The 72089-nt window shown below is 39.1% G+C and overlaps 2 protein-coding genes and 2 pseudogenes across 6 annotated transcripts; 1 reads left to right on the top strand and 3 right to left on the bottom strand.

The window, feature by feature from the left end:
• Window positions 1-30480: 30480 nt before the first annotated feature.
• On the bottom strand, window positions 30481-33423 carry LOC113352733. The gene is made up of 2 exons (XM_026596517.1): window positions 33355-33423; window positions 30481-31235 (listed from the first exon to the last, which is right to left on the bottom strand). Exon 2 carries the CDS (start codon window positions 31141-31143, stop codon window positions 30481-30483), a length of 663 nt encoding a protein of 220 aa, XP_026452302.1. The 5' UTR covers window positions 31144-31235; window positions 33355-33423.
• On the bottom strand, window positions 33378-36013 carry LOC113350418 (annotated as a pseudogene).
• Window positions 36014-38245: 2232 nt separating this feature from the next.
• LOC113352732 lies at window positions 38246-39762 on the top strand (annotated as a pseudogene).
• Window positions 39763-40390: 628 nt separating this feature from the next.
• LOC113350417 (threonine synthase, chloroplastic-like) lies at window positions 40391-44542 on the bottom strand. Of its 5 annotated transcripts, none has more exons than XR_003360784.1 (3): window positions 42926-44542; window positions 42748-42840; window positions 40391-40825 (listed from the first exon to the last, which is right to left on the bottom strand). XR_003360784.1 is itself a non-coding variant. In XM_026594556.1 (2 exons), the coding sequence occupies exons 1-2, from the start codon at window positions 44505-44507 to the stop codon at window positions 42830-42832; spliced, it is 1593 nt and encodes a 530-aa protein (XP_026450341.1). In that variant the 5' UTR covers window positions 44508-44542; the 3' UTR covers window positions 42536-42829. The 5 variants fall into 5 exon arrangements, 1 of the variants encoding a protein (XP_026450341.1); XR_003360785.1 differs by having other exon boundaries at window positions 40391-40599; XR_003360782.1 differs by having other exon boundaries at window positions 42748-44542.
• Window positions 44543-72089: the final 27547 nt, after the last annotated feature.

Raw genomic sequence — 72089 nt, 5'->3', positions numbered from 1 at the left:
TTGGTCTGTTAACATTCATTGGTTTAAAAACATCAAGTTTGAAGTAGTTCCTCTCTCTTATAGCATTGTAGGGTGTTGTCGGGGAACTTTCTTTTTTCATTCCACCTTATCTTTTCCAAAAAATAAAACGAAAATATATATATTTCTATCACTTCCCACTATTCCTTGGAATACATTACTCTTGCTGACCTGTTATTTTTAAGGATTTCGGAATTAGATCTTGTTCTTATTTCAAGGATATTTGTACCGAAAGTTCTACCTAAGAAAAACTAGACTGTAAGCACATGGATTGGACCAAAGCCGGAGACATGAGAATGGGGGCTTCGGTTAATACCAACCAAAGCCACCATTGGCAATGATACGAACAAACGAGACCACCAGCAACGATGACGTGTCAAGCCGAGGTCGCTAATAACGATGACATGGCACGGACGGGCTGCCCTCAAGATAAGATTAATGATTGCCTAAATAACCCCAATTGTAATAGTACACGTGTACGACTAATAAAAGAAGACTTAATAGAAAAGGTATTAGGGTACACGTGTACGGTATTTCCATATTATGTTCTGCCTATAAAAGCAGGACAATCCTCCAAAAAGAGGCAGAGCTTTTCAGAGAATTGTACTGTGTATTGGGATTAGTCTCCCCTCAAATTTATAATAATATTAAGGTGTTTATATTTGGCGACTTCACTGGGGACTAATCCTCAATACCACTACAGTACTCATGGAGTCATCGGTTGCAGAAAATCTCAACACCACAAGATCGGACGCCCCTGCTAAGAACTTAGAAAGGATAACACAAGCCTCGGGACCCAATGAGGTGCAGAATCGGCAAGCAAATCCTGAATTCGGATTGCCACTGATATAAGACTCTGGTGGACAACACCAGAACCTGCAGATAAGAGTAAACCAATCAAATGTACCCGGAGCCGCACCTAGACACGTCAAAGATATTCCGCAGGCATCAGGTGGGATAAATAGAACAAGCATACCAATACAAGAACAACCTTTACCCGACCCGCAATAACTCGAGATATAAAAAATGCGTCAAGAATTAGCTGATTCGGATAAAAGAAGACTAGTTTTGATTGATAGACTGGCTGAACTCCAACCTGAGGGAGGTGACGAGAATCCCGACCCTTTTGAGGGTACGCAACATCCCCTTCTATTACAGAGAAGAACACAACGCAACCCTTTCGGTAGGCATTCTTTTTCCTCAAGGAAAAACCCCCAGCGTAGTGAAACGCCATGCACCAGTCATGGATTGAAAGAAGGACCTCGAAACTCAGAAGGAGCACCCAACAAAGAACAAGAACAGGTTGTGATGTGGGAAGGGAACATTGCCAAATATATCGAAGAATATTATGGTTTAACTCCACCTACAACGAACTATGCTTTACAATCTCCTTTCACCCAAGGATCACTAGAAAAAACCATTCTTATGACGTACAAACAACCAAAATTCCAACTCTTTGACGGATCCGGTAACGCGACAGAACACGTGTTTCACTTTCTCATGAGCTTAAATGAGCACGCTACAAATGACTCTATCTGTCTGAGGGAGTTTGGAAAATCACTTACTAGGCCAGCCTTTTCATGGTTTATGGGATTAGAAGAAAACAATATTTCATCTTGGAACGAGATGCGGAACCAATTTATGCAGAACTTCTATTCCAGACAAAATCAACTTACAATTTCAGACATTTGCAATCATAGATACAAGCCTGAGGGTAAATACCTAGACTTCGCAAAGAGCTTTCGGGGAGAATTCCTGCGTAGAAGCGTCAAAATTCCCGAGAAGGAGCTCGTAAAGATATGTATCAGTCGATTGCCCACAGAGCTCAGTTTCATCTTAGCATCTGTCAAATTAGAGACCTTTGCAGATTTCGAAGACGCGTGTTCCCGAGCCGATTACGTAACAGAACTTAAAGCGTCGGAAACTAAACAATGGGGACACTCGGTAGCATATGCTAAAAAAGAAGGAAGTACTAGACAAAGCAAGCGTTCAGCAAATTTCAGAGATTGGAAAGGATATAAAAGAACATGTGAATTAGTAGAACCACCAGATTTCCTTTGCTCACTAGAAACTGCTATCGAACTTCTAGAAGAGTGGCGCAAGGATGGAGATATGACCCTCCCATATCCTGCAAAAGAGGCGACAAAACAAGATAAACGTCATCCCAAATACTGCCATTTTCATCAGAAGGTAGAGCACCCTACAAAGAATTTCCGAACGTTTAAATGGAAAATTCATAACAGACAGCAAAGTGGAGAGCTTGATTTCGGGACAAAAACACACATCCAGAAAGACCCATTGCCGAGACAAGTGTTTATGATCACACATGAAGAAGCCGTGACTGCAACTGAAGAAATCTGCGTCGTGTCCGAAGTGGATAATTACGAATACATTGCAAGCACTGTAGCGAAGAAGCCATTGTTTGAAAACTTTTTTGATACATTAAACTTCACAGCTGAACAACGTCAAATCACCGCAGTCGTCTTGACCAAGATAGCAGCAAACGAAGGGATCAGCCAATTTTTGGATCGCAAATACCCATTACCCACTGACATCATCACTTTTCGGAGAAGGATCGAACGGTGGATTGCGAGTATACGCGACTATTATATGTCACAGTGGGAATCTGGAAACACAAAAAAATACTCGCATACATCCTAATTCTAGAATTGTACGTCGTATGTGTAACGGGGATGATTATATTGATTCATCGACTCGAAGCCTTCGGGCTTGTCATTGTCTAGTCGAATACTATCATAAATAACGTTCGTATAAAGGAATAAACCAAGAATCAAGTATAAATGTAAAGCATATGAAGTTTAACGCTGAATGTAAGGTGCTGAAATGTAAATAAGACAGATTTACGTGGTTCGGCACTAAGGCCTACATCCACGGGGTTGGTGTTTCACTATGTGTTGAATGGTTACAAAGATAGTCGGATGACTTTAGAGTATACATAGGTCTGCGGAAGTAGGGAGATTACTTACTCTTCCTATTTCTCTCTCCTATATTCTCCTATAATTGCTATCAATTGGTCGACCCCTTCTCTCTTAGTGGAGAGGGGTATTTATAGGGTTAGAACATGGGTCCCATTTCTGAGGTGACGTTGTAATCTTATCTTCTTGTGCTTTGTTCCCATTACGCAGAGGTATTCGGCATATGCCGCGGCCTGAGCTTGAATACGAAGGATTATCCTCGCATCTTCCACGCGCTGATTGACACGTGTATATCTCTTTGGTATTTAATGCGGGTAGATGGATGTCTGCTCGTGTCAGACAAGTGTCTCTTTGTCTGGTCACATCTGTGTCAGCCAAACTTCCTCTCGGCCGTTGATCTTGGATCTTCCTGGTGCTCCTCTGAGCCATCATACCTCTGTGATCCTCTGTCCCTGACCGTCATATCTGCTGACCGGAGGCATCTTCTGATGAGATGCTTGCTATCATGTTTTGATATCTTATTTTGCATGCCTTCCACGTGTCTCTTTCTGTACACGTGGTGGATGATGAAAGGTGTACATACAATTTGCCCCTCTTCTTTTAACTTGGGCGTCTTTTGCAATTTTGAAGAATAAAAGGTAGTCCTACACGTTTCCCAATTTGCATTAACTTTCCCCGTAACTTCTCCTTGGTACGAGGAGCAGTTATTGTCTTCTCTAGATTCATAAATAGGAAAGAGAATGTGAAAAAAAAAACTTTTATCCTCTTCTTGTCAGTGTTCATTCTCTTCTTATTTTATATTCTTGTTCTTTAGTCGTTTATTATCATTATTCTTGTGAGGAAGATAACAACATTCAATTTATTATCATATGAAAGGGGTATTATTTCTGTTTCTCTAGCATTCAATTTTGAAGATAACATCATTCAATTATTTTGATATCTCCGATTCTCCTTTCTTCGACTGTGGTTGGTGCTTGTCGTCCTCTTCTATACAGGTATGGGGTTTTTCATTAATTGTTCATCATTGATTTATCTATGTATTTACCCGTTTGTCTCTTGCTGCTGTATTCTTGGTTTTGCGATGAAGATCATACATGTCGAAGCATATATGCTTTCCCCTGTTCTTTGTTACAACGTCTGTATCTGAGTATTTTTTAGTTCTTAGGGTTTTTAACGTTTATCCGGCGTCGATATTCTGACAGATATCCACTAGGGGAAGGTCCTTACAAGTCTTCGCAATCGGATCCTCGAGGTCATAGGGTTTCATCTTTCTCCGGTGCGAAGGTTGTGCCTACTAAGAAAGGGGATATGCCGAAGGGTCCTTCTGGATCTAGGTATGCTGTTAACCACGCCCTTTCTCGTCCTCGTGAAGATTCTAGGGGTACGCAGGCTCCTCCTCGTGATGACTCTAGGAGTACGCGAGCTCCTCCTCCTCGTACTCAAATAGTGGATGCTCCGCCCCTTCGTTCAATGGCTCCTCCTCGGGAAGTACTCCAAGGGTACTATGTTGAGAGCTGATCCGTCTAAAAATCTTCCTTCTAAAAGGAAAGCTTCGGAATTGAGTCATACTTCTGATTCCGAAGACGAAGAAGAAATTGTCCCCGTGATACGCAGCATTTCAGTTGGTAAGAAGAAGGTCACTTTCAAGCATATTGATCTTGAGATGTTCAAGGAAAAACATGAACTTCAAGCTTTTGAGGTTCGCATCTATGCCCCTGACGATGATATCACTTACGAGCTCATTGCTAATTATCAGTTTGACGAGTTTCATCTGTTGAGTACGGTTGGAGCCTTCGAGGCGGGTCTCATGTTGCCCCTATATAATTCGGGTGACTCCTTTTATTATGACGTGTTGGCTAGTCGCGAAGTCTCTTCCACGAACACTCATAATCGTTCCGTGTCACAACTATCTGGGAATTATCTTCGTTCACTGAAGGAATGTTACCTGCGAAGCAAGGGAGAGACTATGATGACCTGCTATATTCCAAATCCTGCTGAGAGAGAGTTGTACACTCCTCAGAATTTTAACAGTTCTTTTGGGGATTATGTCAACAGCAGAAACCGTAATCCGTGGAGTGTTAGCCTTCGTAATATTGCTGCTCCCCGTGGTGAAATTCGTCTTTTGAGTGAGGTGAGTGATGCCAAGCTGAAGTATGTTCCTGGTACTGAGGGATCTGCTAAACGGAAACTCTTTCCTGCTCGTGAAAGGATTAAGCGTGACCATGATTATGAATGGAATGCTACTGTTATTGAGGTAGTTGGTCATTGGGCTTATGGATGGATTCCGGGTCCACGCGGTTGGCGTCCTTCTGAAAATAGCAAGCCTCGTGAAACTCCTCCTGCTCGTTATGGATATTTCTGTCCTTGGCGTCCGAATTTCGCGGGCATGAATTTTCCTTATGCTCTTGATTTCTTTGATGGAGATGAGGAGGAGGGTTCTGGTACTACCCATCCAACGAAGAGTGCTGCTGCTGCCAAGGTATAGTTTCTTCTTATATTCTCTATCTATTTGACCCTTTTTCCTTGCTTGAAATAATTTTCATTTTTGAAGTGAGGGAAAAAATGAGCCTTTGTGGGATGTATACTGGTTTGTAGGTGTCGAAGAAGAAGAAACTTGGACCCAAACAATCTTCTACTGCATTTACCGGTGAGGCTGATGGTTATGAGGAGGTTACGAGTCCCGTAAACGAAGGGTATGGTGAGAATGAAGAAATGTCCAATGGAGAAGAGCGTACCGACACTTCTCACCCTGATGACGAAGTTGGTAATGGTGAAGAAGAAGTTTTTGCGGGTGGTGATGGGGAAGAAGAAGTTGCTGCGGGTGGTGATGGTGAGGCTGAGGGTAATATTACCATTGGTGGTACTGGCGGTGGTGGATCTTCCCCTGTTGGCGATGATATTTTTGGTGTGGGTACACTGCCCGTTATATCCCCTGAATTTTCTTTCGGTAGGATATATTCCGCGGGGGAATCCTTTGATGTGAATGTTGTCATGGGTCTTGCCGAAGACTTCTCATTGCTTTCCCCGAATGATGATTGAGATGTGCTTGGGAATCTTAGAAAAGAAGGTACCACTGATCAGCAAGCTGAGAACGCAGGTGGTCATGCTGAGGGTGGTAATGTCGAGAGTTGCGCGGGTGAGGAGATAACCGCCAAGGGGAAGTATGCGGTTGAGTCTCCTTCAGAGGATTTCCCTTACTCGCTAATGCCTGAAGGTGAAGATGCCATTTTGGCTTGGATTAAGAAGAAGAACCTGATGTTCGTCCCTAACCCTGCCCCAGTGTTCACTGGTGAGAAGAATTCTGACGCTTATACTCGTCAGATGATGCAATTGTCTTCTGAATCCCGCGTTGCTGAGATGTGGGAGAAGAATCTGAGAGCTTCGGAAGCTAACCTAGTGGTTGACCCTCCCTCCTCTGTTGCTGATATGATGGCCATAGCTGATGGGTACCAATACGGTTTTCCCCAGCAGCGTGTCTTAGAGGTAAATCCTTGTACTCGTTTTTTTTTTTTTTTTGTGATATCCGCACATTGTGTTTTTCGTGATATCTGATCCATTTGGTATAATAATGTTTGTTGTTTGTGACGTAGATGATGAGGAGCGAACATTGTAACCATGTTCTATACCAATTCTTCAAAGCAAAGTCTTTAAAGTTGGAGGCCAAGCTTCGTCATCGAGAAGAGGAACTGTCTGCGGCTGAAGTGGAAATAAATGAACTGAGGGGCCGTCTGAAGGAAAAAGAACAGCTGGGTAATGCTGAGGAGAGTCTTCGTTCAGAACTTGCTATAGTCCGCAACGAATTGGAGCAGACTCGTAGAAATGTCTCGTCCTTCACAGGTTCGTATTTTACGGATCTTTCACTCCTCGTGATTCTCTATCTGTATTTTGGTGTTCTGTCTGAGTCTCCCCACCCTATCTTCAGTGGGTGGAGTCCCCGAGCTGATATGGCTTCGGAAAGAAAGGGAACAACAGAAATCCCGTATTGCAGAGTTGGTGGGTGATGGTTTTTCAAAAGTGATTGTATTAGTAGTGGTAAAAAGGGGTCTTTTCAGACTTGTGAAGGAAACAATTTTCAAATTTAAATTAAACAAGCAAATAAATAATTCAAAGCTTTAGAGAAAAATACCAAGACTAGGATTCCACCATTGACCAAATAAATAGTAAACTCTAAATAATATTCATGCAATTCTATCTTTAAAAATAATTCTAATATTTGCCTCAAATATATTTTTGAAGTAATAATTGTAATCAAAGAGTATAAAACATCAAAAGTTTTTAAAACCCAGCATGCTTCATCAAATTAATTCACAACTATTCAATAAAAACTATTATTTCAATTCCAATTCCATGCAAATAATCCAATAATAATATTGCAAATAAATAGTAAAATTAGAATTATACCAATTAATGTGGAACAATGGCTTCCTCCGTCGCCTTGGCTAATGGGTTTAGCTCCTCATCCCGAAAACACACTCACAAGATGTATTCATGGCTAAATAAGTGTTTTTATTGATGAAAATAATTGATAATTGAAGTTTGTAACAGCGTCACTGTTACACAAGGGTAAGTGCTGAAAATAATCGATACAACACAAGTGTTGTATAAGAACGACACAGCGAGTTCGCTGTTTGCACTGTTAAAGAACAACACTTCGGTACTGCTGTAATGAAGAACACGGATACTGCTGTTTAAGACTGTTGAAGAACGACTGACTCTGCGAGTCTGTTTTTCGTGTTCTTGAAGCTCTTCAATGGCAGCAGCAGCAGCACTGTCTTCTCTGTAATCGCTTCTCCTCGGCTCTCCTGGACTCTAAACTCTCTCCTAAAGGTTTCTAAAACTTTATAAACTTTTCTTTGATGTAAACCAACACTTATATAACCCAACAGATCCATAAATCTCGACTAAATATGCGATTATTCTTTTTCTTCTTCTCATGCAGTTGAAACGATAATCGCTTCTGTTGAGCTTTTTCACGTGCTGTTGGCTATAAAATAGCTACCAAACTCTTCCATAATCTTGAATAGGACCATGTACATGTTAATCCAGCGTCAAAGTCCTCCAGAAATCTCTCAAAAATATTCTAAAAACCCAACAGAGAACACGTACTCTGTTTTCCCTTTCTTTGCTTCTCACGGGTATTCCAGCCCAATTTTCCGGGTCCAATTGATTGTACTGGGCTTGTAATGTCTTTTAGAGTCCGTAGGTACCAAATATGCCCATTGAATCTCCTCCTAAGTCGCTCAAATCTCTGCTCAAAAACTGCTGTCTTTTTTCCCGCCAATTTCTGTTTTGAATTTTGAAGATGACCCCTCCCCCCCTATCCAGTTCCGGTCTCCCTTTAGCAGATGCCTGGAAATAGGTCACCCCTTAGTAATTAGGTTACCCCTTATCCAAAGTGAGAGTCCGTATAGTAATTTTTTCCCACGAGCGCAAAAACCACTTTTTAGCCAATTTCGCCGCAAAAGCTTATTTCTCCAAAAATACCTACAGGGACATAAAAAGCCATAATAAATATAAAATCGAGCACTAATAATATATACAATTGAGATTATATAAGACACAAAAATGTGCCTATCAAATACCCCCAAACTTATTATTTGCTAGTCCTCGAGCAAATCAAATAGAAAATAAAATCCTAACTCACTGTCGCAGGCATCATCGATTGCATTTAGCGTATGCAATAAGCCTTTAAACCCCTAGGTGGCCCTAGTGGCCGAGTTATAGTCTCGGGAGGGCTTACCAGAGATATACCCACAAAACCTGTACTCCAGACCTTAGCTATCTACGCAGAACCTTGGAAGGCACTAAAGAATCTCCTTGGTTGGCATACTTATTGACTACAGGAAGAAGTACCCTGATGCGAAATTCCAATTGCTGTACACGAGTTTGCACTCAAGCATACTAAAATTCATATAAAGTGACAGAGCTCTACTCAGATAGTTGCACTATGGACATCATATTCGGAGTCAAAACTAATCACATGGATAGATCAAGAAGATGGATATAGAAAAACATATATGGTTTTGATGTTTACTAAGTGAACGGCGTTTCCCATATCTGTCTGAAGGCCTCCGCCAAAATGAACCTATCCTAATGGATTGAGATACTAGTCTGACTAATATCAACACACTGGCATATACAAGGGTACCAGTGGTCGATAACCTAACTCTAGGTCAACACAACTGGCATATACAAGGGTACCAGTGGTCGACTTTATTGAATTTATTCCTTTGGTCAAATGGTCTGGTCTCAATTTCTCTTTTTTTTTTTTTTTTTTTTTTTCAATTTTTTTTCATGGTATCTCAATCACTCTAATTCACCCTAGCATTGGTAACAACTTGAATCGTGTGCCCCACCTAATCACTTAGAGAAACATAGTTTAAAATGAAAAAATAAAAATAGAAGTGAAAAGGACTCAACGAAATATGGTGAAACTATCATGTTATTTCTAACACCTGAGCTTTGTGCTTTTATGAATAGACTCTTTAGATGTTTCCATCTAATCAGATTGGTTCCTCAACTCCTACGACCAAAATGCTTCCATCCACTTAGGTTGGTTAGTGCTATCCTTAATATGCATAAATTTCTAGGCTCTGGAGTTTATTTATTGCAACTAAAAGCTAACAAAAAAGTTTCTTCCCCACCCCCAAACTTAAATCTAACATTGTCCTCAATGTTTCGCATGAAAGAACAATACCAAAAATATAAGTAACATGAGGAAATAGTAAAGAGAGAGTTCGGAAAGATAGTACCTGAGTGAAGTGAAACCAAAACCTGAATACAAAAATTGTACAACATACAAATCGCCTCGATGGTCAATCAAGGGTAAACAGGGTCCTCCAGAGGGACCTCCTCAACATCACCTGTAGAAAAAGGCTCTAAAAAGGGCTTCAATCGCTGACCGTTAACCTTCGAAGAACTACTACCATCCGGTGTCTCGATCTCAACAGCTCCATGGGGAAAAACAGTACGGACCACAAAAGGACCGGTCCACCGAGAGCGCAGTTTCCAGGGGAATAGATGCAAACGAGTGTCATACAGAAGAACTTTTTGACATGGAGAAAATGACTTCCGTAATATGTTTCTATCATGCACAAGTTTCATTTTGTTCTTATACTCCTTCGCATTATCGTAAGCATCTATACGAATCTCGTCCAACTCATTGAGCTGGAGTTTCCTATGGGCTCCTGCCTTGTCAAGTGAAAAATTTAGCTGCTTAACAGCCCAATAAGCTCTGTGTTCTAACTCAACAGGTAAGTGACATGCCTTGCCATAAACAAGCCGATAAGGCGACATTCCAATGGGGGTCTTAAACGCAGTACGGTAAGCCCATAAGGCATCAGTAAGCCTAGACGACCAGTCTTTCCGATTAGGATTAACTGTTTTCTCTAATATACGTTTTATCTCCCTATTGGAAACCTCTACCTGACCACTAGTATGTGGATGATACGGGGTAGCTACCTTATGTGTAATACCATATTTCTTCATCAGAAGCCTAAAAGTCCTATTACAAAAGTGCGACCCTCCATCACTAATTATAGCTCGCGGTGTACCAAAACGTGTAAGTATATTATTTTTCAATAACTCAATCACAACCCTATGGTCATTGGTTTTACACGCAACCGCCTCAATCCACTTAGAGACATAGTCTACGGCGACAAGGATGTATAGGTTACCAAAAGAATTAGGAAACGGACCCATAAAGTCAATACCCCACACATCAAAGACCTCAACAATTAAAATAGGGTTCAAGGTCATCATGTTCCTACGGGAAATGGTTCCTAATTTCTGGCATCGTTCACAAGTAACGCAGTAACTGTGGGAGTCTTTAAACAACGAAGGCCAATAGAATCCACACTGCAATATCTTAGCAGCAGTTTTCTTAGCACTAAAGTGACCCCCACAAGCATGATCATGACAAAAGGAAATAATACTGGACTGGTCACTCTCAGGTATACATCTCCTAATAATATGGTCTGGACAATACTTAAACAAATAAGGATCATCCCAAAAGAAGTGCTTAACCTCCGCTAAAAATCTAGAACGATCTTGTTTACCCCAATGTTGGGGCATTCGACCAGTAACAAGATAGTTCACTATATTCGCATACCAAGGTAATTGGGTAACAAAGAACAATTGTTCATCAGGAAAGCTATCCCTTATATGAAGGGAATCATCTGGGGAACTAACAACTAGCCTAGACAAGTGATCTGCTACAACATTTTCGGCACCCTTTTTGTCTCTAATGTCTGGAGAAAACTCTTGCAACAACATAATCCACCTAATTAATCTAGGTTTAGTATCCTTATTATACAAAAGATATTTTAAAGCAGCATGATCAGTATATATAATGATCTTAGAACCTAAGAGATAGGGTCTAAACTTGTCTAAGGCAAACACAATGGATAATAGTTCCTTCTCGGTAGTGGTATAGTTCAACTGGGCATCATTCAGAGTTTTGCTACCGTAGTAAATCACATGAAGTAACTTATTTTCTCGCTGACCTAGCACAACACCAATAGCATAATCTGAAGCATCACACATGATCTCAAAGGGTAAGTTCCAGTTGGGTGCCTGGAATATGGGGGCGGTAGTGAGTAATGACTTAAGCTTCTCAAAATCCTCTAAACAAGCATCATCAAAGACAAACTTAACATCTTTTGCAAGCAAATTGCAAAGAGGTCTAGACATCAAGCTAAAATCCTTAATGAAACGACGATAAAAACCAGCATGCCCTAAGAATGACCTAATATCTCTTATGGTTTTTGGGACCGGTAAAGTTTTAATAAGGTCAACTTTGGCTCTATACACCTCTATACCCTTTGAAGATACGATATGCCCTAGAACAATTCCTGAACGAACCATAAAGTGACATTTCTCCCAATTAAGCACTAAATTCTTTTCCTTACACCTAGTCAAAACTAATGACAAATGATGCAATCACTCATCGAAAGACGAACCAAACACTGAAAAATCATCCATAAAGACCTCCAAAAACCGTTCTACCATGTCAGAAAATATGCTCATCATGCAACGCTGAAAAGTCGCAGGGGCATTACATATCCCGAAAGGCATGCGTCTATACGCAAAGCTACCAAAGGGATAGGTAAAAGTGGTTTTCTCCTGGTCTTCTGGGGCAATAACGATCTGATTATATCCAGAGTAGCCATCTAAAAAGCAGTAGTGACTATGTCCAGCTAATCTCTCTAGCATCTGGTCGATGAAGGGAAGGGGAAAGTGGTCCTTCCTAGTGACCTTGTTCAATTTCCTATAGTCAATAAAAACACGCCAACCCGTGGTCACTCGGGTCGGGATTAACTCATTGATATCATTCTGGACTACAGTAATACCATATTTCTTGGGAACAACCTGAACGGGGCTGACCCACTTACTGTCTGAAATAGGGTAGATAATGCCTGCATCTAATAGCTTAAGAACCTCAGTTCGAACTACTTCTTTCATATTGGGGTTTAGTCGACGTTGCATCTCCCTAGAAGGTTTGGTGTCTTCCTCTAAATAGATCTAATGCATACAAACAGTAGGACTTATACCCTTAATGTCTGCTATGGTCCACCCTAAAGCTTCCTTGTGGTTTTGAAGGACGGTTACTAGCCTACTTTCCTGATCTCTATCCAAGTCGGAAGAAACAATCACAGGTAAAGTCTCAGACGGGCCTAAAAACACATACTTCAGGGTATCTGACAATGGTTTTAGGTCCAACTTAGGAGGCTCTTCTAAAGAAGGAACTAGGGTAGACTTAGAAACTGGTAGTGGTTCGAACTTAGGTTTCCATCCATTACTAGTATCTAACAAAGGGGTTGAATCTAACAAAGCATTCACCTCATTAATCACATTATTATCATCAAAATAAATCCCAAAGTGAGCTAGGCATTTCTCTAATGGATCTTCTAACAAAGTGTTTGGTAATGACTCCTCGACTAATGTTCCTATCATGTTCACCTATTCTATATTCGAGTCATCTAGTTCAGAGGGTAGCTTACTAATATTAAAAATGTTCAGCTCAATAGTCATATTACCAAAAGACAAATTCATAATACCATTTCGAAAGTTAATGATCGCATTGGATGTAGCTAAAAACGGGCGACCTAAAATCACTGGTATTTGGTTCTCTGGGTCAGGGACAGGTGGGTATCTAGGATAACAAAATCCACTGGATAAATAAACTTTTCAACCTCTATGAGAACATCCTCGATCACACCACGAGGAATTTTAACGGACCTATCAGCTAACTGAAGTGTCATCTTGGTAGGTTTCATCTCACCAAAGTCCTAGCTTAAGGTACACATGATATGGAAGTAAATTCACACTGGCTCCTAAGTCAAGCAAAGCTTTCTCAACACGGTACTTACCTATTGTACAAGCAATGGTAGGGGACCCTGGGTCTTTATACTTAGGAGTAGTGGTATTCTGAATAATAGAACTCACATGACTAGCTATGAAGGCTTTCTTCTGGACACTGAGCTTACGCTTTCGCGTACACAAGTCCTTAAGGAACTTGGCATAAGAGGGAATCTGCCTAATTGCATCTAATAATGGAAGGTTGATATTAACCTGCTTAAAAACCTCCAATATATCATTAAAGTTGGACTCCCTCTTAGTCGGAACTAGCAGTGGGAAGGGGCTCTGGGAACAAATCGTCAACAGGACCCTCATTGGTCTCTTTGGAGACTCTATCAGTCTCCTCATTTTCTGGCTCAAGGGTGAACTACAGCATGTTCACTTCAGGCATGGCCTTGTTGTCAACTTCTTTCCACTCCTAGGGTTGTGACAGCATTCACATGATTGTACGATTTCTCTCCTCTAGGGTTAGGATCAGTATGACTAGGGAACCTTCCTTCTTCTCTCTCATTGATAAACTTAGCTATTTGGCCGACTTGAAGCTCTAATTTAGCAAAAGACTGGGCACTATTCTTAAAATTCTGTTTGGTTTCCTCTTGAAAATTACCCTGGCTTTTTACTAACATTTCCTGGCTTTGTGATAGCATCTCCTGGCTCTTCCTTAATATACTAAGGGTTTCCTCTAAGCTAGCTATTCTATTCTCAGATGGGTTCTGGGTCTGACCTGAAGAGTTCTTAGTATAACCAAAACCTGGGGGAGGCTGAGAATTACTAGACTGGCCTTGATTCTGGCCCTTAGACCAAGAGAAATTAGGATGGTTTCTCCAACCAGGGTTGTAGGTCTGAGTAGGGGTCAAACTTCTGACGGTTTTCAAACCTAGCATTGTTATAGACAGCATGGGCTTGTTCTTCACTAACCTGACCTTCCCAAAATGAGTTATCGGGCTCTATTCCACAACTAGAGACTTGAGAGGCTCTATTAGGTTCAACAAGGGACCTATTTTTAGACTGATTCATTCCAAAGCTTCTAACCTTCTGGACAAAGCAGCAAACTTAGCATCTGACGCAAAACTCGTATCTACCATATTGGTGCTACTTCTATTGACCAAGAGTCTTTTAGGGGGTTCAACACAAGATTCCCACTGTTGGGATTTTTCAGCGATAGCTCCTAAGAAGGTAAAAGCATCATCAGCATTTTTACTAGTGAACTCACCAGCGCACATAGATTCGACCATAGCTTTGGTCGAATAGTCCCAAAACATATAAATAATCTGTACAAGTTTCATCTTATCAAATCCATGGTGAGGACACTGGATAGGAGATCATTGAATCTCTCTAAAAACCTATAAAGAGACTCTCCCTCTTGTTGCACACTAGCACTAATTTCTGCCTAACAGCTGCAGTTTTATGCTTAGGGTAGAATTCATATAGAAGGCAGCGCAATAAGTTCCTGCCATGTTTCTATGGATTCAGATGGTAGGTTGTTCCCAGGTCTTGGCTTTATCTCTCAAGAAAAGGGAAACATCTTAAGTTTCAAGACTTCATCAGTAAGGTCCTTTATTCTAATTGTCCCACAGATTTCCTCAAAGTCCCTAATATGGAAATAAGGGTTCTCATCATCTTTTCCTAAGAATATAGGGATCATCTGAAGAATACTAGGTTTTATCTCAAAATTAGCCGTAGTGGCTGGCAATTTAATGCATGAAGCTCGGTTGGTCCTAGTTGGGAACATGTAATCTTTCAAAGTTGCCATCGTTGGCACAACGAGAAGTACTAGGGGTATTTATCACTCAGAGATAAATTCTCAAAACTGAAGTTTCCAAAAACAGGGCTTCCAAAGAAGAGTCTTCGAGCTCCCTGCTTAAATCAGAAGAACTACTAGGTTTTTCGCTAATCAATCGACCTAGAGTATCTCTTTTCCAAGCCCTATAACAAAATCGGGCATACACTAAAAAGAATTCAAAAAGAAATAAAAATCCTAACAGGAAGGTTCTAGCAATCACACAGCAGGCTGACTCGACTTTACCACAGCAAACCTAAAGATTTCTAGCAAACAACAAGCATGATGGCTCCACTTAGATTGTTTCTAGACCAGCTTCTAATCCTTCGAAAGGGAATTCGTTACAATTTAAGCAAACCCCTCTGGAATCAATCCGAGTTAAAGCAAGTTGAATCGAGGCGAGGGAAGCTCAGTGGAGCTTTGATACCCAAAACCTCACCGATCCAATGCGGCGCAGTCACGCATTCAACTCGCAGAAACCGTCAAGAACTTCGAGGTGTGCTTAAAAGAGTAACCAATATTTTTCGAATGATTGTCCTGTTAAGCTCGATACCCTATAGGTCTCTTTCTAGTCCAAATTTTAGGCTTAGGTTCGCTTTAGGTTTCGTTTTCCTAAGGCGGGCAAGAAAGAAGGGAGCGGTGATGAAATCCGAACCCTTATCTTGTTTAGGCCAGGCCTTGCCCTTTACTAGGAATTAAAAACAGTCCGGTTCGTCCTCAAACAATTATCACCTTAAGGAATACAGTAACCCGCTTGCAGGAGATTCGCGAGTGTTTCGATTGGACTTACCTCCCGTACCAGACGCGATGAACCGTTGAAGTCGACTCGGGCCACGACTCCTATGTCATGTGCGAACCCGAGGGGCCGAGACGATATCGTAATCGTCTCCTTCCCTGCAAAGTTTGTATTTAAGGGTACCCTTCCGTAGGGTATAAAATAAAATAAATGTCCAAAGTTAAGTCCAAGTCCAAAAATAAAGTGCAAAAAAAAAAGTAAAACAAAACCTAAAATAAAAAAAATAAAAAAAAAAACTCTCTAAAAAAAAAAATTCTTCTTTTTGCTCTCTTTAGCTTTGCTTTTTTTTCTCCAAGTCTTAGTGTCCACTTCAAAACTGAAATCAAAGACAAAAAGAAACGTAAAAAAAAACAAAAAAAATAAACAAAAAAAAATAAAATAAAAATCTAAAAAAATGCTACCTAAACACAAATCCGCGTCGGCGGCGCCAAAAATTTGATGGTTTTTCAAAAGTGATTGTAGTAGTAGTGGTAAAAAGGGGTCTTTTCAGACTTGTGAAGAAACAATTTTCAATTTAAATTAAACAAGCAAATAAATAATTCAAAGTTTAGAGAAAATACCAAGACTAGGATTCCACCATTGACCAAATAAATAGTAAACTCTAAATAATATTCATGCAATTCTATCTTTAAAAATAATTCTAATATTTGCCTCAAATATATTTTTGAAGTAATATTGTAATCAAAGAGTATAAAACATCAAAAGTTTTTAAAACCCAGCATGCTTCATCAAATTAATTCACAACTATTCAATAAAACTATATTTCAATTCCAATTCCATGCAAATAATCAATAATAATATTGCAAATAAATAGTAAAATTAGAATTATACCAATTAATGTGGAACAATGGCTTCCTCCGTCGCCTTGGCTAATGGGTTTAGCTCCTCATCCCGAAAACACACTCACAAGATGTATTCATGGCTAAATAATGTTTTTATTGATGAAAATAATTGATAATTGAAGTTTGTAACGCTGTAATAGTGTTACAGCGTCACTGTTACAAAAGGGTAAGTGCTGAAAATAATCGATACAACACAAGTGTTGTATAAGAACGTCGTTCTTTGCACTGTTAAAGAACGACACTTCGGTACTGCTGTAATGAAGAACACGGATACTGCTGTTTAAGACTGTTGAAGAACGACTGACTCTGCGAGTCTGTTCTTCGTGTTCTTGAAGCTCTTCAATGGCAGCAGCAGCAGCACTGTCTTCTCTGTAATCGCTTCTCCTTGGCTCTCCTGGACTCTAAACTCTCTCCTAAAGGTTTCTAAAACTTTCTAAACTTTTCTTTGATGTAAACCAACACTTATATAGCCCAACAGATCCATAAATCTCGACTAAATATGCGATTATTATTTTTCTTCTTCTCATGCAGTTGAAATGATAATCGCTTATGTTGAGCTTTTTCACGTGCTGTTGGCTATAAAATAGCTACCAAACTCTTCCATAATCTTGAATAGGACCATGTACATGTTAATCCAGCGTTAAAGTCCTCCATAAATCTCTCAAAAATATTCTAAAAACCCAACAGAGAACACGTACTCTGTTTTCCCTTTCTTTGCTTCTCACGGGTATTCCAGCCCAATTTTCCGGGTCCAATTGATTGTACTGGGCTTGTAATGTCTTCTAGAGTCCGTAGGTACCAAATATTCCCATTGAATCTCCTCTTAAGTCGCTCAAATCTCTGCTCAAAAACTGCTGTCATTTTTCCCGCCAATTTCTGTTTTGAATTTTGAAGATGACCTCCCCCTATCCAGTTCCAGTCTCCCTTTAGCAGATGCCTGGAAATGGGTCACCCCTTAGTAATTAGAATACCCCTTATCCAAAGTGAGAGTCCGTATAGTAATTTTCTCCCACGAGCGCAAAAACCACTTTTTAGCCAATTTCGCCGCAAAAGCTTATTTCTCCAAAAATACCTACAGGTACATAAAAAGCCATAATAAATATAAAATCGAGCACTAATAATATATACAATTGAGATTATATAAGACACAAAAATGTGCCTATCAGTGGGTAAGTTGAAAAGCGAAGCCGTAAAGTGGAATGCTCGTGCTGATGAGCACAACGCCTTAACAGCTGAGTGGCGTGAAAAGCGAACACTGATGGTTGATATGCAGAATAAGTACAATCATGACCGTTGTTTGTTTAATGGTACGCCGTTATGGACGCGTGACAACCTGCGTGATGCTCGAGAACATTCTTCGGACTTAGAGGCTAGTATGCTGCGTCTTTCCGAGGAAAGAGATAATGCTAGGGCCGAGGTTGGTGCTCTTAGTAAATCCCTAGCAGCGTCTCGAGATGATGTTTCTCGCCAAGTGGAGTCTGAAAGAGATCTTGAAGTGAATGTGTATCGACTCCATAAAAGGATGGGGGGGATGAATGACGAAGTCAACCATCTTCGTCACTTGGATTCAATGAAGCAGGTAGATTTAGACGCGAGTTAATTTGCTCTTACGAACCTTCAAACGGATTATAAGAAACTATCCACCGAATATGACTTTCTTGATGAGGCTCGGGACGCAGTTGTCAATGAGTATGAAGAGGCTTCGGCTAATGTCGAAGGTATAACCTCGTTTTATCGAGTGTGATTCTGTTATTTCTTCGTTTTAACCCCTTGGTATTTCTTGTTTTCAGCACTCGAGGGACAGCTTCACGCAGCAAATGATGAGATTAAAAAAATTCAATCTTCCTTAGTGTAGCAGGAAGGACAAGCCAACTATTTCAAAGGGTTGGCCGCGTCTCGTGAGGAAGCAGCGGAGATTGCCTCCAAAGAGGCGGAACGCCTACCTGCATTGTTGTCTCAGGCCAACCAGCGGACCGCTGTTATCACTTATAAAGCTCGATGTCAGTTGGCTGAAGAGACCAACAAAGTCCTAGATAAGATTGAACTTGGTATTAAAGTCGAACATGGTCTTGTCAAGAATTATCCGCGTCGTCCCCTTCCCGCGCCCTTGCCTGGTTCTTATGGGCCCTCTTCAGGTGGTAGCGTACCTTCATCTCGCAGAGACAACCCTGTTGATGGAGTTGTATCTTCCAAGTAGATTCTTTTATTAGTCAGAGAAAGTTGATCCTTGTTGATTATATAATTTCGGATCATTTTATGATGTGTTTCCTACTTTATCTTATTTGATGAATCTTGTAATCAACTCTTTATGAAATGGATCATCCTTTTGGCATACCTGCGTTATCAATTCATCTTTTTATTTTAAAGTATTGTGAAGTGTTAAACTAGAAATAACTTGTTTTGTAAAAAGTTCAGAGTGTTTGAGTGCGACACCGAAGGTAAATACCTTCGTGATCGTCTTGAGACCTGTCACCCCGCTGGCGAATCCTGGGCCAGAGGATTCCCAAACGGTGGGGGCCGAGGCAACGTTCTAGGATATGGAATGCTTATTTGAAAATATTTATATGCACCCATTCCGTCGACCCGCTTCCTTAAAATTGGTTGGGTATCTCTTTCTGCTGGGTGCCTTCCCCCTGGTCTTACACTCATAGACACTGATAGGGGAGCCCTGAGAGATTGTAGATTAACTATTTTCCCCAATATTGTTAATTTATTATGTAATGTACATGCGTTCACCCAGCGGGCCTTTTGACCATTTCGTTTGCTTGAAGATTTCCCAAAAAGTTTGTTTGATTGATAGGTTGAGGCCTGCTACTCCTCGTCCAGAGATAGAAACATGTAAAGCGGTTACGCTTCCTTCTTCTTCTGGTATTCTTCACGCAGATGCAAAGCTGCGCTGCTCCTATGGGTAGTACGGTTTGAGCCATTTAGCATTCCAAGGGTGCCGGAGGACCTCACCTTTCAGATTGCGAAGATAGTAGGAACCATTTCCCGCAATGTCGTGTATTATAAAAGGTACTCCCCATGTGGGTGCTAACTTTCCCCATTTCTTCTCTCGTTGATACTGCGGGATTGTTCTTAGCACATACTGCCCTTCTACAAAATTTCGAAACTTAACCTTTTTGTTGTATTCTCTCGCTAATCTCCGTTGATAATTTTCCATCTTTTGCAATGTTGCTTCCCTCCTTTCTTCCAGGTCGTCCAGTCTCTCTAACATCATGTCTGTTGTGAGATTTTTCTCCCATGCTTCGGTCTTTGTGGTTGGCATGAGGATCTCTGTTGGGATGACTGCTTCAGCTCCATAAGTGAGGAGAAATGGGGACTCCCCATTGGCAAATCTTCTTGTTGTCCTGTATGCCCATAATACATTGTGTAGCTGTTCACACCATCGCCCCTTGTGTTCGTCTAATTGCTTTTTGAGGATAAGGGCGAGGGTCTTGTTAGTAGCTTCCGCTTGTGCGTTGCTTTTAGGGTATATGGGGGTGGACTTGTTTTTCCTTATTTTTAAAGTGTCGAAGAGCATGTATATGTTTTTCCACTTGTCCGCTGGTATGCCGAACCTGCAAATAATGTTTTGGAATATGAAAGTAAACACGTCCACGTCTCTGATCCTGGTTAAGGCTTTGGCTTCCACCCATTTACTGAAGTAGGATACTATCAAAAATCGTCTTTTCCCTGATCCTTCGATGAAAGGCCCAACGATATCTATGCCCCATTTTGCAAATGTCCACGGACTATCCACAGAATTCAACGTTGTTGCTGGTGCGTGTATCTTTTTGGCGAAACGCTGACATTCTTCACATCGTCGGGACATTCTTGCAACATCTTGTATCATTGTGGGCCAGTAATACCCTTGCATTTTTTCTTTGTCGGCTAGTGATCTCATGCCGCTATGATTCCCTGCATCACCATAATGGATGTCGTTTAGAATTCGATGCCCCTGTTTCCTGGATAAGCAACGTAGTAACGGTCCGAGGAAAGATTTCTTGTACAAGATCTCATCCCGAAGATCATATCTTCCTACTTTCGAGAGTATTTTCCTGGTTTGTTTGTGATCCGCGGGTAAGGTTCCATCCTTGAGAAACGCATGGATCATCATTCTCCAATCATCTTCGTTGTTGAAATCTTCGTCTTGATTTGCTCTTGACTGGATATCTTCTTCGTCAAAATCGCCACGGATGTCTTATCCCACCTGATCTTCGATATTTTCTTCCACTGTATCTTGATTTGTAGCAAAGGAAAATTGTGTTGCATCCGCGTGCCTGAGATCCCTTCTGCATAAGTGCCGGAACTTGATGTTCGGAATTTGTGATGCCAATGTTTGGACCAAGGCCATGTAACCTGAGAGGGTGTCGTCGTACACATTGTATTAGAGCCCTATTTGCCGTATGACAAGCTGCGAATCACTTGTCAGTCTTACATCAGTTACCCCCATCTCTATTATTAAGCGGAGGGCATGAACGACTGCCTCGTATTCGACGATGTTATTAGTATGCTCTTTGAATTCTAACCTGAGTGCATGTACTATCCTTTCTCCAGTTGGGGTGGTGATGACAATGCCTATTCCTTCCCCTTCCTTATTTTTGGAACCATCAACGAAGACTTCTCATTGTCTTTGACTCGCGGGTTCGAGGACATCAACTGGATCCTTGCTTTCCTCGTCGGCTTCTGGTATTCCCCTAATCTCTTCATCGTTGTCCAGGGGAGGTCTGCTAAGAAATCCGCCAAAACTTGGGATTTTTGGGAATGTTGAATTTCATGAATGATGTTGAATTGGTCCAGGTGGGTGTCCCACTTGGCTATTCTACCTACTTTTCCCGCGCTTTTGAGGACTGCTTCCAATGGTGCTTTGCATGGGACGCGGATGAAGTGAGTTCGGAAATAGGTTCTCAGCTTTTGAGTAGCCCATACCAATGCCAGGATGATTTTTTCGACATAATAGATAGGTTGTTCTATCTTTGTATTGGTTTTGACCAACACTGCGCTAACTGCGTCTTCTGTCGCTGCTTTGTACAATGCCAAAACCTCATCAGGATCAGGCTTCTGCAGGATTGGAATTGAAGCCAGGTGTTCCTTGATTCTTTGGAAGGCTTCTTCTCATTCTGCGGTCCATTCAAACTTACTCCCTTTTTTGAGAATATTGAAAAAATGTTTGCATTTGTCCGAGGAGCGGGAAATAAATCTGCCCAAGGCTGCTAAGGACCCATTGAGCTTTTGCACTTCTTTTAAATTCTTCGGAGATGGCATTTCCACTATGGCCTGGATCTTCGCGGGGTCTACCTCAATGCCCCTTTTTGTTACCAGATATCCGAGGAATTTCCCTGAGGTGACACCGAAAGTGCATTTTTCTGGATTTACTTTCATGTGATGTTTCCTCATTGCTTCGAAAATATCTCTCAGGTCCCGGTGGTGATCTTTGCGCAGCCTACTTTTGACGAGCATGTCATCAACGTAGACTTCTAGGGTACTACCAATCCATGGCCTGAAGATAGCATCGACCATTCTTTGGTACGTTGCCCTTGCGTTTCGAAGTCCAAAGAGCATTCTAGTGTAGCAATAAAGGCCATGCGGGGTGTAGAAATGTGTGTAGTTGATCTTCTTGCCAGGGCTACTTGGTTGTAACCAGAATATCCGTCCAAATGACAGCTCTTCGTATCCTTCCACTGCTTCAACCAGTTGATCTATGCTGGCAGGGGATAGCTGTCCTTTGGACATGCCTTGTTGAGGTTAGTAAAGTCGATGCATATCCTAACCCCTCCATTTTTCTTAGGAACGACGACCATGTTGGAGATCCATGTAGGGTATTTGACTTCCTTGATGAAGCCTGCTTCTAGTAGTTTCCGAAGTTCTTTTTCTACTGCCTTATGATACTCTGGTGCAACTTTTCTTATTTTCTGCCTGAAAGGTGGCGTGCCTGGTTTGATGCGCAGCTCGTGTTGGATTATTTTCGGATCAATCCCCGGCATGTCTCCTAACTTCCAGGCGAATACATCCGCGTATTCTTTAAGTAATTTGGTTAAGGAATCTTCTTTTTTTCGTCCATTATGGTCCCTACTTTGATCATCTTCGGGTTTTCTTCCGTTCCTATGTTGATTTCTTTTACGGGCTCCACTGGTGTGAACACCGGCTTCGGGTCCCCAAGGACTGGGACGTTCTTTAATTGCTATTTGGTATGTTTTGTCCTTCGTTGGCTGCTGAAGTACTTGCCTCTGTGTTAAGGACATTATCATCTTTGTCAAGCCCTTCCTTGTGGTTTCCTTGAGGAACAGGTCTATGGCCTTTTCTTTCGCAGCTTCTTTATTTTTGATTTGGGTTTTTCGCTGCTCTTCCTGTTCGTTGTTGATACGATCCTGAGTGGTCTGGCACTCTTTTGCAGAGACCCGATCTCCCTTGATTTCCATCACTCCCTCGGGTGTAGGGAACCTGAGATATTGGTAGTAAGTTGCTGCCACTCCCTTGAGTTTATGTACCCACTTTCGTCCAATAATGGCGTTATAGGGGGATGGGGCGTCAACCACGCTGAATCGTGTTTCTACTTTCATGGGCCCGGCGTTCACCTGCAACACGATGTCTCCCAATGGCTTTGTGGGCGCTCCGTTGAACCCGTAGATGGTGTAATAAGAGGTCATTAGTTGTTCATCATGGAGCTTCATCCGTTTGAAGGCGTCGTAGAATAGAACGTTCACTGAGCTTCCCCCGTCGATGAGGATCTTTTTGAGGTTACATCCGGCCACTGGTAGTGTGAGGACCAAGGGATCGTTATGGTCTTCCATATCTTCTTCGATATCTTCAGTATCGAAGATGATAGGTGCGTCCATCCACTCTTCGTGCTCGTCCACCTCTACGCCATCAATCTTATATAATTCGCAGTGGTCTTCGAATTGCTTCGTAGCCTCTTTCCTATCTGCGCTGTAAGTGAGGGCCCTGCGGCTTCGGAACACGAGATGGTGTTGATTGTGCGGTTTCCCTCTGGAAGTTGGACTTGCTTGGTTCGTTTGGATCTGTCCTCGGTGACTCCTTTCGTATGTATTGCTTGAGTTCGCCAGCATCAATCAATTTTTGGATCATTATTTTGAGGTTTTTGCATTTCTCGGTCTGGTGTCCATTGAAGCAATGATACTCACAGTAATCTTTAGACTTCTCGGTTCTTGGGGGTGTTTTCCCTTAGACCACGGCCACTCCAAATTTTCCCTTCCTTTGATCTCTCGCAAGATCCGAGCGTAGCTAGCATTGAGCTTCGTGTAAACCTGATCTTCGAATTTTCGATCGTCTTTTCGTCGTTCATCTCTTCGTTCCTTCCTATCTTCGTGTGGCCGTTCCACTGAGCTATTTCTTTTGGCCCCGCTGGTTTGTTCTGCGGAATTGGTACGGTGAGACCTCTGCGTTTGTGCCCTCGGGTTCTCACGCTGGATTTCTTCAAGACGAGTACTTCTCAATAATTATTCGAAGATCTCCTTCTGTCTTAGGTACGCTTCCGTGGATCTCAACAAATAGTGGACTCATTCGGTCTAATCCCCACTTGTAGCAGTTGATACTTACTACGGGATCCACACTCCCTATGGCTTGGCAGATCTTGTGCCATCTGTTGGTGTATTCCCTCGTGTTCTCCTTGTAACCAATTGCCAGAGAAAAAAGTTTATCCATTCCGGTGTTGACACGTTGGTTGTTGTACATGTAGGCTCAAGAATTTCTCTGCGAGTTGATCGTAGGAGTTGATGGAATCAGGTGGCAGGTTGTCAAACCAAGACAAAGCCGATCCCTTCAGACTTGATGGGAAATCTACAGAGGACGGCGTCGTTTTGACTCCATCGGGCTAAGATACGATTATAATACCGGATATGTCGCGGGATCACTGGATCCGTCATAGCATTCAAAAGTTGGGACAGGGCACTTTAACGGAATGGGGGTATTTGCCAGGCGATGAGTTAGGGGCGTGGAGTTAGCTTCTTTCATCACCTCTTCAAGCCTTCCTCCGCCTTGTCTGGCTTTTAACTGCCTGATCTCAGCCATCATCTCATCACGCAGCTCCTCCATTGCGCGGTAATATCCCACGTTCTCATGCTCAGTTGAGCGTTTCTTTCTTCGAACTTCACTGTCATAATAGTCTAAGTCTTCGGCGGCATATTCCGGATCGGATGCACTGCTTCCCCTGGCGGCGTTTGCTAGGATGATTCTTCGGTCTCGATTAGGCTCTGGTGCTTTAGAATTTGCTTCGTCCAGTTGTTGGCTAGTCTTCGTGCTTTGGGCAATCCTATCTTTCAAGTCTTGGTTCTCCCTGGCCAGAAGAGCGACATCTGCGTAGACCTGCTGGCTCTTTTTCAATTCTTCGAGCTCTACCATCAGTCGGTGGGACTGGTTTGATCCCTGATTGGGAGTTCCGGCTTGTACCCCTACGGCCATAGTTCCCCCTTCGTCTAGTGTGTATTAAGGGTGGCCGAGGATCAGCTTCAATTGTTGGTATCTCCAAGTTTGGTCCCCTCGGTTGAGCTTCCACCCGCGGTACTAAAACCACTGGTATGGTTTGATTCTGACCGTTGGTTGACGGCATTCCGAAGACTGGTGGATGTGCGGGCTGATGTGTCATAGATTCTGCCACCCCTTCTTTTTGTTGATGGATTTGGTTTGAAACCAAAGTCTTGTTAGCTTCTGTAGCCTGGAGGGCCGCAACAGTTCGTTGGTGCTGCTTTGAGAGCCGCGGCTGCAATGGAGTTAGTGTTCATAGGTGAGGTGATTTCCGCAGCATCCTGCCTCTGAGTAGTGTTTTAGCTTTGTCTCCTTTCTGCTTGCTTCGGGTCATGACCGGGGTAATCCTCGGTGTCTCCTTTGATGAGGCTTTGGTTTTTCCTGCCTCTAGTATCTTTTCCATTTTTAATCTTTTTCTGCATAGGGGAATAAATAAAGAGAACCAAAGATATCCACGAGGATCGGGTTAGTGCCATTCGTATCCGCAAGATTATTGGAATAGAAGGAAATGAGCTGCCCAAGGGCCTTAATAAAAGAGAAATGTAAAGACTCATCGGTCTAGTTTTTGCAATACAAATCCTCTAATAAACATCATGGACCTTGTTTTCAGACTACTTTTGAAAAGAAAACTCTTGAAAAGGCAGATCCGTCGCGAGAACTCATGAATCTGGATTATTAAGTCTTAGTTTTAAAAGAAAAACGCCTACGTGCAAATCTGTGATAGATAGCCGGGTTTGTCTGCTTTGAAATGGTGTTTGTGAAAATGAAGACCATGAACCCAGAATAAAAAAGGTTTTGAAAGCACGCTGAACCCAGAATAAAAAGGTTTTGAAAGCACGCTGAACCCAGAATAGGGCACAACCATAATGCGCGTTTAAGGTGAAATCACAGGATAAGATAAATCTCTTACTGGGACAAAGTCCCTGTTTCTAGCGCCAGATTGTGAACACATAAATCACGAAGCCATCCACGTGTTCACAAACAATACTCGCATACATCCTAATTCTAGATTTGTACGTCGTATGTGTAACGGGGATGATTATATCGATTCATCGACTCGAAGCCTTCGGGCTTGTCATTGTCTAATCGAATACTATCATAAATAACGTTCGTATAAAGGAATAAACCAAGAATCAAGTATAAATGTAAAGCATATGAAGTTTAACGCTGAATGTAAGGTGCTGAAATGTAAATAAGACAGATTTACGTGGTTCGGCACTAAGGCCTACATCCACGGGGTTGGTGTTTCACTATGTGTTGAATGGTTACAAAGATAGTCGGATGACTTTAGAGTATGCATAGGTCTGCGGAAGTAGGGAGATTACTTACTCTTTCTATTTCTCTCTCCTATATTCTCCTATAATTGCTCTCAATTGGTCGACCCCTTCTCTCTTAGTGGAGAGGGGTATTTATAGGGTTGCTTGCTATCATGTTTTGCATGCCTTCCACGTGTCTCTTTCTGTACACGTGGTGGATGATGAAAGGTGTACATACACATCAAATTCATCTTGAAAGGAAAACAAAAGTGTGTCCCTGCTTCGAAAGATCCTTTCACAACAAAGGAAGCACATCTAGCCGAAGCGGCCTTTTACAATGGGTTAAGCGAACCAAGCGAGGTGGTCACGCACATCTACTCAACACCAATCCTTGATTGGATAACCACATATGCTACCCAGCCGAAGGTGTTTCCACTAAACGAACACAAGTTCACAAGGACGAACGGAGGCAGTTTTGAAAGTCACTCACCCAGATGCAGGGTATGTCTACAAACGTTAACTCGGGAAATTTAGACTTATTAAAGTAAAGCCTTCAATGAGACCTTCGCAAAAGACACACCAACTACAGAAGGGAATCGCATGGGTTTACAGAAGAATAAAAGCAAAGAGGAGAGAAGTGGAAAAGCAATCAATGTCAAATTTCTGTAAGCAACAAAGCCACTAAATAAAAGGCTTGTTATATCTTTGTCTTAACCTTCTACTTTTGCCCGTCCCCCAAGAGGACACTGAATCATTGCAAGAGCGAAAAGCACTCGTCAATCTCGTAATCCTATTCCACAAAATTCAACCCAAAAGGATTGAAATCTAACGCACCAAGACTAAGGTCATACAAAAGATGCTTATAACATCGGTTGTGGCTTAGATCTAAGAAGGGTGTCAAGCCTAGAGGCCACATCGTAATAATGGGATAAACCCATGCATAATACGCCGAATATGCCTCATATTTAAAAAAAAAAAAAACCGCAAGAACGAATAATATCCGCTGACACTACATATAATAACATATGTACAAATCGTATCTTAAGAGCTTACAACCAACATCACCCGATGTTGCCATAAAACAGAAGCCAGAGGATGAAATTCATAATCAAAAGCCCTTTTCTTCCTGAAATATATGAACAAAATAGAAGACTGACATGATTCACCAAAAATCTCATTCTAACAAGCAATCTCCAACCGCCTAAGCATAAAATTATGTTTCAAAAAGAAATAACAACACAAAAACAACAAAACGAAACAATGAACTTGAGCTCTTCTTAGTTTTGTGCAAATCCCAAGATCTCACGAACGCAAGCATTACACAACAACGCCTCTTTGAACAAAAGATCTATAAAGATTCGGCACGTCGAGCCAATTCACTTCGAGCTTGAAATAAAGCAACCTTTGAATGTTGCAATGCAGTTTTGATATCCTGGATAAGAAAGAAAACCTTAGTCCTTTTCGCCTTCTGAGCAAGCCGAAGGCTGTCAACTTTTAAATCCGATGATGTTCTAGTCTGCCAAGCTTTTGTCATAATCTTCTCCGAAGTCGTAATTTGGTCTAGATCTTCAGCAACAACTAGCTCGAAATGCCCAAGCGCCATTTATAACACAACAATTAATTTAGACAACATTGATATTTCCAGGACCAGCTGAATCCTGGCAGCCGTCATCACATACAATACAAGCAAATTAAGCACAAACATACTAAAATGACAAAATCAACCCATTTTATAACCACGCGCAAAGATCGAGGCAATAATAACCTCGAATTCCACAAAGCAATCTCATAACGTACCAACAAGCACCGACAACCACATACCAAAGCACAATTAACAAGCAAATGTTCTTAAAAAGACTTGTCATGAAAACAGAAAAAGGGAAAGAAGCAACAAAGAGGGAAATTTAAGCAAAGCTAGCCAACTCAAGCTCTTTGTCGGCCAATGCCTTCTGCTTCAATTTCAACTTTGATGACGTTGCCGTCAGATCTGCGGCAATCTTGGCAGCCTCGGCAGTTATACGGACTTTCTCCTTCTGATGATCCTTCAACTTCTGCGTCTCAACCCTTATCTCCTCTTTCAAACTCGTAATCTCACCAGGCAGAACTAACTGCCGCGTTGACCTCCTCTCCTTTTAACTCCTTCAACTTTTCCTCAATACATCATATGTTGAACTTCAGCATCCTCGACAACACGAAGCTTCCTCTCCAGAGTTCAAGGGTTGCCTCGGAAGGACATCCTTCACCAACCTCGGACATCTCCTTTGCCACAGCAACCAAATTAGAAACACTTCTGTACTGGAAAAATGCCCATATTCCTCCACAATCTCCTTATAATATCTTTCAACTCCGGGGAGACCGGGAAATTGTATACGGGCACGAAGAGGGCATGTGTGTTAGCAACAGGAGCCTCGTTCCCTTTGAAATCAAACCAGGTTGCTTGACCAACCAATGAGTTAGGACTACCAACAGCTATGGGCAACGCGACATCGGAATATCACGAACCAGAACCGCCATGATTCCCCGGGTGCCTCCTATTCTTTGAACTAGTTTGTTCAACTGGATGTTCCGAACGAGCCATTTGTTTATCCTGCAAATAAGGATAGAATCTCTCTGATTATCAAATCACAAACTCTTAAAGTACAAATCACATTTTTGAATAACAAGGTATTTTACCTGAGAACTGACGCCGGAAAAAGACTGCTGAGGACTGACCGCTCTACTGGTTAGAAAACAAAAACCAACAATAGAAAATTTCAAAAGGAATAAACTCTGAACATGATGAGAAGCGTATTTATAGATTTTCAAAGCTGCTGACGTGGACAACATGCCAATAAATATTAAAGACACCTTACGGCAACCACGTGCACAAATTAAGGACATTTCTGTCTTTACCTTTTTGACTATCTGATGATGTTGTCGACTCCCCCTATTCCGAATCACCAATCGGGGACGCTTTGTCGACTATAAAATCATAATGCTAACCTATGTCATTCTTCTCTTTACCATTCGAGTAAATTTTCGATGGGAACATTTTATGATGAGGCATGGGGTCAAATCATGTCTTGACATGTGTTTTTTCAATTAATTATTTTAATAAATTCTGTCACCAAAAATATAAAGAATAAAATATCACCAATTAAAATAACCAATATTTTCACCAAAAATATACTTTTTTTATATATTTGGAAACAAAATTTGATGGAATTAATTTATAGGAAAGACACGTGTCAAGATATGATTTGTCTCATGCCCCCATCATAAAATGCCCCCATCAAATATTTTTCCTTACCTTTCCGAGCCGAATCCACGACATTCTTACCTCTTGATCCAGGTTTTATCCCATGCGTTGTAGCAGCATCCGGTGCCAGCCGGATGCGCCCTCGAGCATTTAATACATGAGGACTAACCACCCCCATCGGATCGGCAACATCCCACACAAATTCAATCATTCGTGTCAACTCATCATACCAGTCAGTGTGCACACCATGCTTGTGTAAATCTCGGAGGAACTTTCAATGACGGGACTGCTAAGCGAAATGGGAGATCTCGACAATATCTTGGCTCATCGGGCTTAAAGACGAATCGCCGATAACACTCTTTCATCAAGGCTTCGCCCACTGGGAACATCGGAGTTTGGATATTAGCTAGCCAACCCTTGATCATAACCTAGCTGCCATGCAACTCTATCTACATTGTAGCTAACAGCGCAGAATTCACCATCAAAATACCCAGGAATGAAACCCGGAGTCACCATCGCTATGAAATCCCACTCATCGTCATCGAGGGTCGAACTCTCCGAATCCAATACATCATCCAGGAACACAAAACTAGGGCCAAGAAATAATGCCCCTATAGGTGTATCATCGTATGGGGGAGCTCGAAATGATTTGAATTCATCTACCTGCCACATAAATTCATTACTTGCCTTCTTGATGTGTTTATTCTCATACAAGGCAGTACGAGGATGATGAACTTGAGCAGGAGGGAGCCGACCAGAAACACCCACAACACCGTCATGCATGTCTTATAACTAGGTCATGGATATCGGACCTACAAACAGGAAATCTCTCCCAAAATGTATAAAACTGGTCGGGACATAACTCTCAATTATATGTTGTTGGCTATTAGTAATTTCCACATCCGAGATAAGTGTATCTAAATGACGATACACCAAACCTAAAAACATTGGGGCCAGGGGGTAAGTAATTCCCCCCGACATCTTAGTAGCCATCCGAAGAATGTCATCACGAATAGTGTCTTTGGGTGAACACTCGAAGAAATCATGAATCAACCAGTACACCAAGAAAGCAACAAGTTCGGCATAATCACTATGACCATGAGTAGGAGGATCATAAGACTTCACAACTGATGGAAGTTCTTTCTTACTCATTGTTTCAGTAACACGGAGCGCCCAATAATTCATCCAGCCCAAAAGAGATGCACGCTTATCTTCCTTAACCAAACCCGCAGCAGCATCGGCACTCACTTTACGGGCTATAGACTTTCGAACCTCCGATAACACCTTATACACTTCTGAATCTGAGCTAGTCATAGCACCAATGTGATCAGCTTCTTCAAAACTGTGAGAGCTATGAATGGGCAACCCAGTGAGGGCCACGACATCCTCCAATGTAGGGGAAGCCTCCCCCAAGCAAAACCTAAAGTATGCATGCCAGAAATCCACCGAAGACATGCTGAAGCAAGGGCCTTGTTAGCACGATAGATACTCCGATGAGCAGATAATTCCAAAGCATGCTCAATATTAATCTCCCGAATGCGCTGTACCTGTCGTGGTTTCGACAAAATGTAATGCTTCCACGAAGACCAGTCGTGACTCACAAGAGTAGTAGATACAAATTCTATTAAAGGATCCCGATAATCCCCGCGCTCAACACACAGACGAGGAAAATTTTCAAGGGGAAGCTGTTTTGGGGGAGTGACTTCGGGGGCTAACAGTCTCGAACTACTATCAACGGTATGAAACCCTGGGACACGCAGTCTAAAGATAAACTCATCTTGAAAGATGGAACCAGAATTAGGACTACTTTTCGAGTCTATGCCGAACAAACGAATTTTCCTCATGGCCGCAGAATCCTCCGTAGAAATGGATTTACCAGCACCAGATATTTGTGGCTCCATCCCAGAATCAAAATTAACTAAAACACCGAAGACGGTAAAAGGAAGAACATATAAAGAAAAGGAGAAGAGAGTGAGGAAGAAAATTACTGAAAGAAGAAGTGAAGGGGAAAATAATGGGGGCTAGAGGTTTATTTAAGAGGAGGCACCAGAAAGACGAAGAGTCGGCACGTTTGAGGAAAAGGCATACGTGTCAATCAACCAACGGAGAGCGAAACGACAGAAGAAGATCACACCCCATGGTTAATGACCAGTGGTTAATAACCAGATCCGAAATTGTGATCAAAAGAGGCACATCAAATTGACAGTCTCGGAAAAAACTTCAACACAGCTATGATTGATTTACCGCGTTTGTACTCTTTTTTCTTCGGCAAGGTTTTGTCCCATTGGGTTTTCCTTGTCAAGATTTTAACGAGGCAACATACGTGAGTCTAACTGTGCTCCAATTCTCATCAAAGACCATCCCAAAGCAATGCAGCCAGCTGCCAGATTCATGACTAAGAAGGGGCTTCAAGGAGACGAGAAGACGAAAGCAATAAGACACATTGAATTGATAATTCCGAGGATACGCTCTTACACAAACTGTGATTGATTGTCAAGCCTGCAAGTCTTGACAAAACAGTCAGGGAGATAATGTAAGCACATAGATTTGACCAAAGCCGAAGACATGAGAATGGGGGCTTCGGGTAATACCAACCGAAGCCACCATTGGCAATGATACGACGAAACGAGACCACCAGCAACGATGACGTGTCAAGCGGAGGTCGCTAATAACAATGACATGGCACGGACGGGCTGCCCTCAAGATAAGATTAGTGATTGCCTAAATAATCCCAACTGTAATAGTACACGTGTACGACTAATAACAGAAGACTTACTAGAAAAGGTATTAGGGTACACGTGTACGGTATTTTTGTATCAGGTTCTGCTTATAAAAGCAAGACAATCCTTCAAAAAGAGGCAGAGCTTTTCAGAGAATTGTACTGTGTATTGGGGTTAGTCTCCTCTCAACCTTATAATAATGTTAGGGTGTTTACATAGACCAGGCAGAGTTATGCCACAAATGCCATTTTAGAAGACCTTTTAAGGCATCGCATGGAAAATAAATCAGATTACTTATTTGTCACGCATAAATCATCTAGTTCATGAATTATTAAAAACTATAATGCTAAGCAACTTTAATAGTGACATTTGAATAATATGGCCTGAATAGATGTCTAGTAAGAGCAAGTCTTATGGTGGAATCCAACCTATTCCAAGTGTGGAAAATCTATGGAATGTCAAGTCTAGTGGCTTCCAAGTTGGGGCTTTCCACAAAAAATCCAAGGAGGATTCCATGGTTTGGTGGAAGGGTTCGTGGAATCCATCTAAACGTCAATAAGAATAGCGTTAAACGCAAATAAGATTGGCGCTAAAAAAACGCCATTAAGAATTGCGTTTTTTTTTATCCGTAGATTTAAAATGAGTTGTTGAAATCTAACGTCCGCAAAAAAAGCTCCATTCTTAATTGGGTTTTTTTAGCTCCATTCTTAATTGCGTTTTTTTAGCTCCATTAAGAAGCGTTTCTACTATTCCACCATTACACTTGCGCTTCCATCCACAATTCCAAATGCTGAGGTGGCGTGGAAGATGGAAGATGGATGGATTCCACCGTGAGACTTGCTCTAAATGCAAGAAACTTCACGGCATAACAATTTACATAAACGGATGACATGGCATCGCAAACATCCCATTCTCCTAGCTAAATATTTCACAAATGTTAGCTCACCTTTTCTGCAGTATTACATGAAGTTCGACGAATGAGATGTTTCCCTTATTTTCACTCTGGTACATTAACTATCCAGATTTTTACATCTTTAAAAAACAAAAGGGAGAATGACGCGCCGCTCGCTTGGGTACGTGGAAAATTTCTCGATATACCATTTGTGTGTTTCTGCTGCTGCAAAGGTGAGGTTCGCAACCTGCAAGCAGACATTGTAAAGAGTTTTCGAACTTACAGAGGCAGGAGAAGAGAGCAGTACCACACAGAGAACCAAATATAATTCAAAGTCAAAAATATATACCACAAATCCAAAAAGAAGCCAGATTGTGAGATCTGATCCTCCACTAGCAAAAAGAAGGCCACCATATATAACCTGCATGGCAGGAGCAGGAAATGAGGAAATGAAAAGAGCAGGTTGTCTCTTAATAATCCCATCATTGAAACCAAACAATTACGAAACAGTCACGTAAAAGAGGAGTAGAGAGTTACGATTTCAGCCAGGTAATGTGGACTAGAAACAAATCTGAACCAGTCACCATAAGGTATTACGTATTTATCATCTTTTTCTTTCTTTTCCCGCAAGGAACCCTGCATAAGAGTTGGAAAGTTTAATAAGAATCGTAACAGAAAATGTAAAGAACATGCTATCTATCTATATAATTACTGTGCCAGAAGATGTGAGGATATAATGTTTGTGCACTAATTGGTGTAAAGAGGTGCATCTATTGTAAGGTTTGTTTCGAGTTCTAGTTAACAACTGGTTATCTTATTTGTTCAATGATGAAAATATTATTGCCTATCTTCCATTTTTCCCTTCATGTTTCAGGTGTTCTTAAAACTGTTAGTTATCCCATTCTTTAAATTATCATTAAGGATAGGTAATTATTAGCAGGGACATCACAAAATAGAGGAATTGTGAGTAACAGATGAGTCACTTACAAGTATTGCATGGCAACGCCGCTGATGGATCCAACCCCAAATAAAGATAGCCGCTCCAATCCATTGGACCCATTCAAGTGCTGTAAAAGGTTGTACATATACCAACCAATCAATCTCACTGATATGACGGATTAGCATTTTATCCCGGCCTTTAACAATGAAGTCACCTGATGAATCGCAAAGCTGAACACCTCTGGTGCACAAATGCTACAAAGGGACAGGGGTGCTGCTGTATAGTAACTAGCTCCACACAAAAATAGCATGATTAGTGTGTACAGGAAATCATTCTACCAATAGTAGATTCAAGATGAAAAAAACAGTCAAATAGGATTGGATTTAAACAATTTAGTTAATGTGTCTCTTGCTGCTTTAGATTATACTTAGTTGCAATCATAATATGAAGCAGTAAAAAAAAACATAATCTAGCAACTTCACATAATTTCATTTATTTATCTTTTTGTTCTGATCAAAACAAAAAAAAGAACTTCACATTTTTATTTGCCTTCAATTTAGGACTTAGAAACCTTTTGCACAATAGGGAATGTAACGAAGTTCGCTTGAAAGAATACAAGGTGGATCTAGAGTTAGTTTGCACTTGATGAATGGGAAGTTGACACAAAACATACATAATAGATCACTTTCTCGTTAAGTTTTCATTAGGTTCGATTATGTAGCTTTATGCTCTGACTTCAGATTGCGCTTATATGGAACAAAAGTTTTGTTGTCAAGAGTCACAAGACTCACAACAGCTAGCATAAAGAAACAATAGATCTTCGGAGAAGTGAGGGGGGGACATGGACCCTACAACAATCTTTAACTGCGCATAGTAAAGAAGCATCATGGAAATAAATGGTGACTGATTGTGAAAAGTAAACACACATTTTATTTAGTTCAGAGATAATGAAGAAACAAATTTGATAAAAATAACAATGTTCAGGTTGTTCAAAGACTTGCAACATCCCGGTGAAATAGCCAAAAATGTGCATTCGAGCTGAAGGACTATAGTCAAAGACGTACATCGTTTCGTAAAGGCGTCTCAGCACTTGGATCTCCATTAAAATAAGCAGGAATACACTTCGCCATACTCTATATCCGTGCTCAACAGAAGTCGCATGAGACTTGTGCATAGAAAATATAAGCGAACCCCCTGGCAAGTGACTATCTACCGTTGAAAAATGAAGGGAACCGGAACCAAATGGTACCATCTTATATGCATAGAACCATGTCAATACTAGCAACGACGTTGTCCATACCACTCCCAACACGTAAAAATGCGAGAAGAATCTCTGTGGAACTGTTAACTTCTTCATTTCCCACATAAACAAAAATATCAGATCGAGGAGTAAACTTTGAGTTCATTTCATTTTCGTTTGTTTTACTAAAATAAAACAATCAAATCAATGTCTTTGCATAACAGTACTTATCATACTAAAACCACATTTTGATTTTTTTGCCAAAATAAAAAATTCATAAAATAAAATGCATCAACATAAATTCAACAAATATATAATCCAATTGGTACTAACTTGTGAAGAAGATCTCAAGGTCTTTCCTCTTTTAGCAAACCCTAAAAGTGTTCCATGGAAAAAACTAAAACGACTAGGCAATGAAGCAACAAGTACAGGTAAAATAAAAGCTAGCCACGCAGCTCTCAACAATTCATCGACCTTGATCTCCATTTTTTTTTTTTTTTTTTTTGCAGAGGGATAACAGAAATCATGATCATCATATAAAACCTCAGCCTAATAATTTCTGGTAAACCTAATAATTTCTGGTAGTACCTAATAATTATACACCTAATAATTTCTGGTGCCTAATTTCTGCCAAAACCCCATCAATATCTTCACAATCATCATGTGGAAGATAGTTGCAGCTATAATGTCTCGTAATAAATCTGAATATAAAAAAAATGAATGAAAGTTTACTTGGATCACGAGATATAAGAACAACAACGTGTAGAGTAAGTAAATTTTCTGAAGATATCGATGTTCGAAAACGCCTGAATGCTTTCAAGAAATATCAGAATCTTGCCTAAACCAACTTAGGGCGTGTTTGGATGATATCTCAGGTGAAGCTAGAGATACGTGAGATTTTAGGTATTCTTGGCCCTAGCGGATCGGGGAATTCAACTTTGCTTGATGCACTTGCAAATAGGATCTCTACGGAAAGCTTAACACCAATAGTCAATTGAGATTTATAGACTTCAATAGATTTTTTTGAATAATTCCCGGATATTTTATGAAAATTTAGAGATTTTTAATGATTCTATAGGAATATTTAAGAGAATTCTTATGACTTGTAGAGACAAAAAAAAACGATCTTTGTAAAGATTCCTTTGATTATGGAGACAAAAAATATATAATATCTAACTAAAAGTTCAAAATATATACCAATTTTTTTATTTTGCACGATATAACACTAAAAATACCATGAATACCTAGTAAAATATGTGTTCATTGTCAAAATATATAAATCTCATTGTTTTCTTTTTCTTATGTTTTCAATCATCCCACATTCTTTTATTTGCTATGTTATCTCGTCACTAGTTAGCATCTTTTCGTTGTTTTCTCTGAGGAGATGTCCTTTGAAGTGACAAACAGAAAGCTCGGTCGGTATACACGATGGAAAAGAAGAAGAAATAGGAGATGTCTAGTATATTTAGATGGGGTCGGCTGGATTACTGCGCAAATGGCTCGTCCTTTGGTCAACAGCTAAAGAAAAAAGAAATAAAAAGAAAGAGAAATAAAAAATTGGTCTACTGTCATAAACCAATATTTCCTAAATTTACCAGTCTCTCGAAATATCACCTCTTGAGGAGAGATTTCTACCATGTCTATTTTCATAAAAAAAAGTTTCCCAATATTATTGAGAATTATAGATTGCCTCGCTCAACCCCGAAATCTAAGAAGATGGCAAGAGTTCAAGCGGTGAACGATAAGCTTGGGTTGCGTAACGCAGCAAAGACCCTGATAGGAGATGAAGGTCAGGGTCGTCGCTGAGCATAGGCCAGCTAGGTGACGGCCTAGGGCCCCATATCCCAGCGGCCCCCAAATCAAAATCTTTTCTGCCTATAATATCATATGAAACTTAGTCAAAAATATCAAATTTTGGGCTTATTCCGCTAGTAGTCCAATACGATTCAGCAGCAAATTAATTGTGTATTATTAAGGTTACTGATTTGTCTTTTGTTATTGTTTTTGACTGCTTTATTATTTTTTCTTCTTTATTCGCAGTTCCGGGATTTTGTCTGATAACATTCACAGAATATCCATATTTCTGCAATACGGTTTGAATCAATTTTGATTATAAATGATATTTTTTTACAAGGACCTCTCGAGTATATATACTCGACCCTTCAACTCTTAACATAATACACACACTCGTACGCTTCACACAATTACACTCAACACACATTTCTGTCATGATCTGCAAACTTTTATGACATTTTATTATGCTCCAACCTCTAAATTTTTTCTTTTTTTTAAAGAACAAAAGGAAGATTAAATAATGAAATCAAAATAAAAATTACCATTTGACAATCATATGTAGATATTGCAAATAATGCGAATCGGGCAACCATTGAAGTTGAAGTTGATCAAATTTTACCTACCTTGTTACGGAAAAGATTAAACGAATTTTTAATATGATCCACTGAGATTGTTATAGTAGAACAATTAATTACAAACTGTATATGAAATTATGTTGATACTTCCACATATTATGGATAACGTAGGAGACATTTCTATCTTTCCCTAGGAGTAGAATTACCATTGCTTAGCTTTCAGTTCGCCTCTGACCATCAAATAAAATGTGAATAACCCGTTCTCCTCTCTTTGAAACAAGGGACGCTTCAGTTCTTGTCGTATTGCAACTTCGCGTGGGAAAGGGAAGGAAGATCAATGTTTGTGTTTGTTTTTTTTTGTCATTTGAAATCACAAGTAAAAATTTATTTTTCTAATATAGGCCCCCATTTCTACAATTTTTCCTAGGACCCCAAATACTTCGCTACGTCCCTGATGAAGGTCATAGAGACATCTCAGGTGGTGAGCGTCGCCGTGTTTCAATTGGAGTTGATATAATTCATGGTCCAATATTATTATTTCTCGACGAGCAACATCTGGACTCGATTCATCTTGTGCTTTCATGTTGGTCAAAGTCCTGCAACGTATTGCTCGATCTGGGAGGATAGTCATTATGTCGGTTCACCAGCCTAGTTCCAGAGTTGTTGGCTTACTCGACCGTTTGATGTTCCTCTCGCAGGGAGAAACTGTCTATTACGGGTCACCAAGTAATCTCTCAATTCTCTTATCGGATTTCGGCCACCCTGTCCCAGAAAATGAAGATAGAACTGAATTCATGCTTGATTTATACCGTGAACTTGAAGGGGTACCTGGTGGGACAAAAAACATCGTAGAATTCAACAAATCGTGGCAAGAAGTACATAATCGCTCTTTCAGTTCAGACAACTCCCATGGGTTGGAGGGTCTAAGCTTCAGAGAAGCAATAAGTGCTGTTATAGCAAGGAGAAAACACATTTACAGGGACGTTAACCACTTTGCCCAAGCACCAGCCATCTCAGAATTTGCGAATCCATCTTGGGTGGAAATCATGGTACTAGTGAAACGATGGTTAACAAACTCAAAACGAATGCCCAAACTGTTTCTTCTTCGAATTGGTGGTGTCATGTTTGTAGGTTCAATATTAGCTAGTGTGTTCTGGCAACTTGATAAAACGGAAGGAGGTGTTCAAGAACGAATAGGGTTCTTCATTTTCATAGTGACAACCATCTTCGTCGGGTGCACGGACGTGCTGGCAATCTTCCTCCAAGACAGGTACATCTTTATGACAAACAGCTTATAACGCGTATCGCCGTTCGTCATACGTTCTATATCACTCGCTCATAGCTATACCGCAATTGTTCATTCTATCTATTTTACTAGCATCAATAGCTTTCTCTTCGGTAGGTCTAAATGGTGAATACTCTAGTTTTCTGTTCTATTTTCTTGCAATATTTGCTTCATTCTGGGCAGGTAATTCGTTAGTCAGTTTCGTTTCAGGATTGGTTTCTCACGTTATGTTGGGTTATATCGTAATTATGCCTGCAATTGGCGCATTCCTTCTATTTAGTGGTTTCTTTATACAGAGAAACAGAATTCCGCCGTACTGGATCTGGTTCCATTATATGTCTGTTGTGAAATATCCAATCCAAGCCGTCTTCCTGAACGAATTTGACAACCCAAATTTGTGTCTGCTTGAAGGTGTTGATAAGTCCTGCTTGGTAAATGGATTGAACATCGTAACAAAGCTTAATGCAACAGATTTTGGAAAGTGGAGTTGCCTATGGATCACCGTTGCTTTGGGTGTCTTCTTTTAAATTTTCTTTTACTTGTCCTTATTGTTTGCCAGCAAGAACAAAAGGAAGTAGCTCTTCTATACTGGCTACTTGGCCATTCGATCTGTTGTGAATGCAGATAATTCGGCAAAATATAAATGCTCAGTTACATAGTATCAAATGCTTCCAGATTACTTCGGGTTGAGCTATCAGAAAACCTTTAACAAGAGTTTCGTTGGTGATCATTTTTCATTTGGTTAGTTGTGATAATACTCTAGAAAACATCTTTAAATGGAAACTCTGGCGAAATTAACTTTGATTGATCAAATATCCTAAAAAGGTTGCGTCAAAAATGCTACAGCTGCGTGCGAGCAAATCTCAGCAACATAGCATCCGCCAATAGGCAGTTCTTTATGGTGAAATGTCAGTAGATAATTTTTCTTTTTTCTCCTGCAATTGAGTGTCAGTGGATTCGAATGGTTGGCAGATTCCCTAGCATTCACAATGGTGGGAATCGAAGCTATCCTTCTAGGTGTGGCATGAGGGGTGAAAATCCAGGGGTAAAACAAAGACCATATACCCCAGGCGCCAAGACAGGCTCTCAACCCTAAAGTTAAGCCAGGATTTAGACTCAAACTGTGTTAGCAATATAGCATCTCCACTTGCCAAAAGGTTAAGCCAGATATAGCATCTCATATATAGCATTCGCTACCAAACAATATATACGTGTGATGTTAAGTAATTTCATGTTAACTTTAGCAACTGCCTAAGTCAAATAAAAAAGACATCTCACATCACATTTTTAGTTGAAATTGATTGAGCAAAGTTTAAATCTGAGCCTACCACTAGGCAAGGCTTAAAAGTTAAAACCCACCCATAAGGTAAGCTTCACAACAGACTCACTTTGAAACCCATCTGATCAGCTGGTGTTTCTAATTCCGCCAGGTTAACAGTCTGTGGTTACCATTATGGAATTGTACCTGAATTACAAATAACAAAGCTCGGCGATTCAAATCAGAATATGATAATTTACAAGAATTTCAGAAACAGTAACAGTCTCCATCTCTAAGGAGCTAACTAGTTTAATCATCCACTTAATCTAGGAAGATGGGTCAGGTCAGAGGCATCTGATAGAGAGATGAACACCGACTCAACACAAATATGAGCAGCAAAAAGTACAGGATCAAGCAGAACAATATTATGACCCTGCAAAAATGAGGAGTTCAGTTCAGACCAACAATTGTAAGTTCTGCACCCAACCCATCAACTGACAATTGTAAACATCATCTACCGAAACATATATTTCACATGTTAAAGCATGAACAAGAATATACTTTCATAAAAAAATTTAATCTGCAAGCAAGCATAATACTATTCCTGTATATTCCTACTCATACTTCTGTAATTCTCTGTGAAATTTGGGTCCAAGAAGATCACCATATGATTGGCTTAAAATTCATAACGAGTCAAATAGCCATCCATTAAGGTGGTGTTGACAGTTACGTCCTCTCCGATCAATCACATGGTAGGGTATTCAATATTCATGTCCTCAGTTAAATCCAGGATAACAAATCATACAAATTGGACCACTATCCAGTGGTAGACAGACCATATATCCAGGTGCTTAGACGGGTTTTCAAAATGAGCCCAAAGTTTAAGCCAGGATTTTGGTTTGAACTTTAAACTGTGCTTAGTATGTTGGCAACTGCCAAAAGGTTAAGCTAGATATAGCATCTCCACTTGTCTTTTTGGCAATTGCCAAATATAGCCAGCCTACACTACAACCAAATTTAGCAATTGCCAAAAAAATCCACCAAAAAAGGCATAGTATCTGACATCACTAGGCAAGGCTTTCAAACCTACGTAATAGGTAAGCTTAACCACAGACTCACTTCGAAACCCATCTGGTCAACTGGTGTTTCTAATTCTGCCTGGTAATATAGTCTGTGGTCGAATTCTCTTAGACATTCTTTTATCACATTCACTCATTCTTGGTATATCAATTTATTAATAGAAATGCTCAACCATAAACCCAGATATACAATTGTAGGTTCTGCACCCAACCCCATCAATAGGTTCTGCACCCAACCAATTAGTTCACAACTGTAAACATCATCTACTCTACAGAAACACGTATTTCACATATAAAAATGAGAAGGCACCTTCACTAAAATATTCAACCTGCAAGCAAGCAAGCATACTATTCCAGTATATTCCTAACAAGCTCATAATTCTATCACGCCCTGGGAAATCTGGGCCGTAGAAGACCGCACCATATGATTGGTTGAAAATTAGTCGACTAATCATCCCCTAAAGCGATGTTCACAGTAATGTCCTCTCCAATCTATCACATGGTAGGGTATTCTACAGTTAAAATACAGATATAGTGACGCTCCAAGACTGGGAAACTAACTAAATTAAGCATCCACTAAATCAAGGAAATGGGTAAGCTCTGTGGCATCTGATAGAGAAACCAGTATGACTCAACACAAATGTATTAGCAACAAAATGGACAGGACAGGACAGGACAGAGGAGAATTTTTATATGATCCAAACAAAAATAAAGAGCTCAGTTCAGACATACAGTTCAAAGTTCTGCAGGAAACCCATTAATTCACAATTAGGACATTGTCTACAGAAGTCAGAGCACATATTTCACGATATATTCCTAACAAGCTGATAATCCTATCATTCTCTGTGAAATTTGGGACAAAGAATGCCTCATCATATGATTGGTTAGTATTTCATAACAAGTCGAACAATTATCCATGGTGGGGTATAATTGACTAGAATTAGATTCAGGATAACAAAATCATACTCATTGGAAGAGGATATTAGACAATGCTCATAAAGAAACTATTTGGATAAGAATAACGATATCAGACAGAATTAGAACAACTGTGAAGTATTATTGAGCCACAAAAGTTCTGTTTGAAACATGGTTCATAGCAATATTATACTACTCTTAATCTTAAAACATATTATTACCGATTACCAAATCCTACAAAAAAGAGTAGTTGCAAGCAGATTACAGAAACTATCACTTGCACAGTTGCACTAACAAAAATGTTCCCTGGTTCTACCATAATAAATAAATTTCGGCGTAAATTAGTGAGCACGAAACTTACTATATTTTGAATCAGATTAGCATTAGAAAATGATTCTTCTTCATCGGACTCTAGAGACGTGATTGATCACTTCCTCAACCTACTAAACGGTATCTGAGAACAAAACCATACAAATTTAAAAGACAGAAATGCAAAAAGCTAGCGTACAAATACAAAAACTACTTCTATTGATACTCACTCAGCACCCTCTTCTTCAAAACATCCATAACCGCTCCAAAATCTGCCTTCACTTCTATAGGTGGGTTAGCGAATCTGGAAGCCATGTCTGGAATTTCCTTTGAGTGGTAATCAATCTTGGATTGTGTAAATTTCAACCCATGAGCAGTACTAACAACAACTGTCCGATCATTAGGTTGAATAACCCCACTGTTTCTAAGCTTAATCAACGCCGCAAGTGCAACACCAGTATGAGGACAAATAAACATTCCAGTAAGATCAGCCTGTGACATTGCATCCATCAATTCCTCCTCCGACGCTTCCTCCACAATCCCATCACAATTTTTCAACGCAAAAACAGCTCTATCAATCGAAACTGGATCACCAATCTGAATTGCAGATGCAAAAGTAGTAGCCGCCGTAACAGGTTTAAATTCACTATCCCACCCAGACTTGTAATGCAAATACAAGGGATTCGCATTCGCTGCTTGTGCACAAACCATCCGTGGAATTCGATCAACGAGCCCCAACTCCTTACACATCTGAAACCCTTTGTAAAATGCATAAATATTCCCCAAATTCCCACCAGGCACAATAACCCAATCCGGAACCTCCCAATCAAACTGCTGCAATATCTCAATCGCAGCCGTCTTTTGCCCTTCAAGTCTCAAACTATTCAAGGAATTCGCCAAATAAATCGGCAACTCTGCCGTCACCTCCCTAATCAACTGCATACACCCATCAAAATCAGTATCCAAACTAATCACCTTTGCACCATTCGCAATCGGCTGTACCAACTGAGCCATCGAAATCTTATTCGCCGGCAAAAACACAATCGCAGGTATCCCAGCCGCAGCACAATACGCAGACAACGCCGCCGAGGTATCGCCAGTACTAGCACAACCAACACCAACAACCGGTTTCCCCAATTTCCTCAACCGATTCACTTGACTCACCAACACAGTCATCCCCAAATCCTTAAAACTCCCAGTATGTGAAATCCCACAATGTTTCACCCACAAATCATTCATCCCCAAAATCGTCTTCCCGTACCTCTCCGCCCAGAACAAATTCGAATTCCCTTCAAATGCACTGACAATATGATCGGAATCAATCTCCGGAAGAACCCACTCCTTTTTAGACCAAACTCCAGATCCATAAGGCCAGGTCGTCTTCCCAATCCTGGAATCGAACAAATTCTTCCAATACTTGCCGTCGAATTTCTTCAACGCCTCCATATCATGTTGCACATCCAATAACCCGCCCGATTTGCTCCTGTAGATAATCTCATCCAACGAATACGACTCGGTTGAAGACGGATCTGCGTTGAATGGAACGTACTTCGCTGAAAATCCATGATTGTTGTCTGTTATGTGAGTTCTTTTGGCTTCGTCACGGATGTTCTCATCGGCTGGGCGGCGGTGTTTTGAATGACAGTTTGATGATGATTCTGATGAAATGGATGTGATTGATGGTGTTGCAGATGATGATGAACAAGATCTGATTGATAGGGATTGAGTTCGAGGGTTGCGGAGGAAAGATTTTGAGGTTCTAGGGTTTAGTGTACAGGGGGAGGATGCTTGGAAGAGTGAACAGGCGGCCATTTTTGGGGGGTTTGATTTTATGAGGCGGTGGTTGTAGGGTTTTATATATCTGAAGAGATGATGATGATGTAGCGCGTGTGAATGCACGTGATTGTGAATCGGGTCTGATTTGTGGATATATCCGATGGAGATTCAATATCGACGATCATGTTTGAAATTTGGAAAATATGGAATTAAAATTTGTTGATCGATTAGTGATAAGCTGCTCTTTGGCCGATTTAGTGAGTATCACAAGGTGTCGATTTACTTTATTTCTTTGGTAATTTATGCCTAATCATTTTGTTTTGAAGTCTGGCTTTGTTTTTTTAAGTGGATCTTTGGAGCTCCTATTTGATTTTTAAAAGCTAAAAATTCAGAAAATTGGATTGAAATATTTTTCATTGAATGATTTCTGCAAGTAAAAAAATTAGTTTGAAGACTTTTAAAATTGATTTCTGATTTCTGGTATCCAAACTTTTTCTTAGATATAAAAATTTATTGATTAAATAAAAAAAAAAAAGGAAATATAAAACATTTGAACCACCAACAAAGATAGGAAAAGAAAAAGCATAGAAAAGAAAAGAAAAAAAAAACAATTAACAAAAAAGACAAAACTAGTTGATAATTGTCTACTTAATCAAATAAAAATATAAAGAAAACACTTTTAAAATAAATTCATCTTTGGGAGATCAGTGATGGTAGTGGCCCCTAGTGGGATTAGGTTTCATACAGAATTGAGTCTGTTTGACCATCCCACCGATTTTAGTGGACGGTACATAGAATGATGAAGCACGTAATCATCAAAGGGGTCGGGTGTGGCCCGGCTCGCCCATTTTGCTGTGAGGATTAGAAAATTAGAAATATCTTCGACATGCAAAGTTGAGGCGGTTTGACCTTGATATGCGGCGGTAGTCTTCACGTTCTCTCTCAACCATTGGTCTGTAATTTATTTTTTTATTTGTTATATCTTTTGGATGATCTTCTCGAGGATATTGTACTTGAAGACTTCGTAAAGAAATAAAAATCTTGTACTTGTAATATGCTGCAAAATCATCAGATTTCATATATTCTTATAGGAGGAAGGATCTTTACACATCTATTTTTACACTATCTCAAACGTTTGACGTAATTTTTGCGATTAAAAACCAAACCGTAATGGATTTAAAATTAATATTTTGGATATATGTTTTTCTCTTATCAAGTTATACATTTCTACCAAATGAGCACATTTCGAAATATAAAACCTCACAATCTGAAAGTAGTGAATCTACTGATTCTATCCAACATAATCCTAGAAAGGGATTAAATTGAGATCCTTTTTCTTTTGGTTAAAATCTGATTCAAATTCGTTTTTATTAAGATTATTCCATACCCAATCACCGTAAGTGATCAATACTTAATAGTGCCTTGAAACGTAATGTTGGGTCTTCTTAACTATGCTAGAGGTCAGCATGAAATTAGTTGAGAAGTTGAGTTTTTTTCAAGTAAAAAATATGGCTAATGTGGGACTTAGTGTAATTATTTGGGGCCTACGACTACAAGACAAAAAAGAATATTTTGAAGTAAAATGGATATCCCCTTATCCAATTATTTTATTAAATGGCAAAACTATCCTTGATTAATTCGTGCTAATTTGGGTGATTAAATGATGTTTAATCAAGTTAACCCTGAAATCAACTACCATTAATTCATCATCAAAACTTGAAAAAAATTTAATTTTTTTTAAAAAAACTCGAACTAAAATCGGTTGATGTTAGTAAAGTTGTAAACCGATTTTGGGTTGAGTTTTTTCAAATGACGAAGAAAACCCAGAATCGGGTTTTTCAATACTCAGGTAAACAGATTGTCGAAATCGGTGTTTTTAGATGTCCAAATAATCCGATTATAGCTTACTTTCAGAAAAAAATATCCATTACATAGTTTAGGAAATTAGCGCATTATATATATAGGATTCAGTATGTGAATTCCAGAATTTGACACATCAAATGTTCGTCAATGAACCTCCGAGCACGTCGGGACAATGTCGTATATTCTTTGTGGTGAATGAACTTAGTTTTCCCATTATGAATTCTCCATAGCCTATTGAAACGTTCCAGCTGAAATTCAATGAATTCTTACATGTTAGTATGCGAACTTTTAACGATGACATAAGTATAGATATTATCGAATTACTCACTTTTTCCCTAAGAGGGGCTTGTGGATGATGTTGGTACACCATATTTCCAACTTTAACATACTCTCGTATTGCACTTTTTATGTAGTTGAATCGAAATGCCAACTATCTCCATTTGCGGTTATTGGGATTCGCGGTACGCCCGTAAAAGAACTCTTTAACTCTCTTCCAAAACATTGAATAGATTTCCTTCGGACGTTCACAGAACGTATTAGCAAACGATTTAACGAGACACAAATCTTTATAAGGTTCCCATTTCATGAGTTGTATATCTTCTTCCGGATCCCATTCCATTTTCTAGCCTAAGTATGTGATGTGAGAGTGGCTCAAAGAGGTTGTCCTTATATAGATAAAGACTCAATGGCTATTTTGTTCGAATTCAATTCACACAATCGGATTTTAGGGATGTTCACATAGTCTGATTGTATCCTTGCAAAATCATATAAAATATGCCTCTCAATAATCGGTTTTTAATATTGCACATGTAATTCGATTATTTGCATAAAAAGTTACAGAAAAACTGTCACTTTTCCTTGCAAGAATCGAATTACATGTGATGTCCACATCGACCGATTATAAAGGTTGTCAAAATATGTCTCTAAACAATTGGTTTTTAATATTTAACTTGTAATCTGATTCTTGTCAAAAAAAGATACAGAAAAATTGTCACTTTTCCTCACAAGAATCGGATTACATGAAATGCCACAGACCGATTCTTAAGGTTATCAAAACTCTGGATTATTTTGTTTTCTCGGAATCGGACTTTAAAAGTATCCGTATAAACCGATTCTAAACACTTACAAACCAGGTGAATGAAAGTTCCAGAATCGGTCTATGTTGTGCACCCACAAAACCCGATTCTGAAATTGTACCCCTGGAGAACTGTCAGAATCGAATTTTATATAGGTATATGTAAACCAATTATGACTGAAAAACTTCCAGAATCCTGCATTTTTTGGACACACACATTATAGTTGGTTCTTTTTTCGCGTCTTAGGCAAACACAAACAATTTTTAAAAGAAACCATATTTAGTCATTCATAAATTAGGGATATAACCAAACATAATTCGATAATAAGTTTAAGACATAAGTTTTGACTCTATAATTATCCATAGTTAAAGACATAAGTTTGGAAAACAAAAACACCATTCATTCATCAACATCCCGACCACGTCCACGACCACCTCGTCCTCGTTTAACAGGTTGGGCGCTGCTCGATTCACCTTGAGATAACATCTTTCATCGTAAAGTTATCCAACTGGCGTCTTGATTTAAGTTTTTGATGGGGTTGTAGTAAATAGGTTCGAACTCTAAGACTTGTGAAAGCAGATTTTTTAGATTTAATAAAATTATATATACAAAAATATTAACAATGGGCGAGAGGTACTGGGACTAAGGAATTGGCCGAATTCACTACACAGGGTTCATTCATATATTCTTTGACAAATAAAACTCAATAAAATTAACATGGACTCTGATTTTGCCAAGATAGATTCTTAAAACATTGATTGTAAGTCCGAAGCATGATGTATCAAAACAACTAAGCTAAGCATACATCATCAAATTAAATAACAACCAATTAATTCAAATCATATTTCAATTTTATATTAATGCAAAAGTCATAAAAAAGAATAAAATAAATTACCCCAAGGATGAAATTCAGCCTCCTCCGTCGTCCCAGTGTTGGGTTTTAGCTCCTCATGATGAAAACACGCTCAAAATATATTTTTATAGCTCAAATAGTGTTTACAATGGAGAGAAAAGCAGAAATGGTGTAAAACTGTAATCTGCGACGCACAAAAAGCGTCACAGAATGAACGATAAAATACAAGTGCTAATGGTGTTTAGACTGCACTGCGACCCACGGCTGTGCGTCTTAGACAATGTTGATAAACCACTGTCCTTGCGAGTCTGTTCTTCGTGTTCTTGGTGTTCTTCATCATCAGCAGCAGCAGAAACAGAGTTTCATCAACTCTTGATTTCTGCTTCTCTGGACCTTCTCTCGACCCCAAACTCTCGACACCCCTCTATGCTAACCCAAGAGTTATATTTATACACCTTTGGACCAAGAATAACTTCTCATTAATCCAAAAAATCTTCCCATTACTCGGCAGTGAATGAAAATATTCCCGATATATTTTTTTTATTCTTCTGACTTGTTACGGGATTTGTTTCCTGGTTTATCTCTTTCACGCGTCTTCTCTGAGCTGTAGAATTTGTTTCCAACCAATACAGTCGACCCATGCACGTATCTTCCATCCAAAAATTCCGAGAATAGAATATCTTCCCTGTTTTGAGAATATCTTCCCTGTTTTGCATCCCACGATTATCCATCCCAAATAACTCGATTCGAACACCCATACCATCCCTGTTAGGCTATAGCAGGTCCAACCCAATGAAAACTAGCCCTTGAATCTCCTTATATCACGTCCAAAATTTGCTTCAACAATTACGCAGGTGAAGAACTATTTTTCCCGCCAAAACTCGGTTCAAATGGGGAAGAAACTGGTAGCCCCCTATCCATAGTAGAGGTGCGAATAGCAACTGCCTTGGGGGTGACCTGGGGGTGCCCCTTAGTAATTAGGTTACCCCTTATCCAAAAGCGAGAGTCCGTATAACACTTGTCCTCCGGGTGCCAAAATCAACTTTTCGAGCCGAATTTTCCAAAAATGTTTATTTCCTAAAAATACATAAAAACACAATATTAGTACAAAAATAGAGTTCCAACAATACGGACATTGAGGACAAATTAGACACAAAAATGTGTCTATCAAATACCCCAAACTTATTATTTGCTAGTCCTGGAGCAAAACTAATAAAAAATAAATAAAACCGAGTTAATCTCGGGAGGGTTTACCAGAGGTGTGCCCACAAAACCATTACTCCAGACCCTAGCTTATCTATGCAGAACCTTGGAAGGCACTAAAGAATCTCCTTGGTTGGCATACTTATTGACTATAGGAGGAAGTACCCTGATGCGAAATTCCAATTGATGTACACGAGTTTGCACTCAAGCATACTAAAATTCATATAAAGTGACAGAGCTCTACTCAGATAGTTGCACTATGGACATCATATTCGGAGTCAAACTAATTATATGGATAGAAAAAGGAGATGGAAATAGAAAAATATAGATGGTTTTGATGTTAACCAAATGATCGATGTTTCACATATCTGTCTGAAGGCCACTGCCAGAATGAACCTATCCTAATGGACTGAGATACTGGTCTGACTAATATCAACACAACTGGCATATACAAGGGAACCAGTGGTCAATAACTTAAATCTAGATCAACAAACTGGCAAATACAAGGGAAACAGCAGTTGACTACACAGAACAATAACAATTTTTTTTTTTAACTTAACGGCATGAATAGATCTTTTTGATCCAAGCGCATGCTTCTTGTTAGCATATTACACGATAGTTCCCACGGGTACTGCATTCCACGCTTGCTTAGGCGACGGAAACATGGAGAACACACGCATATTGCTATCCAAGTGTTAATACTTATTCCGATTGGTCTAACTGGTCCGGTCTCTTTTTTTTTTTTTTTTAGTAACTCAGTCACTCTAATTCATCCTAGCAGTGGTAACAACTTGAATCGTGTGCCCCACCTAATCACTTAGAGAAACATAGTTTAAATGAAAAAATAAAATAAAAAAAAAGAAATGAAAAGGACTCAACGAGATATGGTGCAACTATCATGTTATTTCTAACACCTGAGCTCTGTGCTTTTATGAATAGACTCTTTCGATGTTTCCATCTAATCAGATTGGTTCCTCAACTCCTATAACCAAGATATTCCCATCCACTTAGATTGGTTAGTGCAAACCTTAATAGGCATATTTCTAGGATCTGGAGTTTACTAATTGCAACTAAAAAGTTTCTCCCATACCCCCAAACTTAAATCTAACATTGTCCTCAATGTTCTAAAGATGAAACTAAAAGCATGAACAAGGAGAAACAGTTACCATTTGAAGCGAAAGAGTTAAGGAAAGATATTACCGTGTTGCATGAGCATGGGATACCTCCCAAGAAGTGCTAAGTTTAAAGTCTTCATCCAGACTTAGGAAAGGATTAGTCAACTCGAACCATAAAGTAACAGTCGAAATAACTGTGGGTCTTCAAAACTAAATAGAGCTGACCAAAGGAAACTGCAATGAACCAAGAAAGTGAACAAGACTAGCATGCCCTTACTTAGTTTTCTGATTAAGAAATTTATATCTAATTGTGGTTCAGGTTCAGGTTCTACGAAAGGGTCTAAATAGAAAATTTTCATTGGCTGCGTTTCTTCATAGGTGGGATCCGAATCATTAGGTCCTAGAGTCTGGAAAAACTCAAATATGATCTTAGAAGCGCACAATAATAACCTAAATAACTGAGGATTCTCTAAGTCAATAAGATTTGACTTACATAATTGACCAAAATGAGAGTAGTGGTCATTCTTAAGCAAATGTGTCGATTCTAATTTCCTATAACATTTAGGTTTAGTCTCACAACTTAATATTCGACACATTTGGAATATAAACGTTCCCACAGTTGGAAGAAAACTATTTGGTGGGAAAACAAAGTCAATCTGGGGATCATAGCCTGGGCAAACCACATCAACCAGAGGATGGGTTTCTAACGACTGAACTTCTTCCTGGACTTCATTAGGTTCGGGAAAACGAGTATGAAGGTAATCTTGTAAAATTGTCGAGGAAGAGATATCAAGTCCTAAGTGAAGGGACTTTCTGAGAGTTAAAGGTAAGGCACTAGGAAGGTGATAATCACCCCCAAACTTAGAGTTTTGGGTATCTCTAGATAGACTATCTACAATTTCCCTAATTTCTAGGTCATCAAATTCCTGGAAATGGTCAATTGATTCTTCTAAGTCAGGTTCATCCTCACTCATCTCTACGAGTTCATCTTCTTCGTCTAAGACTATTTTTTCTAAATTGCTAGACTCTAAAACATTATTCTCAGAATAAACTCGTTCCTTTAAATCATTATCGGCTTTATAAACAGGAAATACTACATCGTTTAAAACGAGGGTATCTCTAGTCAAATCCTCGTCCTTTTGAATAGGTGAATAATTATTAAAATTATTTGGATTTGAACTAGAAATAATATTATCATTGTAAAGCTCAATTGGAGTAACCATTTCCTGATCACTATTCCTACATAAGTATGATTCTCCATCAACACTATCCTCATCATAATAACATGAAAAAGATCGAACCTTATCAAAACAAGTAGTGCTACCAATTCTAACCTTGTCATCTTGATTATGAAAATAACTATCCTCATTTTTAAGGGTATTATTGGAAACACTATATTGGAAAGTAAGATTATTTTGAGCAAGTCTTTCGTTCGTCTCAGCCATCAGCTTGAGGGATTCCTCTATAGAAAGTTCACTCATTATTGTAGTTCTTTCGTCTAGAATTACACTATTCATCTCAGCTAACTTACGCGTCGGCTCAGCTAACTCCCTGAGGGACTCTTCTAAAGGAGGAATAGGAACAGAGGGATCATAAAAAGGACTACTTTTCAATAGTTTGATTGTATCCTCTAGAGACGAAGAACTAGTACTATAATATTCTTGCTCGTAAGACTGATGCATGTGTGGATAGTAATTGGGCTCACCAGGGTATGACCCATATCCTTCCAAATGATGGCGTTCCCAACCACTATTCCAAACATGGTCATAGAAAGGATGATGTCCATATTCAAATTCAGGTCGATAATCATTGTATTGGCTTCTATCATACCAGTTCGACATTCTTAATTGCAAGGGAATTCTACACAATCACAAACAAGGCTGACTCGACCAAATCAAACCTATAAAATCTAGCAAACAACAAGCATGGTGGCTCCACTTAGATTGTTTCTAGACCAGCTTCTAATCCTTCGAAAGGTAATTCGTTACAATTTAAGAAAACCCCTCTGGAATCAATCCGATTCAAAGTAAGTTGAATTGAGGCGAGGGAAGCTCAATGGAGCTTTGATACCCAAGGCCTCACTGCTATCACAAGGCGGCGCAGTCACGCATTAAACTCACAGAAACCATCATGAACTTCGAAGTATGCTAAAAAGAGTAACCAATATTTTTCGAAAGATTTTCCTACCAAGCTCGTTACCCTATCGGTCTCGTTCTAATCAAATTTTAAGCTTGGGTTCGCGTTAGGTTTCGTTTTCCTAAGGCGGGAAAGAAGGGAGCGGTGATGAAATCCGAACCCTTATCTTGTATTGGCCAGGCCTTGTTTACTAGGAATTTAAAAACAGTCCAAATTCGTCCTCAATCAATGAATCACCTTAAGGAATACAGTAACTCGCTTACAGGAGATTCGCGAGTGTTTCGATGAACTTACCTCCCGTACCAGACGGGGGATGAACCGTTGAAGTCGACTCGGGCCACGACTCCTATGTCATGTACGAACCCGAGGGGCCGAGACGATATAGTAATCGTCGGGCACACAGTTTATATATAATTTTTTTTTTATTTATATAACCCTTCCGTAGGGTTTAAAATTAAAATAAATTGTCCAAAGTCCAGTCCAATGAAAAGAAATACAAAAAATAATAATAATAATTACAAAATTCTAGGCCATTTTTCATTTTCAAGTGGTTCAGAATTTAATTCTAGGCGATTATAGTTCAAAACAAAACAAATATTAACTCTATTCTTTGCCAAAGTAGATTCTATAAAATATTACTTGTATTTTATGAGCATGGCGCATCAAGAATCCCTAAGACTAAGCATGCTCCATCAAATAAAATCATAAATAATTAATTAAAATCTTAATTCAATTAAAATTGGTGCAAAAAGTAAATAAAGAATTAATTTAAATTACCACATGGATGAAACACGGCCTCCTCCGTCATCCCAGTGCTTGGGGTTTAACTCGTCATATTAACCATCTTCTCAAAATACATAATTGATTCTCAAAATTTGATTAAAAGAGTGAAAAAGTATAAAACAGTGAATCTACGACCCACAAAAGGCGTCCAGAAATCAACGATAGAAGTGTACTGTTGTAAAACAACGATACTTAGCTGCTGCTGTTGACACTGTTGAAGAACGACGGTCCTGGGACGTCTGTTCTTCGTCTTCTCCTTCTTCTTCAACAGCAGCAGGAAACTTTCCTGCAGTTCTTCTCTTCGCCTGTGGTCTCCCAATCGACCCCAAACTCTCGACACCCCTCTATGCTAACCCAAGAGTTATATTTATACACCTTTGGACCAAGAATAACTTCTCATTAATCCAAAAAATCTTCCCATTACTCGGCAGTGAATGAAAATATTCCCGATATTTCTTTTTTATTCTTCTGACTTGTTACGGGATTTGATTTCTGGTTTATCTCTTTTACGCGTCTTCTCTGAGCTGTAGAATTTGTTTCTAACCAATACAGTCGACCCATGCACGTATCTTCCATCCAAAAATTCCGAGAATAGAATATCTTCCCTGTTTTGCATCCCACGATTATCCAGCCCAAATAACTCGATTTGAACACCCATACCATCCCTGTTAGGCTATAGCAGGTCCAACCCAATGAAAACTAGCCCTTGAATCTCCTTATATCACGTCCAAAATTTGCTTCAACAAATACGCAAGTGAAGAACTATTTTTCCCGCCAAAACTCGGTTCAAATGGGGAAGAAACTGGTAGCCCCCTATCCAGAGTAGGGGTGCGAATAGCAGCTGCCTTGGGGGTGACCTGAGGGTGCCCCTTAGTAATTAGGTTACCCATTATCCAAAAGCGAGAGTCCGTATAACACTTGTCCTCCGGGTGACAAAATCAACTTTTCGAGCCGAATTTTACAAAAATGTTTATTTCCTAAAAATACATAAAAACACAATATTAGTACAAAAATAGAGTTCCAACAATACGGACATTGAGGACAAATTAGACACAAAAATGTGTCTATCACGTCTCAACTTCATATAATCCTCTTTTGGGGACTTCGGGTTATTGTTATAGTTGTACATGTCTCCAAAACAGTTACCGTCCCATTGCTTGTTCACAAAAGCCCTTTCAGCAAATATTGGGAAGTGCAAATATATCATGCCTGCAGAAAAGCCATATTCCCTCCGATTTGGTTCCTTTGAGCCCTAGAAACCTTTATCAACTCGTTCAACGAGTGTGCAAGGATGATAGAGCCCCAAGAGTATTCATGAATCTTGTCAAATGGTTGCAACATCTGAATAAAATTGGCGCTCATACGGGCACCGGAAACGTCGGGGAACATAACAGCTCCCAGGATGTAAAGTACATACGCATTGGCTGTGGCGAAGATATGTTCCCTGGTCACCTCTTTTCCGCGCGAAGCTTATTTTTTCCCATGAAGTTGTACCTCAAGCATGCGAGACTGAATATCCTCTGCTTTGATTGCCTACTAGCATCTCTGACTTGGTCTTCTCCTCATCCCATTGGAACACATTCTTGGTGAACTCGTAAATCTTGTCCCACTCAAGCTCTTGCGCATAACCTTTCTGTTTCACGGCTTTACCTTATATGCTTAGCCAGGTAATGAACTTCTCATCATTTGGAGTCATTTTTCCAAACGGAAAATGCAAAGTATCCATTTCCCCGTAAAATCTCTCGAAAAAAACGGAACAAAGAGGTCTGTCGTAACCAAGAACCAAATTGTTGACCAAGGCAACAATCCCGTAGATTTGACTAGCTCGATTACTTCATCCACTTCTCCAGGTTGATCCCGGTGCTTCCAGTGGCCAATTCTTCATCATACTCACTGACGTTCCTGGCTTCATAATACGAACGACATCCTTGTGATCCTATAAAACAAAACATTACACTGATTATAAGTTTTATGTTACATAGCATAAGGTTTAGGTAATTACTATGGTATGGCAGACGACAGCAGCCCGACTCTCTTTTTAACCCCATAACAACTTTCCTCCATCACCGGGTAACCCGTAAACGGGATCAGTGGGGCCCGAGGAAACATCTTCAACGTCTCGGGCATGTGGTCCCCTTTCTTCTTCTTTGGACCATCATTTTTACCATTTGTACTACTTTGTTGTTGAGCGTCTCCTCCTTGGACTTGTTGTTGAACTTATCCTCCTTGGACTTGTTCTTGAACTTCACCTCCATGGACTTGTTCTTGCACTTGTTCTTGAACTTATCCTATCTCTTCATCAACCTCATTGTCATTTTCTTCTTCATCACATTAAGTCTCACGTTCTTACCCATCACCTTCATTGTCATTTTCTTCTTCATCACCTTCATTCTCATTTTCTTCTTCAGAAACTTCATTCTCACTTTCTTCTTCATTAATTAACTTCCTCCTCACCACTTTCTTCTTCAACAACTTCTCTATCACCACCTCCTTCTTCAGTAGGTGTATCAGAATCAGATTCTTCTTGTGTTTGTTGCTCCGCTTGAGGTGGTGGGTCATTGATGCGGATCCATTTGGCTTTGTGCTTACTCCCCAAGCCCCTTTGGTGAGAAGCATACAAATTTTGACCACCCTCTCGATGAGGTCCCAAACTCTGAGGAGAATCAAAATCATTTTTCCTCTTATATTTCTTTTCGGCTTGCTTTTGTTGCTTTCCCTTGTTTGGCATGTAAAATACGGAGATAAGAGACAAACAACAATAGAATTGAATGCATATTTTTGAATTCAAGGTATACAATCGGTTTACTCAATACACATTTAAAATACGATTCCTAAGATAACTCATAAACAATCGGATTATATAAGTGATCATGTAATCTGATTCTAACAAAAAAAAAGTTACAGAAAAATTGGGCATTTTTTCATACAACAATCGGTTTACTCGATACACATATAAAATATGATTCTAACCTTACAATCAACATTCGGTTTTTATAAATGCAAATGAAATCCGATTATGGACTAAGCAGTTATGAAATCGAAGGCCACATAATTGGTTTTTGTGGACACACATGTAATCCAGAAAAAGTTATAGAAAAACGGTTATCTCTACAGTAACTAAATCAGGCTATGTGTACATTAACATTATCCGATTCTGGTTCAAATTTCTCGAACTAGAAAGCACATCCATCACAATCGGTCTTTAAGGGAAAGAACATCAACCGTTTCTAAATGCAATCGGTTCACAAGTACATTGACATAATCTGATTCTCACAAACTCGGAAAAATTTGATTTGAAAATTTTAGATTTTTGAGCGATTGTATGTTACTAAACCTTAGTTTAGAGTATTGGGTTGATAGAAAAGTACCTGATTCGATCCACTTCCTCCTCTTGTACGATCAAAGATGGTTCGTCTTCCTCAACCGTTTTCTTCTTCGGTTTGTTCACAATCGCTTGAACAATTCCGGGATTACTCGCACTAGGATAGTTCCTGTTAGTAGCATGCTTTGATGAGTGCCAAATAATGTATATATTTATCCCTTTTTGTTGGCATTTAACTCATCCTTTGTGCATTAATTCTACATTTTATCCCATATTCTGTATTTTCATTGTTTTCAAGAATAAATATTTTTCTTACTTAATTTTATATTTTTAGGTAATAAATAAAGTCTGGATGACTTGCGGAGCGGAAAAGAGCTGAAGAGTGGTGAAAAGCCGGAAGAAATTACGCAAGGAAGCCGCAAAGAATGGTGCGCACAAGACCAAAAAGTTAGGAATGGGCTCAAGAAGGAAGAATTGTTCTTAAAGAAGATATGGGCTTGGCATACCCAAGACCCAAAACCCTTACCCAAACCCATTTTCTATATCCATACCCGTCTCCATCTTCAGCCGTCAGATTAGATTACATCTGAATCCGATGGTCGCTTCACTATAGTGCATCAAAATCTGAAGTTCTTGTCAAACATCATAGTGCCTAAATTCTAAGCCTTCAGATTAGATTGCATTTGAATCCTACGGTCGCTTCTTTGACTATGCATCAAATCTAAATACTTCCGCTTAACACCACTGTACCTAACTCCATCTTGCGCCGTCGGTTTCGTTGTATCTATGCATCTGACGGTAGCTACAAGCTCCACTCCGTCTCGCCGTCAGATTGTTCTATCAACTCCACATCCCACTACCTAGCTTCGAAGATCATCCAACTTGATATCCCCGATCAACACTCTAACACCAAACCCTATACTACCCAAACAAACAGCCCCTCCCCTTCTTTCCATCAACCTCATCCCTCTCTGCAACTCCACCACCTTCTTCACCTGCTACAACCACCATGCAACCACCATACCATCATCACAACCACCTATATTACCTAAACCACCTAATACCCCTCTCTCTAGCCCTCTATTTCACTGATTTCTCACCATTCTTTTCTCTGAAACCCTAGGTGAGAAATCAGTCAAACAGGTGAGTCTAGAGTAGCAGTTGGCGCATGGGAATAGAGCAGTAAGAGATTACAAGGCATGGGTCGACGTTAATTGGGATTGATTTCAGCGAATTAGGTGAGAATACCAAACCCTAATTTCAACTGTTTTGGGAATTTTTGAGGGAATTGTGTAAAACCCTAAATTGGGGGAATTGGGTATAAATAGAGGCTTTGGGGTGTTGTATTGGATATCTCTGGACTAGCCAGTGTATCCCCATGAGGGCTGGACTAGCCAGTTCCTCTTGGGTAGATTTTTCTTCCCTGTTTTGTATTTGTAGATTTAATTTTAATTTTCAATTTTAATTCCAAATTCAGTTTTAGTTTATCTTGTTTCAATTCAGTTTGTTTTATGTTTTAATTCACATTTCATTCTAGTTCACATGTTAGTTTGTAGTTCTCTGTTTAGTAAATGTTTTGTTTTTGTTGCTGTTATGTGAGCTCACATGTGTATGTGTATAGCTACGCTGAGATGATGCCTTAAGTCACTGTTAGTGGTGGAATGTTAGGTTATAATTCATGTAAATTGAGCTGATTGAGAAATGGAGGAATTTAGTGCTCAACTGTGCTTGTGATTGATTGTGCTGTCAAAAGACAGTCAATGCTAGGAGTAAACAGTTGAGCAAGCTTCTTCTCCTTCCATTCCATTTATGTATGCCCTGGAACATAGGCAGGCTTGAACCTTCACCTAGCTCCATTAGGGACAGGGATTTAACATAGAATTACACTATCTGGCTAGGTCACAAGGTGGATTCATAACCTAGTTGTGTTGTTTCTCTGTTTTGTATCTGTAATTTTGCTCCCCTGCCATTGCCCTTGGCTTAGGCCTTGGTTTATCTCTTTGTCATTCTTTATGCCATTGTCACCTTCACCATCATCATTGTTGTTTGCTGTTTGCTTATGCCATTGTAAATATCCATGTTTTACCTTGGCCTAGTGCCACTGCTACATTTAGTTTACTCCACCTCCCCTACCATCTTCTTATTTCCCTGGCCTTGCTGCCAGTTCTGCTCAGTTGCCCTGCAACCCTGCCTGCTTACCTTCCTCCCCTGCTGCTGCTGCTGCTTCTTCTTCTCCAGCCCAGCCTTGTCTGCTGCTACTGTGCACTGCTTCTGCTGCTGCTGAAGCCACCACTGCTGCTGCTCCAGGTCCAGTTCAATTCTGGGCTACAAGTCCAGTCATTACAAAAGCCCACTGTATCTGTTTAGAAACCTAAGGCCCAACTCAGTTCAGTTCATTTCAAAGACTACTGAGGCCCAGATTCATTACAAAGCCCAGTTCAGTCTTGGGTTAATCTAGAAGCCCATTGACACTCAAAGCCCAGTGCACTTCAAAGGCCAAGCCTAGTGCACTTCAAGACCAACTGATCCCAAGCTCAGTTCACTTCATTGTCAAACAAGCCTATAATCCAAAGGTACCCAAAGCCCAAAAGGCTTCATAGTTAACCAACAACAATTTAGGAGCCCAAAATAGCTAGAAACTCCAAACACTCCCAGTCTCTGTGGATCGACCCGTACTTGCACGAGCTACAACTGACGACCGTGCACTTGCGGTATTACTGTAGGCCCGTTTCATTTCGCTTCAATTTTATACGCTTTCCCGGGTTCACCATGCTTTACTCTTGTTGGTTTCGATATTTTTTAGGAAAAAGAAACGATTAATGGTTTTTGGATCGTCAATAATCGACGATGTTTTGGTTTCAAAAAAAAAAGAAAAAAGAAAAAAGGTAAGAAGAATCGGTTTTTAAGTTATAATTGAAATTGATTTTAGTTTTAGGTTTCATTATTAGGAGTTAATGGGGTGAGTTGGTAGTATTAATATTATTAGAGGGTAATTTGGTAGTTTCAGCAAATTTAGACACCCCTTATCATTTCATATTGGGTAGATGAAGCAATTTATAGGCCCCAAATTAGCCAGATAAAAAAACAGAAGTTTTTAATGTACGCCTATATAAACAACACAAAAACTAAACTCTCTCACAAATATGCTTAAAAGTGACCCTCTATTAATCCCAAAAAAGGCTTTTTTTACCTAGGTGTGAGGGGTTATTTTTGTATCTTCTGGGCGGTTTATTTAGAATGATTGAAAATTCCACATCTTTTTTCTCATGTCCCTAGCACCCATTTTCTGAATGTCGCAATAGAAAGTAAAGGTCTCCTAATTTTAGAAAATCATCAAACCCTTTAAACCCCTAAGTCATATAAGGCTCCAAATCGCGCGGTGAGAATACCCACCCTTGGGTGAGCATCCCCGTCCCCTTGAAAATTCTCCATTCCATTTTTCCTCAAATTATATGAATGTAACACTAAATAACTTTTTCGGTTGAAAAAACGGGAGAAACACCCGAGAAAAAAACGGGAGAAACACCGGAGAAAAAAACTATAGACTTTCTCTTTCACGCGGAAGAGAGAAAACGCAGGTAAACTAAAACCCTAAAACACACAATAATGTTTGATCAAGCAAAACGCAAGCTTTCAAGGAGCAATAGGCTTTCTCTTTTACTCAATAAGAGATTTTATGTGCAGATGGATGTTACAGGACTCACACATGCAATAATATGCTTCAAATCCAGAGAAGTATACTTCAAAACAATACATGAAACCAAAAAAAAAAACTACAGAGCCACCTCTTTTCTCTTCTCGCTCTTTCTTCTGCTCAGTGCTCTTCGTTTTTCTACATTCTCTTTGATTTTCAGAGTGGTGATTGCGGTTTTTAGATTCATGGAACAAAAATTGGGGTTTACTTGGTTTTTTTATTACTGACTAGGGTTTGTTCTCTTCTCATTATTGATTATAAAAAACAGTTTCTGTTTTTCAGGTAAAAGAAATCCACCAAACAACTAAACCCTAATCGTGAACAAGGTAATGTTGGGTGCAATAATCAAAAACAAGGAAAAATCAAATAAGCAAAAGTTATTGATACTTAGCTCATTTATAACGGAAGTAATCGATTTGATGAAACGAATGAGCTCCCTATATCTCCGCAACAGCAACAAGGCAAAATTTTAGAAAAACAGAGTGAGTCACGTGTTCAACACGTTGCCCTTAAGACATTAGCACCCGGCTACACTCAAGAGTGATGCTATAGCCCTCACAGGACGGATATCTCCAGGATAAAACACCCTAATACACGTACTACTAGCATATGTAGTAGATGCTCAACTTGAGCTTGGCAACTCCGAAAAAACCATAAAGGAAAATCTCGAACGCTTGAGACAACAATATAAAATATTTTTTCCCTTGGGGGTCCCTCTAAATATAGAGCAACCCCTTTCCCATAGATTTTACAAAAATAGTGAATTTGTTTATATAATTGACAAATACAACTTAAGAAGAAAAACTCCCCGATGTGGGACTCAAAGGTTTATATAGTTTCTTGAAACTACTAAAAATTGGAAACTCCACGATGTGGGACTAAAAAGTTTCATTCACAAAATAAAACAATAAATTATAATTTTTTATTAAAACTTTAAAAAATTATTTTTTTATTAATCGTTTCCAACAATCCCCCACATGAATGAAAACTCAATAAAACATGAAAACACAGATAGATCTTGGTCAATCAACATACCAACCTCACGATCCAAACAGACTGATCGTGCAAGTGTTGAAATCATACTAGTCATTTCTACGTCCTCTTCCTCACACAAAAGTGTGTTGACCCCAGGGTCATACTATGGATTGCATAAATCATAATAGTATTGAGAGCTTTCATCTTTAGTTCTCACATGGTGAGACTATAGGTATCTTTCACCAAAGTGATAAAGCATGAACTAGTGAACCCTTAGTGACCTTTAGGTCCTAAGTTCCAGTAATACCAAAACCATCAAAACGAAAATCACATAAAAAGCGCAGGAAATACTATTTTAGGCAGAGGTGTCCATGAGGTCTTGAACCTTTGCTTAGTGAGATATTACCAGAATTACTTGATAGAGACAGTGAACTATGTCTTGAACTGCTAGCATTTGATGTAATTCGTGATAACAACCACGGGTGATATCTCCAAGATTGCTGCCAAGCTCGTGCAATTTTGTCCAATTTGGCCCTGGACATATCCTGTTTCTCAGAATGCTCTAGAGAATCAAAGCTCATATTCTCATAGGAAGCGGCCCACTTCCTCATTCAGATAGGTGAGTTTCCATAAAGAGTGTTACTACTACACCCCACTTCAATCTTAAATTGAAACTATATAACTCATTAAGACATCTTAAAAGTCATCCTTCACATGCAGTCACACTATCACGTCTGCACCATAGGGAAGGGACAGAGAATAAAATTCTCTGATAGTGTTTACCTTTACCCACCACAAATTAGTTGTCTCATTCGAAACCTTGATCTTGGGATCTCCAGTCAGCAAGGTTGAGTATCCTTCATGGCAAGTTTAATTTATGAGCTTAAGCCCCTTCCCCCTCGATGCATTTCTAACTATCTCTTGGGATAAACCTATCGTCAAAGATTGCGCGATATTCTCCTTGGACTTTATCCAATCCATGGAAATAACGCCGATTGAGATTAGTTATTTTCATCTTTAGCTATTATATCTTGGCTAACACAATGTATAGATATAGCTGGCACAGGCCTATGTCAGAGAGGAATGTCTTCTAAAAAACATCTTAGGCACTCGGCTCCCTCTAGTGCTTTATCTAACTCAATACTCTCAGATTCCATAATGAATTGAGAAATATATGTTTGTTTGTAAATCTTCCAAAAACAAACCCTGATGCTAGAGTGAAACATATCCACTCGTAGACTTAGACTCCTCTGAGTCAACTATCCAGTTTACATCACAAAGTCCCTCAAGGACAGCAAGATACCTTTGATAAATCAAATAAAAGGTAATAGAGTATTTTAGGTACCATAATACTCTACTCAGTGCATCTGAATGCTATTGCTCTGGACTAATATATATCTACTTAACTTACTCACAATATAGGCAATGTCTGGACTCTTACAGTTCATTAAATTCATCAGACATCCTATAACTCTTGAGTATTCAAGTTAAGATACTCCATTACCCTTTTTTCTTGAGTCTACAAGAATAATCGTACGGAGTACAAGAGGCTTACAATCACACTGATTGTATCTCTTAAGCACAAATTCAAAATAATGAGAATGACTAAGACTACATATGTTAGATTATTTTCTAATCCTCATCCCTAAGATTACATCAAGGGCCTAAGTCTTTCAAGTCAACGTTCTCATTCAGCGCATGTTTTTAGTGGAATTAATCACATCTATGTTTGTATCAAGTATAAGCATATCATCAACATACAAGCATACAATCACACAGGCATCCTTAACAAGTTACTTGTAAATATACTTGTCAGATTCATTAACTTAAATCCACTACACATTATCACATGATCAAATTTTCCATGTCACTGTTTACGTGCTTATTTTATAAACCATACAAAATTTTGTTCAACTTACAAACTTTGTCATCATAACCTTTCACTACAAAGTCCTCAGGTTGGTCTATGTAAATTTCTTTATCTAATTCACGATTTTAGAAAAGCTTCTTAACATCCATCTGATGTATCTCTAATTTGTTTATGACAACAATAACAATTAGCATCTCAACGTAAGTAAATCTCGTCACATGTGAATAAGAATCAAGGAAATATACACCTTCTTTTAGTTTATAGCCTTTAGCTACCAACTTAGCCTAATATTTTTCTACAGTTCCATATACCTAATGTTTCCTCTTAAAGACTCATTTACATCTCATGGTCTTACTCTCTGGAGGTAAACTATAAACCTCCCAAGTCAGGTTCCGACGGACTGAGTCCATTTCACTAAATGAAGCTTCTTACCAGAATGGGGTTTCAGTAGATATCAAGGCTTCTTTACAAGTCCAGGGCTTAGACTAAGCTAGGCATGTTATGAAGTCGGCTTCATAAGAAGTCTCAAGTCTAATTGTTTTACTTCTCTTAGGCTCAACCTTAACTTCATCTTCCTTTAAGATAAGTTCTGACTATTTGAAAATAAATCTAGGGATCAACAACACATCTCTAATGAGGTACAGTTTAAGAATAAACATGTTCAAAGAACTCAGCATCCCTAGATTATGTAATAGTATTCACAACAAAGTCAGAAAAATCACACCAAAGTATGAAAAATCAGAACCACAACCAAAAATCTATATGTAGAAGTATACTCAGCATACCTTATATGAAGACACAATCAACATTTTTGGTTTCTATCTAGTTCTTAGGAAGAGGAATGACAATCTTAGTCAAACACCCCCACACTTTGACATATTCATAAGAAGGTCATCTACCTTTCCATAAATCATATGGAGTTTCATCTGATCCTTAAGGGTACTATATTCAGGATATACTAGTTAAGAGGACTTCCTCCTCCCACAAGACCGCAGGTAATCCTGAACTAATCAACATGGAATTATATATCCTTAAGGATACAATTAATATGTTCAAGGCTTCTAATTGGTTATCAACTTCAAGTTTATACATCTTAAGGATTCTAAGGAATCATTCTTATCCCTAAGAAATTATACAAGATAGTACCTCGTACAATCATCTATGGAAGTTATAAACCATATTTTACCATAGTGGTTTTGGGTTGAACTCATGTCAACTAGGCCTAACTGAATTAATTCTAAGGGATTAGAATTACTATGACCATTTGTGCTAAAAGATTTTATAGCATATTCATTTCACTTTTGTGTTCAAGATCCAAACTAAATTTGGGTACGAAGCCTATGCTAGGCAGTTTATACATTGACTTATAATTTTACGGTTCCAAGTCTACCATGAAAAACATTCAAAGACACACAAAAGAAAGCACAAGAATCAACTATGTTCACTTCATCAGATTTTCCTTTAAACTTATATAGACCCTAAGTCCTATAACTGTTGCCTAAAAATCAATACCCTTAGTTATAACAAGTTTTCCACATTTAATTAAGATCTTCAATCTTTTACCATCTTCAAGAGAACAAGATACAATATTATTTCATATGCTCGGAACATGAAAACTTCATTCAGTGTGAGAATATTACAGATATGAGCTTATGCTCGACCTTTCCCTTTTATGCAACCTCTGTCGCAGATGAGTTACTCATATAGAGTTTCTCGACATCCCTTATCCTCTGATAAGAGGTGAACAGGTCTCTGTTTCAACAAACATACTTAGTGGCTCCAGAGTCCACCCACCAGTCTCTCACATTGGGTATTAAAATAACTTCCCACATCATGGTTCATTTTGTTTCAACTAAATTAGCATTAACTTTCTAGTTATTAAGGTTTTATGTTGTCTACACTTTACTGCCGTATGGCCAGGAATTTTACAAACATAACAATCACCCTTAATTAAAGTAATGTCGGATTCAGTTTTACGAAACATACCTTTATTATGAAGACTATGCTTAGAGTTGTGTTTGATGTTCTCGCCTTTGTCAGCTTTGGAAGACTTGTGTTCATACACATGCGCCTGGTAGCCATGTTCCTTTTCAATTTCATGTCACAAACTTCGTTTATACTCTGACCACGGACACGGTAATTTCCCAATCACCTAATACACCATATCTCACAAATCTTAGTTCAGATAAAATATGAGTTTTGAAGATAATATCTAGATTTATAAACTTCGTTTAAACCACCATATCAAAAAACTCATGGTTACCCCATAAAAACTACTATAGTTAACAACAAAATTCTGCCCGTCAGAATTTTCCAGGAACGTTTCTCAGTTTTGTAAAATATCAAAAAAATACTTTTACAACTCCAAAATTTCTGAAATTTTACGTGGGTAACTATCAGGATGTCCACTACTTTGTGTCAAAAGGGTTCATAGAAATTCCTTCTAGGTTAAGAGATAAACTCGAAACTCTACAGCTGACCAAAAATTCGTTTTTGTTTTTTACTCCACAATTAACATCCATGATTCACAAACCAACCAACCATTTTTTTATTATTACAAATACTAATGTCTTAAGGTTGTTGGGTGCAATAATCAAAAACAAGGAAAAATCAAATAAGCAAAAGTTATTGATACTTAGCTCCTTTATAATGGAAGTGATCGATTTGATGAAACGAACGAATGAGCTCCATATATATCCGCAACAGCAATAAGGCAAAACTTTAGAAAAACCTAGTGAGTCACGTGTTCAACACGTTTCCCTTAAGATATTAGCGCCCGGCTACACTCAAGAGTGATGTTATAGCCCTCACAGGACGGATATCTCCAGGATAAAATACCCTAATACACCTACTACTATCATATGTAGTAGATGCTCAACTTGAGCTTGACAACTCCGAAAAAACATAAAGGAAAATCCGCTTGAGACAACAATATAAAATATTTTTTTCCTTGGGGGTCCCTCTAAATATAGAGCAACCCATTTCCCATAGATTTTATAAAAATAGTGAATTTGTTTATATAATTGACAAATACAACTTAAGAAGAAAAACTCCCCGATGTGGGACTAAAAGGTTTATATAGTTTCTTAAAACTACTAAAAATTGGAAACTCCACGACGTGGGACTAAAAAGTTTCATTCACAAAATAAAACAATAAATTATAATTTTTTATTAAAACTTTAAAAAATTATTTTTTATTAATCGTTTTCCAACAGGTAATCCATCTTTTTTATCTTACTATTAGGATTTATCAAATTTGAGGTCTTATGATGATTTCATTTAGTTCTTTCCTTTGTTTATCTTTTTTGGCATTTTGATTCGTAAGTTGAACAAGGTAATCCATCTTTTTTATCTTACTTAGGGTTTCGGTTCCTAAATTGAACAAGGTAATCCATCTTTTTTATCTTACTATTAGTGTTTATCAAATCTGAGGTCTTTTGATGATTTTATTCAGTTTTTTCCTCTGTTTATCTGGCCTAATGGGTAATCTGGGTTTAAGAATAAGGAGCTCTAGTGGTTGAGCTTAATTGAACTGGAATTTGCTGGATGATATGTTGATCATCATAGTTGAAACACTATTTGTCTTTGTGGTTACTCATTATTTATTCATTCTGTTAAATTGGGTCATTAACAGAGCCAAGTTGTGTATAAGTACCCTTTCTCATATCCTGACCAAATGCTTTGCCAGGTACCATTCCTAAGTTGTGAAATGGTCTTTTGTGTTGTTGGTTGGTTGAAGAGAGGTCATGCTGGAATCATTGGATAAAACCACTATTGTGCAATCGAAACAGTAAGCACATTATCTTTTCTTTTGAGTATGTGTTTTTTGTTGATATAACTTCCCTAAAGTGTTAACTTATCCTTATGTGTTTTTTGTTGATATAACTTCCCTAAGTGTTTTAGTGGCAAAGATTGATGTAAAACAATGTCTAACTATAATACTTCTACTGCAGTAAGACATTGTGCTAAGAAAAATTAAACCTCTTTCACCCTGATCACAGTTATGATAAACTTGAGTTTTCACATATGATTTTTTATTTTTATTTTTATAAATCCAAACCTGAGTTTTCTCATATGATTAGATTTTTTCTTCATGTTCCCTGTACTTGATCATATATTACGTATTCTTTTTGGATCTGATCACGTTTTATGAAATGGTAGATTTGGACCACACAACATATATCAAAATTGAATTCATTTTAGTTTCTTTCAATGCATAATTTCAAGCTTGAAGGATGATAAATTCAGTACCTTCTATTTAGGATTTTATTAGAAATCCAGTATGTTCCAGAATTTTGTAGCTTGATTTAAGGTTAATGATAGACATTCTAAAATTGGATTGAATATTCTGCATCTGTACCTCTTTTTTGAGTTGCTTACATACATTGTTTCTACCGTAAAAACTAAAACATGAGGTGCGTTGGTCAAGTTATATCCAAGTCAGTTAAGCTAATCTTAAAAATAGATCTTTGTTAAAAGGTATATGTATAATCAGCATGCCTTAATTATGCATGTAGTGATTGTAAGTCGTATTCAAGAAATGCAGTAAATGTTTTTTGGGGTCTTGAACATATTTTTGTGGCAATTAAATTCGTGAATCAGTTGCTTGGAGTCTCAACTCCCAATAGTATCTATTAGGAAATAATATATGAGAGTCTATATTTAGGAGATATGCACATTAAGTTGTGAGAGTTATATTAGGAAAGTGTCTATGTTTAGAGTTTGATCTTAGTTAGGAAAGTACCTTGAGTGGTCGTCAAGTTTGTGAATAATATAAATAGGCTGTTGAGCCATGAAAGTTGACACACCAAGATTATTATCAATGTAGTCTTTTATGCTTCCGCGTTTATGCTCTCCTCTCTCTTGCTCGATCCTTAACATGGTATCAGAGCAAGGTGAGAGGGAGAGAGGAGAGGAAGAAAATTATTTTCGTAAAGAGTTTGCAAAAAAAGGAGAAGATTGATGTTCATGATGAAAATTGATTTTAGGCATGTTGTTGATGCCGAGAAAACATGGCAGATGAAGAGGAGACAAAAGAAAAGGCTTGTCAAGCTGCGTTAGGGTTTGAGTGTTTTAAAAAAAAAAAAAAAAAAAAAAAGTTTTGTTCGTGTGAAAAAAAATCGAAGAACGAACTGTTGGCGAAGAGTTTCTGTCGTGAGGATGGATTGTTTGCGAAGATGACTTGTTGCTGCTTCATTAGTTTGGAGTCTTTTGATTCCATTCCACATAGATGGGATTATAAGACAATGAAGACGTGTTCGTGTGGGCCTTCACAAAAGGTCAAGACTTGGGAGTTTTATAAAACAAGGATACAGGAAGGAAAGGAAAACCGAGAAATCAGCTGATACCTTTGCAGAAGGGAAACTTTGCTGAGGAATTTGAAGTCGAGAAGGAAGATTTAATGTCGTTGTGTTTGTGTGGAACGGAAGAGATCTAGATGGTGATTCAAGCATTTCTTGAGCGCTACTAGGACAGAGATGATCGGGGGAGATTAGGACATGGATTGGAAGAATCTCGGAGCTAAATCTGTTTGAAGACGAGAAAGAAGTGGTCGTTGTGTGTATTTGTGACCGATAAACAACCAATGGTGCTATGACTGGCATTGGTATCCAGTTATGTATGAAATTGAGGTTAAGATTTTTGATTGAGGATTGGGTTATGCAGGTTGAGAAAAGTAGAAGAAACTGTTGTTGTCATTGTTACAACAACCATGAGATCGAAAAGAACAGATTAAAGAAGAAATTGTTGCTGCCAGTAGTGGTGATGCAATAAGAAAATTCAGCCGTGACGACAAAGTGGTAGTTCTGTGACTACCAAAAAGAGGAGTCGGCGATGGTTTTGTCTTGAGTCTCGGTGACCGATAGGTGTTAGGGATATTGAGTTGGTAAGAAATCAAGATATGGAAGGAGTCACGCTCGAGGAGATTATGGTGCAATCTGTGAGGAGTTTGACGCCTCAAAGAAAATAGAGAAGATGCACACAGGGTTTTTGTTTAAATGGATGAATGCTTTGGGAACAATAGTGTAGCAGAAGCGAAAATAACGAACGCAAACAAGTGTGACAGTTCTGTCAGAGGTATTGCAGAAAGCTGTTAAACATGTTGGAAGAAGTGAAGTGTGGTTGAAGAGTTTGTGGCAGAAACTTGGAGATCCTACAAAGTGTGGCAGACTTTGTAAAGACGACAAGATTGTGAGAGAATCTTGAAGAACAAAGAAGTGTGAAGGTTTCGCAAAAATAACGTGACTGGAACAAGAGAAGAAGAAACAACATTCATGTTGTGAAGAAAGAAAAAAAAAAGAGAAGAAAACAATCACCAAGAGGTGATGAGAAAAAGAACAACAATAATAGGTTGAAACCCTATGAGTTGTCGAGAGAGTACAAAAAATATTCTATCAAAGAAACCAAGAGTACAAGAAGTATTCTACGAAGGGAACCGAAATGTTCTAAAACTACGAAGATGGGACCGCAATGTCCTTAAACTACGAAGAGAGGACCGAAATGTCCTTAAACTACGAAGAGGACCGAAATGTCCTTAAACTACGAAGATGGGACCGTAATGTCCTTAAACTACGAAGGGGACCGAGATGTCCTAAAACTAAGAAGATGGGACCGTAATGTCCTAAAACTTCCGAAGGGGACCGAGATGTCCTAAAACTATGAAGATGGGACCGAGATGTCCTAAAACTACGAAGGGGACCGAGATGTCCTAAAACTAAGAAGATGGGACCGAAATGTCCTTAAACTACGAAGGGGACCGAAATGTCCTTAAACTACGATCTGAAGATTTTTTTTTTCACAAAAGTGTTGAAAAAAAAGAAGAAGAAAACTGAAGTTAAATTTCTTTTGTCCAAGATGGGCATTCGTGATCTACATGCTCCATCTTGAGGGAGGGTATTAGGAAATAATATATGAGAGTCTATATTTAGGAGATATGCACAGTTGTGAGAGTTATATTAGGAAAGTGTCTATGTTTAGAGTTTGATCTTAGTTAGGAAAGTACCTTGAGTGGTCGTCAAGTTTGTGAATAATATAAATAGGCTGTTAAGCCATGAAAGTTGACACACCAAGATTATTATCAATGTAGTCTTTTATGCTTCCGCGTTTATGCTCTCCTCTCTCTTGCTCGATCCTTAACAATAGATCTTTGTTAAAAGGTATATGTATAATCAGCATGCCTTAATTATGCATGTAGTGATTGTAAGTCGTATTCAAGAAATGCAGTAAATGTTTTTTGGGGTCTTGAACATATTTTTGTGGCAATTAAATTCGTGAATCAGTTGCTTGGAGTCTCAACTCTCAATAGTATCAGAAAGTAAACCAAATGGCCTGATTCTTTTCCGGTTTTGTGTTGGTAATCTCTTTGTTCTCATCAATTTGCCACTGCAAAGAAGGTATCCATGGACTACGATTAGTGAATAAAAATGTGGATAGATTCTTGACTACTGAATTCCTTGGGAATCATGTTGAGGTGCAAATATAGCAGCCACATGGGGTACAGCAAGTTGGACTTCTATCAACCTCTATTGACCTCTCTAACTAGTTACCATGTATGTGTACTTCTCTGCTATTTAATTTGATCTTTTTAAATTTTTGTTGATTTTGTTCCTTAGCATCTTCTTTTATGTGTATTTTCTTTGCAGAAACAACACGAGCTAGCATAGACAATAACCAGACATCAGGGGTTTGTCTTAATTATTTTATAAAGGTCGTTATATTTCATGTTTGATTTTGGTTACTGCTTTTTTATGCTGCAGACTTTTGATTCGATCAAAAAATAGAAGAAAAAAGAAGTCATTCTTCATTAGGAGTCCTAGAGGAAAAATGAACCTGTAAGTTTCCTTCCTTATATGATGTTGAAAATGATAATGATAGTCACCATGACTATAATTTGGCGAAGCTCAAGGTCAAATGGAGTGCCTAAAGTAGATAGTATCTTCTGGATTTCTAGACTAATGCTGCTTTTCTGTCAAATAATATGCAATTAGATACAGTAGATACCCAATGTCTTTTCTTTTTTTTCCGAATTCTTAAATATTTATTGTTAAGTTTTTTGTTGCAGAGATCTCAATTACTCGGACCAATACATTGTAGGGCTTACTTTTTCTACACTTGGGAACACTTGATCAACCGAAACGTCCAGTGATTTTGCACCTGAAATAAAAATATTGCTTCAAAGGTGTGGCCCGAACATCCAGAAAGAAGGTAACTTACTTCAAGCTAAAGTAGGTTCCTCTTATATACTATAAAACCAGGACTCTATTAATAGATGTTCTAGGAGACCAAGATACCGGCTCTTAAGTTATAGCTCCATCCTCCGTAATACAGGTGATGTAGTTTTTCCCAAGTAAATGGAAAGGTGGAATGTTTGTGTCATGCGATTGGTACTTTCCGTCAAGCTAGGATCATCTTATTTTAGAGATTCTCTTGAAATTAGCTTTTACGTTGTATGTGATCATTTAAATGCCATGGAATTGAATTTCCTTGCTAATCATTTATGGACTTTTGTCTTTTCAAATCATATTGCAATCCCAATAATGGTTTCTCTCAAGCATACAGGTTAGTTCTGGAACTCTATGCTCTTCTACAGCAACTGTGAGGCTGTTTTATATTCATATAATTGACTATTGAGCATGTTGCATTTGCCTTTGGAACTGGGCTAATTGATGCAGCTGTTTTAAGTACCTCACCACCTCAAGCACAGTAGGACGAGAGTTTTATTGTTTGTATG

Source organism: Papaver somniferum, chromosome 2 (assembly GCF_003573695.1).
Source record: "Papaver somniferum cultivar HN1 chromosome 2, ASM357369v1, whole genome shotgun sequence".
Classification (NCBI taxonomy): Eukaryota; Viridiplantae; Streptophyta; class Magnoliopsida; order Ranunculales; family Papaveraceae; genus Papaver; species Papaver somniferum.
This window is presented reverse-complemented; position numbering and strand designations above follow the sequence as displayed.

Excerpts from the sequence above, each read along its gene's own strand:
- LOC113350417 (XM_026594556.1), bottom strand. The coding sequence starts at position 44,507 with ATGGCCGCCTGTTCACTCTTCCAAGCATCCTCCCCCTGTACACTAAAC.
- LOC113352733 (XM_026596517.1), bottom strand. The coding sequence starts at position 31,143 with ATGTCTTCGGTGGATTTCTGGCATGCATACTTTAGGTTTTGCTTGGGG.